This window comes from Lactuca serriola, chromosome 9 (genome assembly GCF_051521515.1).
Source record: "Lactuca serriola cultivar US96UC23 chromosome 9, Lser_US96UC23_V15, whole genome shotgun sequence".
Lineage (NCBI taxonomy): Eukaryota > Viridiplantae > Streptophyta > Magnoliopsida > Asterales > Asteraceae > Lactuca > Lactuca serriola.
The window spans coordinates 40,550,822-40,622,910 of record NC_136416.1 but is presented as its reverse complement, the minus strand read 5'-3'; the positions used below and the strand labels follow the sequence as shown (position 1 = coordinate 40,622,910).

Here is a 72,089-nt window from a genome sequence, read left to right as displayed (position 1 = left end):
CAATTAGAGGGGCCACAAGAGGGCCCAATTTCTGAGTTTGATTGCAGCAGGACCGGTGTCAGCACCCGCTCCTGTGACATTGAGGATTACTAACGATCGTCAGGGTCGGGCAGATGCGCCAGCGGCAAAGAGCAGGGCATTCCAGCTGACGGAAGAGAAGGCGTGCAGCTCCCGACGTTGTGACGGGTATGTATATTCTCCTTATATCTTTATTTATATTGAACCGGTTCTTATGTTTATGTGTTTTATTTTAGGAATGTTCTTTGTGAACGGTATCTCTACCTTGGTATTATTCGATTCGATGGCTACCCGATCTTTTGTATCTCTTGCGCTTAGAAAGAGATTTGTTGGAGCTCCAGGGGAGCTAGATCGTCCTCTTGATGTGGAGATTGTTGATGATAGGATGGTCAGGGTCACGAGGGTTCATCGGGATTATACACTTCAGTTGTTCAGCAACTAGTATCCATTGGATTTGGTTCCTATTCCTTTGCGCGGGAACAAGGTTATCATGGGCATGGATTGGTTGAGCCCTAATGGGGAAGTGATCGACTGTGAGAAACAGTTGGTTCCGGTTAGGACCCTAAGTGGGGGAGAGTTGGTAATTCGCAGCGTGGGCCGGTCATGTGTTCTGCAGTGAGGGCCAGGTGCTACCTTCATCAGGGTTGTGCAGGTTTTGTTGCATATGTCATGGATACCCGGGATAAGGGTAAGGCGACCGTGGATGACGTGTCCATTGTGTGGGAGTATCCGGATGCATTCCCGGAGGATTTTCCTGGGGTACCACCGGAGTGGCAGGTGGAGTTCAGGATCGATTTGGTTCTAGGTGCGACTCCGATAGCCAAAGCGTCGTATCGGTTGGCTCCTCCCGAGATGTAGGAGTTGTCTACACGGCTGCAAGAGCTGTTAGACAAGGGATTCATTAGACCGAGAAGTTCGCCTTGGGGAGCCCTGATTTTATTTGTGAAGAAGAAGGACGGATCCCATCGGATGTGTATTGACTACCGGGAGTTGAATAAGGTGACGGTGAAGAACCGTTATCCACTACCGAGGATTGATGATCTTTTTGACCAGCTTCAGGTTGGTTCTCCAAGATTGATCTACGATCGGGTTATCATCAGATGCGAGTCAGGGATGAGGATGTATAGAAGACATCTTTTCAGACTCGCTATGGCCATTATGAGTTCGTGGTGATGCCATTTGGGCTCACCAATGCACCTGCTACGTTCATGGATCTCATGAACCGCGTATGTAGATCGATGTTGGATCGGTCTGTGATAGTCTATTGATGATATCTTGGTTTATTCCAAGACGCAGGAGCAGCATGATGAGCACTTGAGGGAGGTGTTGGAAACTTTGAGGAGGGAGAGACTTTTTGTAAAGTTCTCCAAGTACGAGTTCTGTTTGTGCGAGGTGTAGTTCTTAGGGCACCTTGTCAATCTGAAGGGTATTCCGGTAAATCCGGCCAAGGTCGAGGTCGTGATGCAGTGGGAGGTTCCGAAGTCTCCATCTGAGATTCGTAGTTTTCTTGGTTTGGCGGGTTATTATCGATGATTTATTTAGGATTTCTCCAATATTGTTGTTCCATTGACCCGATTGACCAAGAAGTCGGTGAAATTTTGTTGGAGGCCTGAGTAGCAGGCAGCTTTTGATACTTTTAGACAACGATTGTGTGATGCGCTAATTCTGACCCTGCCAGAGGGTGTTGATGATTTTGTGGTTTATTATGACGCATCAATCACGAGTATGGGTGCAGTTTTGATGCAGTGGGGTCGCGTGATTGCTTACGCTTTGAGGCAGCTAAAGCCTCATGAGGAAAATTATCTAACGCATAATTTAGAGCTGGGGGTTGTGGTTTTTGCCATCAAGATATGGTGGCATTACCTCTATGGGGTTCGTTGTACTATTTACATGGACCACAAGAGCCTTTGGTATTTGATGGATCAGCCGAACCTGAATATGAGGCAGCGTCGATGGTTGGATGTGGTGAAACATTATGATTGTGAGATCCTATACCACTCGGGGAAGGCTAATGTGGTGGCCGATGCTCTCAACATCAAGGCGTTCGTGGCTCCGATCAAGGATATATGTTTGAGGATGACAGCGATTACTCTATTGTTGGAATGGATTCGGGAAGCTTAAGTCGAGGCTATGAAGGAGGAGCGCCGAAAGTGTGAGCGGATTGTGGATCAGGTGGCTTCTTTCGAATATGATAGCTGCGAATTGTTAACCCTGCATTGGATGGTCCGGTTTCCTTATTGGGGAGGTGTGCACCAATTTTTGATAGAGGATGCTCACAAGTCGAGATTCTCCATTCATCTCGGGGCGAAGAAGATGTATAGGTATCTTCTTCCTGATCATTGGTGGCTCTGCATGAAGCAAGATATAGCATGGTTTGTGGAGTGGTGCTTTACTTACAGGAAAGTCAAGGCTGAGCATCAGCGACCTCATGGAAAGATGCAGCCGTTGGATATTCTCGTATGGAAATGGGAAGACATCACGGTGGATTTTATCACGAAGCTTCCTAGGACAGCGTGCGGAGTGGATTCTATGTGGGTCATCGTGGATCGATTGACCAAGAGCACACATTTTATTATGATCGAGGAGAGTATTTCTACAGAGAAGCTAGCTGACATTTATGTTCGAGAGGTGATGGCACGTCATGGGGTGCCAGTATCTATAGTTTCCAATCGAGATGTTCGCTTTACTTCCAGATTTTGGAAGTGGTTTCATGAAAAGATGGGTACTCGACTCCATTTCAGTACAACTTTGCACCCGCAGACCGATGGGCAGAGTGAGCGGACGATTCAGACTCTTGAGGATATGATGTGTGCGTGTGTATTATATTTTGGTGGGAGTTAGGATACGTATCTTCCGTTAGCGGAATTTTCATATAACAACAGATATCACGCTAACATTGATCGACCTCCTTTTGAGATGCTCTACGAAAGGAAATGGAGGACCCCGATTTGTTAGGAAGAGGTCGTTCAGCGAGTCATGGGGAGTACCGAGGTGGTACTCAAGACTACTGAGATGATTCAGTAGGTTCGAAGCGGACTTCAGATAGCTCAGAGTCGGTAGAAGAGCTATGCTGACAAACGCCTATCAGATTTGGAGTTCCAGGTGGGGGATATGGTTCTCCAGAAGGTGTCACCTTGGAAAGATGTCATCCAGTTCAGGAAGCGGTGCAAGCTGGGCCCTAGATACATTGGCCCCTTCAGGGTTTTGGCTCGGGTGGGCCGGGTTGCGTATCATTTAGATCTTCCACCCGAGCTTAGCCAAATTCATAGCACATTCCATGCCTCTCAGCTGCGGAAGTGTTTGGTAGATGATTCCGTAGTTGTACCCTTGGAGGATATTCAGGCAAATGACCGCCTGAATTATGTTGAGAAACCAGTGGCAATATTAGATCGTAAGACAAAAACCTTAAGGAACAAGGTGGTGTAACTTGTGAAGATGCAGTGGCTGCACCACAAGGGGTCGAAGTGGGCTTGGGAGCCCGATGAGGAAATGAGGGAGCACTATCCAGGATTGTTCGAGGCAGCGAACTTCGAGGTCGAAGTCTAATTCAAGTGTCGGAGAATTGTAACGCCTTAATTCTAGTAAGATTTTAATTCAAGTATTTCATTTTTCCTGAAGAACTCGTCGAGTTGAAAGCCCCAACTCGACGTGTTGAAATTGTTTTGGCTACAGGATTTTATGAGGCAACTCGACGAGTTAAGGAGTCTCAACTGTTCGAGTTGACCGCTCTGTAGGAAACCCTAATTTTAGGGATGTGCACCCTATTTAAAAACCTTAAGTCCTAGGTGTCGGCCTCATTTCCAGCCTCCAAAGTCCCTAACCCTAATCTTGAAACCCTAAATCCTTTTTGAGTGTTGTGAGCCCTTTGAGAGTGTATTTTGGTGTGTTTGAATCCTTGGAAGAAAGAGAAGCTTGGTGTAAGGTGGTGATTCAAGTTGGAGCCTTCAAGATCTTGATTCATTGCATCATATCCAACATATTTCCGGTATAAAGTTCTAACGTTGCTCAATATTTGATTAGATCTCTTTTTGGGTTAGTCAAGATGCTTTTACCTATGTTTGGGTGATTGGTGGGGTTAAAGGTCGTCCTAAGGGCTATCTTTCCATATTTATGGTCCTATTGAGCTCTTTTGGCATAAAGGTGCCAACTTTATGGTCTTAAGAGCTCCATACATGCATTAAGTCCATCTTATGGCTTCTTGTGGACATTTGAGCCTCTTCTAAGCATACTTGAGAGTAAAGTTGGAAGCTTTATGTGTGTTAGCAGCCTTTATCTGTATTATGGAGCTTTGTCGTGGTGAATAAGTGCTTATTGTTTAAACCTTAACCTTTTAAGCTTAGGGTTTGGTTCTTTACCCATTAGGATGGTTCTTAAGGGTAAAGTTGGAAACTTTACCCTTCTAGTCGATATTTTAGCTCAGATCTGAGTGGTGGACCTTTTAGTTTCAAGAATGGTGACTTAATGGATTAAGATGTGTGTTTCCTTAAGAACTTGTTGAGTTTATGGGTGAACTCGGTGAGTTGGACCGGCTTTTCGCGATTATGTTGATTAATGAGGAAACTCGGCGAGTTGAGTCAACTCGGAACGTTGACTTTGACTTTAACTCTGACCAAGTTTAACCTTTATGGGGTTTTGAAATATTGATTAGTATCTAAGGGATTGTTTCTGTTTAGGGGTTGAGTAGAGCTGGTTTCTGGGGCCGAGATTTATCCAGTTATCCTTCTGCATTCGAGGTGAGTTTCCTTACCAGGTTCTGCGGGTCTAAGGCACCAAGGCTTACCCTTGTTTAATTATGTGGTTATACTTGTTCTCTGTGTGACACATGTACGTGCTTGTATGTGTATGTCTATTGGGCGGGGCCCGCTATATGAGTGCGGGCGGGGATCGTATCTTATTTTGATCTAAGTGTAGGCGGGACCCGTATCTCACTAGGCGAGGCCCGTATCTCACTATTATTGGAGTGTGGGAGGGGCACATATCTCATTATTGCTTGATATGTATGGTATGCGGTATTTTGGAGGAACTCACTAAGCTTTGTGCTTACGGTTTTCAGTTCATGTTTTAGGTACTTTTGGTTCCAAGGGGAAGAGCTCGGGATGACTGCATCGCACACACCATTGGTATTTTGTTATGATGTTTTACTCTGATTTATGATAAATTGATACATTGGTTTTTATTTGAGATGACTGAATGTTATTGGAACCACTATCTTATCTATTATTAAATTGAAAATTTTTGGGACCATATTTTTGGGTATTTCATATTTTGCTAGAAAAAATAAATATGTGAATTATTATGCATTTTGCTAAGAAGAATCAGATGTGTCAAGCCAACTTAAACTGCTCGTCTTCACCAATGGTCTTTACATGCTACAATACCCTAATGTTAATCCCTAAACCTTAAATACTAAGTGCATCTTGTAAATAATGTTTTATATGCATTTTGCCAACAAGGATCATATATGAGAATTATTATGCATTTTGTTAATAAGAATTAGACATGTGAAGCCAACTTGGATCGCTTATCTTCGGTGTTGTTGTTTATCTACTACAATCCCCTAACCCTAACCCATAAATGTTAAGTCCATATCCTATAAGCTACAACCATAAGTCATAAGCTCTAAGCCTTACACCACTAGCAATAGAACATAGGCATAAAGCCATAAGCCTTAGACCCTCTGGTCCCTAAGCAATAAGTCATAAGCCAAAACACATAAGTTATAAACCATAAGTCATAAACCATAAGTCATAGGTAATAAGCCTTAATCCCTAATCCATAATCCATAAGTCATAAGTCATGAGTCGTAATCCTTAAGCTCTAAGTCACAACCATGATTGGTCTAAGATATGAAACCAACTTAAGATAACAAATCAACTTAGTTACTTAGATCGTCGTCTAATATAAGCTAGCTTAGAGCCTCAAACCGCTATTCTTCACTTGTTATAATCTCTGAGCATCCTTTAAATATATTTTTATATGTATTTTGCCAAACGAAAAAAAATGGGCATGAAATCCATGCTCTTTGCCTTGAAAGAAAAAAATGTCTAATTCAGATTTTAATGTTGGAAATTATCAAGAACCCTATAAATAATATTAAAACCATAAGAATTATGAACCAAAAGAAAAAAGTTTTGCCAAATGTTATGTTTTTTTCGGAAATTTTTTTTTTAGAGAAAAACAAATTTTTTAATTTTTATGTAAAACCAAAAGATTTCCAATAAACTTGTTAAAATGACCAACTGAAAAATAAAAACCAAAAAACTTTTAAAAAAAATAAAGTTAAAATTTAATAAATAAATAAATAAAACTAAATATATCCTGAATTTAATATTTAAAGGTAAAAGTAGAAGAGCAATGCAAGAGTTTAAATAAGAAAATTTTCATATAGATGAAATAAACTGGCTGAGTTGATCAACTAACACTTTTGTGTTCTATTTTTCAGCAAAAGAAATCTCAAATGTTTTCAAAATATAGATATATTTCGGACGACATTCGTTCGTTGCGACAATTTGATGCGGTTTTTAATAGACCTATTCTTGAATAAATGTGTTAGATATATCAAAATTATATCATTAAAATATGTTTTAATAAAAAAATTGGCAAGAGACATGTGAATAGAATGGAGTAAATAAGGCACCGGTGATAGTAACCGTGGTGGTGAAGTCGGCGACGTCTTCCTCATGACTTTGCGGCTATCTCCCCCTCGTTAGCACACCTTTTAACTTATCCGGGATTAGAGGAAAAACAATAGGATGTGAAATTTATATATTTATCAGTATTTTTTTTGGGCACAAATTATTTTTAATTTATGATATATTTAAAATTTTTTGAATATTTCTATCAAGGAATATTTTGTTGTATAATGTCTCTTATCATTCTTTTTGTTTCTTTAAAGGAGCTTCACCAATGATTGTTTGCGGGTCATTTTTCGCATAATTATCAGGACATGAATCAAGAAGTTATTCATTATATTTTTCATATAGTCTACTGAGTCACTATAACCCAAATGATTTTTTTTAATAGTTAACTAGTCTATCCCTAAATTATCACATATGTCAAAGCCATATAAAGTTTATTTTATAATAATAGTTTTCCATATTCCGGCCATGTACCAAAAATTATACACTTCTGATTTCTAAAGTTCTAATTGTTCCCATTAGTCAAAGAACCTGTTTCTATTGGTCAAAACACTTGTTATATTATTCACTTTCTTCATCAAATCTACTTTATAATTTTCACATCTTTTAAATCTATGTTTGAGGATTATTTTAAAGGTTCATTTTAGATGTTTATGTTTCATATTTTCATTGATTACAGTGATCATATTAACAATTTAATTTTTATAGACTTAAATAATTTGTTCAAATATATAAATATAAATAAAATTTTATATCATGATATGTAGCTTTATATGTAATTTTGTTATTGCTTTGATCAAAGTGTAAAAATAAAATTGAAAGAAAGCGAAAGGAGGAAAAGAAAGACAAAAACTACAGAGAGAGAAAAGTAGATGGGCGTGATTGTAACTTACTTTTTCTTCATACGAATCTTTGAAAATCCCTCTTTCACAACGGTGGGAATAATAAATGTATTATAAGTACATTTAATATATATATATATATATATATATATATATATATATATATATATATATATATATATATATATATACTAGCCGTTTACCCGCGCCAAACAACGGGTGTGACAATGGTGGTTGAATGCTAAAAGATGAATTAAACCCTAGAAATGGAAACGTCAGCGACAGGGGCGGACCTAGGGGTGGTCCACGGTGGCACCGGCAACCCCTAACTTTTCCAGACGCAGTGAAAATCTTTTTGAAAATTTTCGAAATTTTTATTTTTTCTACTACCATGCAACCCTTAACTCTCCCGTGCAACCCCTACTGTAAAATCTTGCATCCGCCCCTGGTCAGCGATATATATCCAAGATTTGTGAACAGAAATTGCGAGATTTACGGAGATAAGGAATGAACCGGGTCAAAATAGCCTAAGAATAGGGGATAAGATATTTGACCTTTTCAACTGTTGACCATATGTACTCTATTCTTTTTGTAATGCATAAATTGATTGTACAAATACATTGTATGTTTGTACGATTTAAAATTCAACATTTGAACAAAAATGCTTTATAAGGTAATTAAGATATATATATATATATATATATATATATATATAAATAGAGAGAGAGAGAGAGACAGAGGTAGGTTCAAATGTTTTTCATATCTATTGTGTGCTAAAATGCATCAATAAGAATTTAGTATCAATTATACGCATGGTTGCAGAAATCGGGATTAATCGGCGATTAATCATGGATTAATCGCTTGGCGTTCTCCAACTGCCGAGGATTAGGGCAATTAATTGAAAATTTAGGATTAATCGGGTTTGGCGGGATTAATCAGCCTTGGTGGGATTAATCGGTCAACAAAAGTCAAAAAAGTCGAAAAAAGTCAAAAAAAGAAAAAAAAAAGTCGAGAAAAATGTCAAAAAAAAAAGTCGAGAAAAAGTCAAAAAAAAATCAAAAAAAGGTCAAAAAAATTTTAAAAATTCAAAAAACCAACTTTATTTTTTTAATCCAAAATTTTCAAATTTTCAAATATTATACCAAAATGTTCATATTTTCGTATTTTCAAATTTCCAAATTGCAATTTTTCTTATTTTCTAATTTTGAAGTACTTGTTTTTCTTAAGATATATTAATATTTAATTAATTTTAATATTTTATTAATAATCTATGGTCCCCGATTAATCCTCGATTAATCCCCGCCAAGACCGATTAATCCCTTAACACCAGTCGACTGTCGAGATACCATCAAACGATTTTTACAACCTTGATTATACGTATATTAAATGCTATCAATACTTATAACTCATTTTAATGGAAACTAATTAAATTCGTCATTAATGTCAATAATAATATTCTTTCAGAATGAATTCATATCTAGAAGAATAAGAGTGTATTTCAGCAGAATGAGAATACACTCTCGTTCTTTATATTCCATGCAACTTTATTGTATTTTAAGTAAGTGAGTCTTGAAAAAAATACGAAATCATATATAAAAACCTAGATGCGAATTTATTCTCAAAGAATGTTATTGCTGTCATTAATGACGAATTTAATTAGTTTCCATAAAAAGAGAATTATAATTATAGATATCATTTAATATACATATAATTATGGAAATTATTTAATATCTATATTTATTTAATTAAATAATTATTTAATTTACTAAATTCCTATCGGTGCATTCTAGCACGCAATAGATGTAAGAAACAAAATAACTTAAGCCATATATATATATATATATATATATATATATATATATAGAGAGAGAGAGAGAGAGAGAGAGAGAGAGAGATGTTCAAATATTTTTCACATTTATTGTATGCTAGAATACGCCAATAAGAATTTAATAAAAATTAAATTATTATTTAATAAATAAAGATATATATTAAATGATTTTCATAATTATGTTTATATTAAATGATATCTATAATTATTATTCTTTTTTTTTTTATGGAAATTAATTAAATTCGTCATTAATGTCAACAATAATATTTTTTTCAGAATTCGTATCAAGAAAAATGAGACTGTATTATAGCAGAATGAGAATGTATTTTAGTAGAATACACTCTCGTTCTTCATATTCCATGCAACTTTATTATATTTTAAGTGAGTGTATCCTGAAACAAAACACGAATCCATATATAAAAACCTAAATACGAATTCATTCTGAAAAACTGTTATTGCTGATATTAATGAAGAATTTAATTAGTTTTCATAAAAAGAGAATTATAATTATGGATATCATTTAATATAAATATAATTATGGAAATCATTTGATATCTATTTTTATTTAATTATATAATTATTTAATTTTACTAAATTCCTATTGGTGCATTCTAGCACACAATAAGTATAAGAAACACATTCACCTAACCATATATATATATATATATATATATATATATATATATATATATATAGAGAGAGAGAGAGAGAGAGAGAGAAAGAGAGAAAGAAGTTCATTTGAGATCATGTTAATTTTGTGAGAATATGGACACGATCCTAGCCACTCCTCTCAGAGATAAAAAATATATATATAAAAATTTTATAAATTGAAAAATAAAAGGAAAAATCCAAAAAAATAAATAAATATTGTTTTCGTTATTTAATTTATCCAAAAAAAAAATTAAAATAATAATAATAATAATAATAATATATCAAAAAATCATTGTTTTTTTCGAAATATGAATGAAATATTCTAATAGAATCTTGAGTTGCTCGAATCTGGAGTTTTGGATCGGAGTTGAACTTGTTGGCCAGGACGTGACCATGGGCTGGTCACGACGTAAGAATTAGTTTTTGGTAATGTGGTTGTTGACTTTTACTTTGATCATTGACTTTTGGCATGGTTTGACTTTCGGTTAAATTTCTAATTTTAGAAGGTAGACTTAGGATTTACTTGGTTTGATTTATTAGGAGGTGTTTAGCACCCATTCATTGGTTGTAAGAGTTGTTAGTTGTGGACTACGTCGACAAGGTGAGTCTTCTCACTGTACTATGTAGAAGCTAGTTGTCTTTGTGATACTTGCATGGAAGACCCCGAGGGTAGCCTGCTGCATTTGTATGAAAGACTATGGGGGTATCACATGACACTTGTGTGTAAGACTATGGAGGTAGCCCATGGTAGTGCAAGGAAAGACCATAGGGGTAGCCTATGGCAGTTCAAGTAAAGATTATAGGGGTAGTCAATGGCCCTTGTATGTAAGACTATGGGGGTAACCCATGACAGTGCAAGGAAATACCATGGGGTTGCCCATGACACTTGTATGTAATACCATAGGGGTATCCCATGACAAAGTATGTATGGTATAAGGTATTTTGGGAAGCTCATTAAGCTTTATGCTTACGATTTTGTGGTTTAAACATTTTCAGTTACTTTCAGTTCCAAAAGAAATGGCCTGACTTGACTACACATCAACCTTTGATGCCTTTTCCGAACTGATTATTATTGTTTTACCCTGATGTTAGGGAAATACAATTTACTCTGATTGGTTTTGGAACAAATTGTTATATGTGTTTGATGGTTTAGAAGTGAAAATTTTATTGGTATTTTTTGGACTTTACAAATCAATTATTTGGTTTATATGTTTCTAGTTTGATGAACATTAGGTTAGTTACTTACTAATCATAAAAACTAGTAATTGATCATAATTGTTACTATAATTGGTAAATTCTTAATTGTTCATTGCAATATCACAATTTCACCACAGGAAATAGGGATTCGAAATTTAAGTGGAAGTGTTTTTTCCAATCATTATCTCATTTATACATTGTTCGCTAGTTCGAATTTATTAGTTTAATCAAATTCCCTCTCAATTTAATTTTTCATTCAATCAATTCAAAGTAATACCTAATACCCGAGAGTTCGACCGCTTATTTACTGCAACTATACTATATCTGCTCATGTTGACTACATGTGTGAGTGTTAGTTAAGAAGTGTTAGGTAAAGGTTTTATAAAATTAAAACTTAAAGAGTTTTTAGTATTAAAATCTCACAACAATTATACCCACCCAATTAGTAATCTAAAGTTTATTATGTTTTTTCTATTTAATTCTTTGCATGAAAATTTTGTTATGTAAATTATTACTTATTTCTTAAGATGAAATTTATTGATACTATTTTCGTCTTTATGTTATGGTCATGATTAGTTTTCAGGAAACACAGATTTCACAAATTTTGTATGTTATATTTATATTTATCTTACATTTGTTAGAAATTAAATAAAATATCCTTATTTTTCTTTAAGTGATTAGATAGTTAAAAACAATTTGATTCACTTTTAAAACATCATTTGCAAAAAATATGTTCCCGTAGTATATAATCCAATAGTTTAACAATTCCAAATTACTAATAGTACGATGGTGGATCAATTAGAATATCAATACACAAGTTCAAAATAAACCATTACATCAATCGTAGCTTTCTAAAGTCTAAATCATCATTTATCGTAGGGTAAATGGCACAAAAAACACTTTTTTTACACATAAATTCGATTTTGACACCGTGTTTTTTTTTGTGTCAATTTTGACACTGTGTTTTCCAATTTGTTACAATTCTGACCACTTGACCGGTTAACCAGGTTACATGCTGACGTGACTTGATGACGTGTCAGTTTTGATGACGTGGCATGCTGACATGATATGCTGACGTGTCAAAATTGATTTTTTTTCCACAAAAAACACTAAGTTTTCACTTTTTTCGATTTTGACACTAAGTTTAATTTTTTATTTTAATTTTGACACTATGTTTTTTTTTTTTTCCAATCGAACATCATTTATCAAATTTTGTTCAATTTTGTTTATTTTCAATTTGAAACCGTATAAATATATTTTTTTTATTACATTTTAAACCGTATAAACATATTTTTTTCGTTTAAAAACCACATTTTTATCTAAATACAAGGTGTTTTTTTTCTTACATTCAAAGCATTAGTTATATCATGAGAATCAAACAAACCATAAACTTTTAATAAGATGTAAAAATTTGGTGGATTGCAAACTTGATATCCGAGTTTTGATCGACTACACGCCTCCAAACCTCCAAACACATTTTAAAGTTGCATATTTAATATAAAATACAATTTTTATATAACTAATACATATTTATACATAAAAATATGGTTTGAGTGTTAAAAAAAATGTATTTATACAAAACTATGGTTTTTAAATGGAAAAAAAACATATTTATACGGTTTAAATGTATTAAAAAAATATTTATACGGTTTCAAATAGAAAATTGTCAACATTGAACAAAATTGGAAAAAATGATGTTCGATTTGGAACAAAAAAACATAGTGTCAAAATTGAAAGAAAAAATTAAACTTAGTGTCAAAATCGAAAAAAAAAAATGAAAACTTAGTGTTTTTTGTGAGAAAAAAAATTCAATTTTGACACGTCAGCATATCATGTCAGCATGCCACGTCATCAAAACTGACACGTCTTCATGCCACGTCAGCATGCAACCTAGTTAACCGGTCAAGTGGTCAGAATTGTAACAAATTGGAAAACACAGTGTTAAAATTGACACAAAAAAAACACGGTGTCAAAATCGAATTTCTGTGTAAAAAGAGTGTTTCTTGTGCCATTTACCGTTTATCGTATTTTATCATTATTCTCATTTAAATACATATCAAAATATATAGTGTCTAGTGAGTAATATTGAGATTCATCATCTTAAATGTTACAATAATTGACACATTCCTTGAACTAATGAGAATCTCCAAAATTAGTTTAAAATCATTTGAAAGTGTTGGGTTTTATTCAAATATTGGATTTCAAAAACCATAAAATACCAACGGAAGCAAAAATATTTGAACAACATAAAACTAGTTTATACCAACCAGAAGATCATTTTGCATGCACATGTTAAGATAAGAAAAAACATTCAAAAGGGTTTTCAGGAGATAAAAGTCTTTGTAGTCCTTTAAAAGAAAAGTAGAAAACCTTTCTAGAAGACGAATGTGATGATGGTGATGATAAGAACTCAAACGAGAGATCCTCTATATAAGTCCACCACAAGATCCAACACCTTTTAATGCTAGTTCTACTCTCGCTTGTTACAACATCTTAAGCATTTAAGACTAAAATTTGAATTTTTCTTAAAGAGGGAAAATAGAAGCTATTTTTCACTAACTTAGAGAGAGAAAGAGAATAATTTATGTGTGTGTATAAAATCAGCCAAAGGAAGGATGGAAAGAAGAAAACTAGCTTCTCTCTTTATGCATATCCACCCAATACCAAATGATGAGTATTGTTCTAAGCAATCAACATACATTGGAGGAATGTAAGAGACAAACAAGTATCATTGTCCCCCTTGGGGGTGGGTTCAACCAAAAATTTGAGTGTGTGTGTGTGTGTGTGTGTGTATATACACACACACACAAAGAGAAAGAGAGAGGAGAGTGTTCCTCTCATTCCAAATGGGTCCCACACCCTCTATCTTATATTTTATAAACTCCACATTATAAACTTTATAAAATATAAACTCCTAATTTGTATAATAATAAGCTTTAACTTATATATATATATATATATATATATATATATATATATATATATATATATACTAGTTGTGAGACCCGTATATTATACGGGTTGATTAAAATAAAATGTGAAATAGAAACGATTACATCGAAAGTTTATTTAAATTTGAAATCTAAAATAAGTGAAAATTATGAGAAAAAAAAACATGCGAAAAATAAATAACTTCAAATTATGTGCTTAGTTGTCAGACTCATATACTAAACGGGTTAATTATAACAATATGTTAAATATAAAGGTTTAAACTGTAAATTATTTGAAATTGAAATTGAAATTTCAAATTTCAAATTAATAGTAATTATGGTAGGTTTAATCTATAGAAACTAAATTAATAATATATTGAAAATGAAAAATAAAGTAAATGACAAGTGGAAAATAAATATATATCTCAAAATTATAACAAAATGACATGTGGCCAATTGAATAAGAGAATGACATTTGGCAAAATCATTCTTATTTATTAGGGTATATATATATATATATATATATATATATATATATATATATGGTTAGGATTAAATGTGAATCATAAGTATTGTGTGAATGTGTGACCAAATCTAGACCACTAGATTAAAAGAATAAATTGTTGTGATTTTAAGGTACATATTGTTAACATAGACTAGCATGTATTGGATAATTATACCTAATTAATTGTAACGGCAAAAATGAAATATTGTAAAGAGAGAGAATTTAAGATTTGTTTACATTTTAGGAAACTATATAGAATTAATTAATAAAAGTTAAACCAAATATAACATCTTATTCGATAAATTTAAAATAAATCTGACTTTTTGAGAATACGGCTTCATTCAACAAATATGAACTTGTATTTTGATTCTTTCATTCTTAAAGAATTTTCATTCTTTCATTTGTAAAGAAGACGATTGCATTTAGTAGTTTTTTTATTCATTCATTCTTAAAAAATACTATTTGTTGAGAAGTAATATTCTTAAAAAATACACCCCATACATAAGTTAGTTCTCACTCCACACTCCATTCTTTCGGCATTAAAAACAAATTATAAATCAATATTATAGATGTGCAAAAGAAAAAGAAACTAAACATATTCTACAAGAATGTGATTAGATTCTTAAATAATATACAAAAAAATACCACACTGAGAAACAAAATCCCTAAAATTATTATTTTAATTCTTGAATTCCTTTTGTTTTTTTCTTACTTACGTAAAGGCAAAATTGTTTAGGCTCATGTAACTTTTATCAATTGACGTTAGTGAAATATAAAAATCTTTTTTTATATAAACAATTAATAAAGGAAAAGAATATATATGAGACATACTTGATAATTATCGTATGAGTTTTAACCATGAGTATCCTTTTTCCGATTGAATATTGATTTTCATATAAATAAAGAAGGAGGACTTTATTTCGCTTGTTAATATGTAACCGACATCCCTCATTTAAGGGGAAATTAAATGCTTTAATTATTTTCTATAGTTAACTATATCCATATTAATTAATATTTTATTTTTTCCTTAAATTGTGATTGGTCCTTACATTCACACAATATTTGTTGGATATATATGAATCTAACTCTATATATATATATATATATATATATATATATATATATATATATATATATAAGGTTAGGATCAAATGTGAACCACAAATATTGTGTGAATGTGTAACCAAATTTTGGGCATTAGATTAAAAAAATGAAGGGATGTGATATTAGGGTACATGTTATGAACATGGATTAACATATACTATATAACTACAATTAATTAATTAGTTATAAAAGCAATTATGACATTTTATTATGAGAGAGAAAAAAAACTAAATTTTAGAAACCTAAATAAAATAATTAATAAAAATCAAATCAAATTCATATTTTATCCATTACATTTAAATCAAATCATATTCACAACTTCATTCAAGAAGTATGAACATTACTTCCATTATTTCATTCTTTATTCTTATAGAGTACGATTTCATTCAATGGTTTTTTTTATTCTTTCATTTTTAAGGAATACGACTTGTTGAGAAGGAACATTTTTTATAGAATACACTTCATAAATTAGGCAATAACATATCAATCTTTAAAAATATACTTCAATATAATCAATAATTCATACTATGATAATAAGAACCATTCTTGTAACATAAAATTACCATTTTTAAAACATAAAATAAGAATATATACAATATTTAAAAAAATATACACAACTTTCTTTACCACAATCTTTAAGAATATGACATCATTCTTGAAGAACATACAAAAGTTTTATAATATATACTACATACTTTAAGAATTTGGCAACATTATTCAAGAAGATTTCTTTGCTGTTTTATGGTTTTCCCATGCATCTATCTTTACCTCTTCATGTTTGAACCTAAACACAAAAATCATTCAATTAAAACACACAAAAAAGGCATGAGAAATCATATGATACAAAATAGATCAAGAACATTCATTAGATAGAACCAAAATCAATAAGCAATTTGATAGGCCAAAGCTTCAATTTTATGTTCTAGAGTATAGGAAACCAACATGTTAACTAACCATGCTACCAAAAACCTAAACGTAATGATAATGTTAACAAACCGAAGTTAAAAAGAAAAGTTGGGATCCATGTTGACTTTGGGTAAAAACTAAGTTATGAGTGAGACTGAAATTCTGTTATAGAATTTCATTATGTTAGAATGACATTTTGGTAGAATGACATTCTGCAAGAATAACAACCATAAAATTGAATTATAAGGCTTTTGATCTACATTCTTGAAAGAATGGAATGATAAAAAGAATACATAAAAAAACCTCTATTAAATGGACAAATTAATCATACATTAATACATATTAAGAAATATTGTCCATTAAAACTCATGTTTTCCAGAATGTTGGTAACATAATTTGTTATAAGCAACACACATGACAAAAGATATCATCCACCATTAATTAAGTTGAATCTACAAAATTTAGCACTAGCATAAAAGAGATTATATGTATGAACATGAAAAATATTTGTGAATATTCACTAAATATGAACATTAAAAATATAAAAAGAATATGTGAATCATGTTTATATACCAGTTACTAATTATAAGTATTTTCTAGGTTTTGACAAGTGGCCTCTCAAAAGTCAGCCAACTATTATCAAGTGAGTATCAGAGCTCTCTTCTCCTCTGAGACTAATGGTTGCAAAAAAAGGTGACAAACTAAAGAAAAACTGGGGGTTGAAATTTGTATGTGACCATATAAAGTGATTCAGGTTCATATACTAGTTACTGATTATGATAGTCAAATTAAAACCCAACACCTGCATCATCATCCCAATCACTATAATACTGACTATAAATATGATTGAGAAAAACCCTACTTTGTATCCAAGTTAAGTTAATAAAAATATGGATTGATGACTTAACAATGTGCATCCTAAATCAGAACACATAGAACAAGAATTGTTATTATAATCAATTAGTCAACGAACTTTAATGATTCAATTTCAGTTCATATCTAAAGCAGTTTTATGAAAATCAAGATTTTGAGAAGCGAATATAGGTAACCTGAAAGGGTATTCTTGAACCAACAGTGAAGAGAAAGGTGTCGATTGTCTCCGGAAACATAAGGCCAAAAGTGCTAAAGGTTTACCTCCAGAGGATCTCCATCAACAATCTACTTTGACTATACACGAGAGGTTTCTGATGTATTAATGAAGAGGATGATACTATTTCAATGTGGTGATTCCATATAATGTTGTTGGCAATGATGTTCAATTGCGATTTGTGGCCTGAGGGTGGTGAGGGACGCATTAGATATGTAGATCCCCTCTCCATCTCTTCGATTAGTAGGTGGGTAAGAAAAGAAAGAAAAATAGGGAAATAGATGATAGTATAAGTTTTGGTGCGTTCTGAAGGTGGTGTATGGTGGAAGCAGGTAATGGTTGGTGATAGTGTTGGGCGGCGATGGCTTAATTCCATCCGGTGACAATTGACAGATGGTGTTTATGGAGGATGGACAAAAGATTGTGAAAAAGAATCAGGGGTGCATAAGAGCCAAAGGAGAGAAGATATAAATACGAGATGATAAGGAAATATTAAAGGAATTAGCTATTTAGCAATAATTAAATATAGAGAAAGTTACCATTTATATTTTTGGATGATTGAATTTGATCAATGGTTGATATTAGGTCATACAATCACACAATATTTACCATTTATACATGAACCTAATTCTCTCTCTCTCTTTATATATATATATATATATATATATATAATTTAACCTTTATATCAAATAAGTTATACAAAATTATTTAAAGTATTTTACTTTTAAATGATATAAATACCACAGTTGAATTAATTCATACCATAAGAATTAAAGTTAAGATATACTATTATTTTCATAAAATAATAAATACAAGAGTTATGATATTTTAACATGAATCAAATTCAATATTTGAAATGATCAAATTGGTATTTGTTGTTATTGGTGTGACCCTATTGGATCATATATTATTGACAATGTCATTTTATAATGATCATTGATAATATAGAACCAACAGAAAGCATCACTAAAATCATTATAAAACTATTAAGTGATTAGTTCATAATCATCATCAGTAGTATTTTGTGGCATATCATACACCCTTAGTATTTAGTCATTAGTAATTAGTCACCATCATTAGTAATTTGAGTCACCATCACAAGTCTTTAGTCTTTCATTATCATGTCATTCAAATATTTAGAAGTAAAGATCATTTAACTCATAGTATATATAGATGCAATGCAATATTTTTCTATCATGTCCCAAATCATCTCATGTTTAATCCTTACACGTCCCTAAGTGAGACGTATCTCACATAATCCTTATAGGAATTATCCAAATAACTAATTCATAGTTGCCAAACATTACCTGTAATAAAGGCACAATTTCTTGACATCATACAAGTGAATTGTCACAGCTAATATAATGTGTCGCTACATAAGATCTATACAAAAGTAGCTAGCCATTGTATGCAAATAAGCCTTGTTTAGGATTTAATCACTAGTCATTAGTTGTTATTCATTTGTCATATGCATTATTGTTTTCCATGTATTTGATTGGACAACTAAAGTATTTCCCCAAATTAAGTGAATGTACAAATTAATGAGAAAAATCATCTATCAAGAATCATATTCATTTAGTCATAATCAAATACTTTGAAAATATCATTTTGTGAATGCACATAGTTCTACATATTGTATTTAAGTAAGATATGTGATCATTATATTCTTAATTTAATTCATCAAAAACTTCATTAGTCATAGTAGAAACATGTATTTTGGTAGTTACTCACTTTAGTGATTGAGAAAACGTGACTTCACTTCAAGTAGTTGAATATACACTTAATAATCAGATATAATAAAAAAAAATTATATTGTTTATTATCACTTAGAATCATACCAAAAATCTCTAATATCCATATATATCTTAATCCTATCATTTCCTACCATTCAAGAAGTACTACAGGAGAAATGCAGAAAAATCATGAACGTCCTATATAGCGTCATAGGATTCTAATCAGCATCCCACATAGATTCAAGGGGCATGAGCTAAGAATATTGTGGATTTTATCTTTCTCTCAACCTATGACTCTATCTTTAATATAGGTCGCCCTTATAGATTAGGTAGTTTTGGAAGCTCAATATCCTGGGACTCTTTATCAACATCTTAGGACTCTTGTACTTGCAATTTCTATTTTTATGCCACTCAACCTCACTTTATTCAATCCCAAAATTTACTAGTAGTCACTTATACATATAATAAGTTCTAATCACTTTTATCCATACTCAAATGACTCTTAATTCATTCATGACTTATGTCATGCATTGAATGGTATACATTAAGACATTAGTCCCATACTTATGTCTTAAGTCATCAATGACTTCAAAGTGTTACTAGAATTCTATATTATGATATAATGGTCAATATTGATATACCAAACCTTAATTCAAACATCATAACAATTATAATTAATCACTAAGTCATGCTTTCATTCTTTCATTTGTGATTCCAAGTGAACCTATGGAATTAAAAGGTTTTAAATCCATATATAGAAGTTGTGAGTTGATTAAAACTCATGGAATGCTCTTTAATCTTTCGAATCATTTGTAGATTCATATTATCTTATTCATTTGTAAGTTTAATAAATATTTTGAAGTTTATTTTAGATTCCAAACCTTTGCAATCTATTCCGATGGTGACTTACATGTGGAATCACCCACTCTACTTATAAACTTCAATATAAACCATGTAATCACAACTAGAATCAACCCATGAACTAATGAATCCACTAATTACCCTAGATTCCATATATTTGAATCCATTAACACGTTTAGAGACTAGAATAAACACATTTAAGGCATTGTACAACTTTTCAAAAAAAGTAGGTTTTCCAATCCCTACATTCCATCGTTAAAGACATAATCAACCATTATATGGGTATAATAGTGATACCTTGACTTTAACGACTTAGATTTTCATACATTTAATCTAAGGGAAATATTAGAGTTTTCTTATAGTTGCGGAAATCTACTAAAATTAAAAACACTTACTTCTCAGGAAAAATCAAGGGTTTACAATAAACTCTTACATAAAAATTGGAACAACAAATAAATACATTAATATCGTCCTACTATCTAAGTCTTGACCTTGTGCTCCTGTCCTCTCTTCTGTCACCACGGTTGCTGTTAGCTGAACCTGCAAAACATAAAATCTCTATTGCATCAGACAAGCATATCTATGGAGTTATTACTTCTAAGCTTTTTAATGTACCCATTCTTTCTATTCTTGTATTTCTCTTGCTTTGCAATCTAATATCTTTCTCTAATAACATTCACAATTATTCTTTCTTCCTTCATATAACTTTTCTATATTTCCTCTATGAACTTTTTCATTTTATCAACCTCTTCCTTTGTTATCTACTATGTTTCTCAAAATCTTCTCTTAACTTTCTCCTACTCTTTATTAGCCTCTTCTCAGGCTCATCCCATACTATGTATATACTTTATCTCTGTTTCTAACTTCGTCTCTTCTATACTATGTTTCTTCTCTTCTCTGATCTATCTCTTCTCTGTTTTGTTCTCTTCTCTTCTCCATATATTTCTGTTACATCTTTTCTCTAATTCCTCATAACTCTTTTCCCATCTATACCCAACGGTCACATCTCATACTATAATATCACCTATCTTCTAAGGGAAACAACGTCCCACTAACATTGTCGAGTACACTTATCTGATCTTACTCCTATCTCTCTTGTGATCCCTCGTGGATCCTTAATCTTTCTTCTTCTCTTGAATCTCTCATGGATTCCTTAATCTTAATCCCTCTTGGATTATATCTAAGTTCATACAAAGAACACTCTTATCTTTTACCTCTCAAGGTACCTTTCTTTGTGTTCTCTAACCATACACAATCTGGATTCCCACAGGAACCATCTATCTACATCCATAAGAGGATCATCATATATCTATATCCTAAAAAAGGGATCATCATTTCTTTCCCTGCAGGGACATAATCTTATTCCCGAAGGAATCATACTATTTGTCCCCAAAGGAATCTCTATCACTTGTCGCCGAAGGAACCTCTATATCTTGTCCCCGAAGGAACCATATTTATTTACATCTCTATTTATGCTATGTGACTCATCACATAACAATTTTCCCATGGAAAATCTACCTCTTTATCTCGTCAAGAGATCTTCTAATACTCATCTAGTACTTAACTTGTTAAATACTTAATCTATATCTATGTCTAGTAACATATATGTATTCTACACAACGTCATCAATGTCTAGACATACATACATACTCTTATGATTATACTAAATATAATAATTTTTGTCACTTTCCACTATCTCTTGGGTATTAACAAGTACCCATTCTCATCTACTTAACATACTCTAGGTATACTTACATGCTCTGGTACATGCTTTTAAACGTATATCCACCATCTATCTTTATCTCATTACTCGGGGATATTCACTTAGTGCCCCAACATCCAACATGTATATATATATATATATATAGAGAGAGAGAGAGAGATATATATATATATATATAGAGAGAGAGATAGAGAGAGAGAGAGAGCTAGGTTCAAATGTGGATTGACATCTATTGTGTGGACGTGTGGATAATGCTATTTTGTGATAATTACAAAGAAAATATGGTGTTTGATAATATGAAGACGTTCAATCTTATATAATTATTTTAATTATTAAGCATTTTCGCTAATTAAATCGTCTATAAGGTTATTATACATTTTTTTTAATTATTATCATTCTGTCAGAATATTATCAGGATATTTATTGAGTCGTATTCTGTAAGAATTAAAATAAATTAAAAACGATGAATGAGAACAAAAATGAATTAGAATTGGTTAGAATCCATTAAAATAACAATACTTCTGTGAGATTGAACGTATTCACATTACTAAATAACATATCTCTTAGTAATTTTCATAAAATAACATTATCCACACGTCCAGACAATAGTTGTCCATCCACATTATAACCTAGCCATATATATATATATATATATATATATATATATATATATATATATATAGGGTTAGGTTCAAATGTACCTAACATCTATTGTGTACTTGTAAGCACAAATATGGACCAATGGATAGAATATAATCAATGGTAATGATTTGGGGTTCTATGATATCACAATAGGGTAACATGTACCATATAATCACATAAATTTTAGCATAAGGGCATTTTGGTCAATTAACCTTTAATAAAAAAGGAAATTTTTGGATTTTAAGGGATAATTAATTTCCTTATTTTTAAATTTTTGAATATTTTAAATTAATTCAAATTTAAAAATTCGATTTTATTCTGTTAGAATGTCAGAATTCTAACCATAAACTATATTAACCTGATTTAAGAATTCTGCACATTATTCATATACATCCAAGTTGGAATGACGGTCTATGATTTTATTCTTAATATACATCCGAAAATAAATACAAATCTATACATATTCTTACATACTAATAGCCTTGTACATTTTAATATAGTTATACATATTCTAACAAAATATCATAAAAAATAATAAAACTCTTAAAAAATAGCATTCTTGAATATACAATTATTGAACAAATACATTTGATCTTTTTCAGTGGTCCAGATAATCCACTTGATTCCAACTATTCTTACGAAAATGTGATGTATTATCGTAAACATGTAATTCTTTGCAAATATACTTGTTGTTGAACTCGATTCCAAATCTTTCTCTTATATGATCAATATTTAATTCCTTCTCCATGCCATTCTAAAAGAATAAGATGCATTACTCATTAGTATTACCAGTTAATCAAATATAATTGTTGTTAACAAACATTCTCAAAGACATTCTAATAGAATGCATTTATACAAATAAATTATGGCATAATACATTACAGAATGCACTTAAATCATAGTCTTTTCTTCTATATGTATAATCATTCTAAAGCATGCATAAATGTATTTTGTTAGAATTACTACCAACACATGTTTTATGTAATATTATATTCTCATATAATGAACAGACGTTTGCATATCTATTTTTTTGAGAATATAAATATTTTTAATTCACTACTTAAAGTCTAAAGTAGAATTTCTACCATAACTATTTTTGCATATCTGACAAAATGAACAGGTGTTTGCATGAAATATTTTTAATTTACTACTTAAGTTGACTTGGAATTCGAGAGTCTATTCTGAAAAAAATTGAATTCGAGATTCCATTTTGACAGAATGTTGTAAGGTGCATATATATAAAAAAAATGGTTGAAAAAAGCATCCAAATTTGACAAAAAAAAATCAAACTTCCTACATACATGGTTCTTCAAATAAAGTCTATAATATGTTGTGATTACTTGTGATTAATATAGCCGTAAATACGACTTTATGTAATTAGATGAAATGAATAAAATGATGTCGATAGAGTCGAAATTACCTTTTTAAATTCTGACAGAATGCATACCACATTGTACAGTCAAGTAGCACCATTAACCAAGTTAAATCTCTCTTTGGGATTCTTCAAGAATTTGAACATTAAATTCTTTTTCAGACATTTTCGCAAACACCCGTCATGCAACATATATAAATAACAAATAATCAAAGCTCAATTATAAAGAAACAAAGATAATTTAATTTGAACAAATATACATCACCTAATTTATAGTCTGTAACATGTATAATGCAAAGAAATAAAAAAAAATTTAAGGGAAAACAATTAAAACTTCTAACATGTATGATGCAAAACAATAAAAACTTTGATTGAAAGTTAACGCAAAAAACAATAAAACATTGTCAAAAACAAATAAATAGATCACATGAAAATGATCAATTTCAAAATTTAATATTGAGAACATTACATACTTGCCGTAAAATCAATTGATAAATTTCAATCATTTTAAAACTGAAAAATTCAGATTGAATGTAACCATCATAAATTCCAATTGAAATTCCAATGGTAATGAGCTTCGCATGTATCTAGAACATTATTATCAAACATGTTAACCCACAAAAAATCTTATATACTCTAATAATCAATTGATTTGAAAAAGAAAAAATTTTCAAAAATAAAAAAACTCTTTCCTAGTAAAATTTTAGAAACGTGAATCTAAGATTATTCAACTCAATCAAAAAATACAGTGGATCAATATGAGTGCCGATTGAAAGAGATAGATGTCAGGTTGAATAATTAATCGTTGTCAAGTGAATGGAAAATCTGGCAACAAGCCAACGACCGGTGTGTGGAAGAAGAGGGCCGCATGGATTTGGGTGTCGTTTGATAGGGTGGGCAACAACCGACGGTGGAAGAGTGAAGTCGTCGGTGCTTGTGGTTGTTGTTGGGTGGAGATCTTCGTATGTAAATAAGAGGACAATGGTGGAAATCAGAAAAAAAAATGTGAAAAGGAGGAGAATCGTGATCGGTAATGGTGCAGTAGGGGTTTTAAGATGTAGAATGATGGGTTTTAAGGAGAACTTGTCCAATATCTTAGGATTTTCCATATAAAAAGGTGCATAGATTACTATTATACATTTAAATGAATTGTTTAATTATTTATTATTTTTTGAATTCTCATTGGTCCTCATAAGCACATAAAAGTTGTCAAAAACATATGGATCTCTCTCTCTCTCTCTATATATATATATATATAGGTTTAGGTTATTCTATTCTAACTAATTATTGTACGGATATCGTATGCTATGACAATTACTAAGAGAATAAGTTGTTTAATAATGCAAATACGTTCAATCTTACATAACTATTTTCATTAACACACATTCTCACTAATGAAATCGTCTATAAGGTTATTATACAATTATTATTATTATTCTCATTTCTGTCAGAATGTTTATTGGGTCGTATTCTGTCAGAATGAAAATGAGTGAAAAACGATGTGTGAGAACAAAAATAAATAATAATTAGCGAGAATGCATGAAAATGACGATATTTTTGTAAGGTTGAACGTATTCGCATTGCTAAACAACTTATTCGCTTAGTAATTCTCATAGCATATGATATCCGCACAATAATTAGTTAGAATACTTGAATCAAGTTCTATATATATATATATATATATATATATATATATATATATATATATATATATATAATACATAATCTAAAGAGAAAAGTGAGAGTAATAACTTACCTTATCAGTTAGTGAAGATTAATTGCCCATTTTCCCCTACTCTTCCATTGATGCATTTTGGGTCCATATTTTTTTGTCTCTTAGGCCTATTCATACACACATACAAACATCTTAATACTTGTTTTAGTCTGTTAAGAGCTTATTGACTCTTAATGTCAAAATAACCACTTAGTGGATCAAAACTCTATCTTTTCATTATCTACATCTTAATCTCAACCAATTAATATATTAAGCACCCCATAATACCTAATTCATTATAATATAACATCTAATATATCAATTACACATAATCACAAGTTATGGTTTCAAACCCTAACTCTTATTGTATTGATTCCACCATGGGAATCATTTTCTAAGCTTGATTAAAGCTTCTAAACACTCCTATTTGCATCATAATCAAGCTATAGGTTGATCATTTCAACCAATCTAAACAATTTCATGAAAACACCATTAAAGCACTACTAGCTTAAAAATGGTGAAGATGATTACCTCTTGAGCATTCCACCTTCAATCCAACCCATAAACACCCTTGATAGCCTCTTGATCGACTTCTGTCCTCAAAATCATTAGAGCTCCACTCCTATGGGCTTGGGATTTAAAATGAAAAGAATGAAGAGCTTAACAACCTTTACTCTGATGTGTAACCATGCCTCAGTCATCTGTTTACCGCACCGCGGTGGTCAATTGACATCGGTGAATGGTTGTCATTTGCTTGTCACGTCGTGGTGATCTGCTTACCACGCCGTGGTGCTTTTCCTCCACTAGCATCCTATTTTGATTATTGTGCCATGGTACCCATACATCGCCATCGCGGGTAAAATTATATTGCCATTCTTTCATACAAAAAAGTCCCGCCATGCTGTGGTGATCTATCCACCGCGTCGAAATAGATTCTTGACAGCAACCTCTTGGCTGATTCCATTCCAGCTAAGAAATTTTTATCCCAAATTCGAATGCACATATCTTCTTCGTTTCTTACCCATTTTTATGATCTTTATATCGACGCAACAATGGGAACTAATCTACAATTCGGTTAAGTCATTTCTCACTGACTTAATATGGATCTTAATCTATTAAGTCGCAAAGTTGGCTCAAAAAGCATAAATATATCATTTTACCATTTTGACCAAAAATGCATTTTCTAATGCATTATTTCTCTTGATCTTAGTCATCTAATCTCCTCTGAGTGACTTAAACTCTTATTGGCCATTTTCATGAAGTCACAACTTCATAATCTCATCTCTTTCTCATAGTTGACCATTTTACCCTTTTGGTTAATATTTGACTAAAAGTCAACTTTCTCTAGATTTCAGGTTTTTACAATCAACCCCCTTAAATAGATTTCGTCCTCAAAATCTTTTCTTAGTATATTTGTCATTCTCTCACTTAATGACCCATTTCTAAGGTTATTCTCTTATTTAACCTCATAACCAAAATAACATTCCACTTTCTAATTCTTTGCATTTTTAATGCAATGGCCAATTCCTCTTCATCTCTTTACTCTAAATGGTTTTTAAGGGACATATATCACTCTATCTATTCTTATGAAATCACATTGCATACTTAACTCCATATTTCATCTTTGTGTCCCATTTTTCACAACTATGTGCATAAACCTACCATCTTTCATTCTTTTTCTCATAAGTGTACTAACACACCTCTTAACCATCTACTTTTAGGTAAGTTGTCATTCTCCATGTTCCTCCATTGTGCCATTTTAACTCTATTATAGGTGGCTACCCACCACTTTTCTAACTCTTTTTCTAAACTCTTAGTTAAGTATTGCATCTACTCACTTCACTTTTATTCTAAACTCGTTGTATCAAAGTAAAACTCTTCTCTCATTAATATATTAGTTCCCGTGCACTCACTTTCACATATTTACCTCTACTTTCATGTTAAACTTTTCCTTTCCCACCACTCGATCCTTAAGTATCTTAATGGTTCAATTGAACCACAATAAATACAATTTGTATACATAAACCATACTTTTGCATGCACACTATTCTTACATAGATTCAATCTATCTGTTACATTCCCGATTCACAAGTACTCTATCTCATTTCTTATTCTTCACTTGATCCCCAAGCAGCTCAATGATTCCATTGAATCACAATAAGCACCATGTTCCTGCAGCGCCCATACGTTGCATGTATATTATACTTATCTAGATTCAATTTCACCATTTCACTTCATGGTTCATAATTCTAATTTCTTATATGGTAAACACTTTCTCATTTTACCATGCCATCATTATTCTCTTCTAACCCACTTAATCCTCAACCAACTCAATGGATCCATTGAACCACAATAAGTACTATGTGTTTGTAGCACCCCCACACTGTATACACATCATACTTATCCCGTTTTAATGTTACCATTTCATCACCTGATTCTCAACTACTCTATCTCTTTGCTCTTAACCCAAATTTTCAGTCATGAAAATTTTCTTGGGTGTCCATCTTCCTTAGTCCTCAGCTGTTAGCAAGCCAGCTGTTGTGACTTTCTATCTCCTTCTTACTTACTCTATACTTGATACATCTAAGATATGTATTTTCACATACTTACTCTTTTCTTACATTGGGAAGTCACATACTCCCATGGTTTCCAATTTCTCATCTCCAGATAACACCTGGTCTTTTTATTCTCTACTAGGATTTTACACCCAACCTTAGACTCTTCTTGCGAGTCCGCTATATTCCCACTTATCTATGCTACTTCTTACTCTCTTTTTAAATGCCCCTTATTACACATAAGGTTCAATGTTTATTCTTCCTTTAACAGTTACTCACAAGTAAGCTGTTACATAACACATACATCTACATATTCTTACAGGTCCATCTCTTTTCACCTTAGGAGCTACACATCCTCTTCTTTCGCCCATTACATGTTACCAATACCAGATAATTTTTGTCTGCTAGGTCCCACTCTACAACTGTTGGAGTTAAACAAGATTTACGCAATAGAGTTGAAACTAACCTTAGAGATTTATCTAATCCCCAGAACATGTAATTTAAAGTATTCGCTTAATAATTAGCCAGCACTAGTGGAGTCCATATAAGCACAAAGCAAGCAACATTCGAGCATTGAGTTCTAAACCAGAACACTGACTAACCAAGCCACTCTATCTAATCATCTGAAATCCATACTAGCATGCAGTTCTAAGGGTTCATACAACCGACATATAAAGGCATCTCGCCTAGCATCCTACTATGCAATTATGAGTAGATCCTTAGCCCTAGTCTAGCATGCTATACCCATATTCATATATTGAATAACATGTATGGGAATACTTACTTGAGTTCGGCTAATTGCATGAATCTCACCCCTTTTCTTTATAAAATCTTATTTAGAAACTCTTTTTCTTCCAAAAGGATTATTAATTCCTCAGTTTGAGTTCAGACACACCCAAAAGTGTGCCCAAATCCCACAAACCAAGGCTCTGATACCAACTTGTAACATCCCAAAAATCATAGGTAAAAAAATCATTTTTAACTTAACCCAAACCAACAATATTCATGTCAAAACATCCAAAAGTATGTCATAGTAAAATAGTCATCAGAGTACAATTCCCAAAATCATAAAAGTGAGGAAAACATGGGTGGATACGGTGCGATCATGCCGAGCCCTTTCCTTTCGAACTGAAAGTATGTGAAACCATAAACATAAAACTGTAAGCAAAAAGATTAGTGAGTTTCATCAAAATACCCCATACCATACATAAATAACACTCAAAACTTAATTGGGTCTATTTCACCCCCATTTGGTCTCTTTTAACCGATACTGGGGTCTATTTCACCCCCTTCGATCTCTTTCAACTGGTATTGGGTCTATTTCACCCCATTCAGTCTCTTTCAACCGCTACTAGGTCTATTTCACCCCTTCAGTCTATTTTAACCGGTATCGAGTCTATTTCACCCCGTACAACTAAGAATACAATTATATCAGTAAGAGTTACAAAGACATCAAGCACGTACAAACATAGCAGTAAGTGTCACAAAGACAACTATCATCCTACACACATAATCCAGTAGGTCGGTATTGGTGTCTTCGACCCACAAGTACAATGAAGAGACTCACCTTGATCCTTTTATAAACAAATAACACTCGTGTTGCTAAATCGGAACGTCCTCACACTAAACTGTTGGGTTTTAAGTACTATAACACTCCTATGGTGCACATACAACACTAGATTCTTTGGATCTAAGTTTTCTCTAATTATACATGTAATTTCATTTTTCCAAAGCATACACCCTAACTAGCATGCAACTGGAGATGTACAACATAAAAACTAGTTAGAAGAATACCTCTTATTTGCAGCTTGTAGTTCTTGGCCTTTCAAAAGCTTAGCACCTCAAATGTGATGCCTCTAATGTGTCACAAAAACCAAAAGCAAGAGGAGGCTTATGAGAGAGAGGTTAGAGAGCACAAAATCGGCTAGAGTTTCACTATCTCATAGAGTGGCCGGTTTTGGCAAGCTAGGGGTTCAATTTATAGTGTGGAATCCTTAGGGTTTCATCCATAAACCCTAATGTAACCTAAGCCTTTAGGTATTCCAATTATCCATATGATAGGCCCTTTGGACTAACTTTCCATGGACTCTCACGTAGAATTAGCCCATCCCTAATCAACATGAATCATTAGCCCAAACTATAAATATCACTGATTTACCTAATCAGTCCCTGTAAATTTAATCAGTCTCTTTTGATCACTAAATTAATTCCAAATTAATTATTGATCAATACTAATTAACTAATATGATTTCTCAATTAATATATTATTCATATAATATATTAATAAATCACGAATAACGTCTTTCTCAAATATCCACCCTGTCAAATTGCTCCGGTGAAGGCAACCCAAAAGGACCATGCTACTATCGGGTTAAGTACATACCAATTATAGTTATGGGCTCAGACACCTAATCCAACATAAACCACAAATAATAAAACCCTTTTTAACAATTAAGCCATAATCTAAAACTAAAAGTCTAAATCCTTAATCCCGACTCCTAAGGTAAAAGACCGTTTTACCCTTCCCTTATTCGGCCTAACTAATCACGACCCAAACCCAAAATGGCCCAAGGCCCAGATGAGACCCAAATCCATAAGGACTAAAGGCCTAACATTGACCTAAACCCAAAAAGACTTTTGGCCCAACAATGACCCAAACTAGTTCAAGGCTTAAAAGCCTAACTGGTGAGTATGTTGTGCGTACCACCAGATTTTGCCCAACGTACAAGTCCAACAACGATGGGGAAACAGGGCTCAAACCCAATACGCGCAACGTACTCAAAAGTACACCAAACGTACTGGTCAGTGACCTTTCCTCATGAATAAGGCTTAATCCCTTATGGCCTTCACATCCAAAACTCAGATCTACTTCTTAATAAGGTCTTAATCCATAAAGTCGGAAACTTTAAGCCTTTGCATGGATCCAAGAGGTCCAAATCCTAGATCTAGCATTCTTTCTTCATAAAATGACCTTAAACTTTTGCGTAGTTAGTCCTCAACCATCAAGATGCACACTTTATTATCAAGGAACCTTAGAAACATCAAAAGAACAACTCAAAACCTCTGGAGTAGCATTTACTCACAATAATCATCTTATGGGACCAAAGAACACAAGATTTTACCCACATATAAGATCTACACTAAGGATTCATAAAGTTTTGAGCTTTATACCTTCTGAGGCTTGCAAAGATGTTGAATATTCTGGATCTTCAAGCTCCAACTCAACCAAAGCTTCACCACCAAGCTTCTTCTTCTTCAAGGTATCCAAAAACACCACAAGATCACAATAAAGGCTCAAGAACACTAAAATAAAGGCTAGGGTTTTGTGGGGATCTTTTTAGGGTAAGGAGGTTGATGAGGGGGCAACCTCAAGGTCCATAATGTTACTTAAATAGGGGCCAAACACTAAAAATTAGGGTTTGTGGTCTGAGCGAGTATGCCAAACGTACGCTAAGGTATGCCCAACATACTCAAAGATCCATGTGTTCAACTTAAGGAGAGTGCGCCATGCGTACTCCAAGTTACACCTAGCGTAACAAGGACCAAAGTGCAAACTTTTAAAATTTTTGGACCAAACTAAAAGATACCTGATAATCTAGTGTTACAAATTTTGCATGTTGGGTCCAAAAAAATGTCAAAATGAAAGAACACACCCTAACCTCAAAAACATGATTGTGTTTTTTTGACACACGGTCAAAGTGTGTTGCCCAAATGTGAGATAAAAGGTCAAACATGGTCCATGCCAATTTAAAATGGGTCGCATTTCAAGTGTAGTCATTTTGCATGATGAAACACAACGACTTTAGACTATGTCTTTAAGCTTTCCTCCGCAACTTATCTGGTCTATCTTCTCTTCTTTGTGTTCAAAAGTTACATTACTCCATGATTTGTGCTCACCTCCACAGCTCTTTTTCTACGTGTACCCTTAATGATTACAAAATAATTCAACAATAGTGAAGTATCAGACATTCTGAACAAGACATGCAAGGTCCCCAATTATCAAGTAATGCAAGAATTAAGAACTAAAATTCAATGAAAAGAAGAAATTAGATGTTCAAAATTGGTATATAAAATACACCTAACATTACATTAAAACTTGTTGATGTTGTTAGAAATCATTTAAAATTTTCAAATTATTTTTGGACACGATTGCAATATGGTTTAGGTAATGAAAATTCCAATGGATAAGTTTAAGCTATTGAGACCATGATTGGGGTACCCGATTCCCACATGTATAGCTGCAAACCCGATGAGTATTTCTAATAGGGTACCTAACGTGACGAGACCGCATTTTGGATAAATTTTTATAACTGGATATTAGACTAGGATTATCAACAACCCTCATTGCCTTCCCTAATGCGAGATGAGGAAGAGCAAATAGAATGATTGACCTATCTTATAACTCAAAAGTATTGTCACCTTATTATACCACTAATTTTAATCTGTAATTAAAATACATCTCTAATAGTTAACCTCTTCCAATAGTTTTTTTTGTATAAATCTAACTAATTTATTTACATATATCTAAAATATTATACAAAACCTCCTCATTTAATACTCATTTTTAGACACTCGTCATATTTTAACAAATAGTATCACTATTCAGTAATATTTAAACGATTAAAAATACAAAATATATTGTTTCAAAAAGAAAAATTACATTTATCATTCGTAAATCAATATGTTACAATACATCATTTGAAAGGTTTGTAAAAAAAATGTATAAGATAATGTGATTGTATGTAAATGACTATTAAATATAGAGGACGTTGTTTTTTTTCAAGCACAAAGAATACCCTTTTATAGACAGAAAATGCAACAAACATACAAAATTATAAATACGACTCTGATGTATTTTTTTTCTTTACATACATAAAATACATAAAGTTATTATGTTCTAATTAAAAAATAAAAAAAATAGAAGAAAATTATATAATCCTTATTAAATTTAAAATTCACAAATAAAATAGTTTTAAATACTTAATAATTAATTAATAAAAATAACAATTATTTAAAAGTAGTTAATAAAGGAAAATGAAACATGATAAAGAAAAAATTTTAAATATTAAAAATATAAAATTAAATTATTCATTCAATATATAATAAATAGTAAATAAAATACTAAAACACAACATTTTCCAATACCATTATTAAAAAAATTAATTATAAAAAAGAGTCACTAAAAATGCTATAACACATAAGAGTAAATTATACGAATTGTCTATCATGTAGGTGCAAAAAAAATATGTTTAGTCCCTATTTTTCAAAAATTAACTTTGATCGTCTTTTATATCGTAAAAAGGGGGCACGTTTTGTCCTCTGTATTTCAAGAACTTCCTAAAAACGACCTTCCAATGCCACCAGAAACCATCATCCACTGCCACTGGAAACCACCATTCATCGTCTACTACTGAGAAACCACCACTTCTTTCCATCTCCCCCTCTCTCTCTCTCTCTCTATATATATATATATATATATATATATATATATATATATATATATCTTTTCCCTATCTAGTTTCTAAAATCTGATACCTCCACTATCACCGCCAACACCTTCTAAATCACTATCGGTCATCACCTAAATAAAACCAAAAAGTTTATACCGGAACCTAGCTAAACCAAACCAAACCTGTAATCAACATTAAATAGATGATGGAGCTCGATCTGAAACCCTAGGCGGTGGTTTGAAACTCCAGGCGGCGTTTGAAATACTAGGCGTCAACTATTGTTCAAAAGCCAGGCAACGACGATTTGAAAAAATGGAGGTGTTTCAGAGACGATGAAGGTTCGAAACAACTCACGTCTGAGATAAAACGGTGCACGTCGATCGCTTCCAGATTCGTGAGCTCTGAAGAACTACCACCTTTATCTCCAGATTTGCTAATCCAACGAACCACCACTTCGAGATTTGCAAGTTGCAGTGAACCAACACCTCCGACGAACCATTAACCACTCTGCATCTTCCATCTAAGACAAAATGGTGCATGAAACCTTAAAGAAACCTAAGAACGAAGAAAAAGGAGGAATAAGAAAAAGAAGATGAAGGTTGTGGTCCATCCGATGGTATTTCTCAAAGTCGACCTAAAACTCAAAGAGAAGAATGAGGATTGTAGACGGTGTTTCTAAGAGAAAAAAAGTGATGGTCGACGGTGGTGGTATGATGATGGTGTTCCGATGGTTGTGGGAAGGCAGTGGTGGTGTCACTGATGCTTTTGTGAGTTTATTAGAAAAAAAGAATGAGAATAGTATTAGTTAAGATCAAGGGCGGTTCTATATAGTGTCCCACAGTTAGGGGTGTTCAAAATCGGATATCCGAAAATTCGGATATCCGAAAATTCGGATAGTTGATTATTGATATCCGAATCTGTATCCGAAATTTCGGATACGGATTCGGATATTAAACCGGATATCCGAATTTCATTAGTTTTAAATAAAGAAAATAAACCCTCCAAGAACAAGAACGTTTATGTGCATTTGTTAGGTATAATAAGACTTCATTTGGTCCGGTTAAATGCAAGTTACCTCATGATACCTGAAGATCTTGAGACATCAAACTCAAATTACTAAAATCAACATAAAAAAGGTAACATTTATACTATCCTCACTTTGCGTACCAAGTAAAAATGTTAATAATTTGTCTTTTTGAATTTCAAATGAAAAAACCCAATGCATTAAAACTATTTTTAATAAATTTTTATATTATATATTTCGGATTCCGAATATCCGAAATTTCCAAAATTTTCACATTTTAATATCCGTATCCGAATCCGAAAAACCGGATATCCGAATTTCGGGTATCCAAATTTTTGGATATCCGATTTTTCGGGTATTTTCGGATCGGATTTTCGGATTTTTCGGATCGGATGTTCGGATGCGGATATTTTTTACCACCCCTACCCACAGTGACATCCACAACATTTGACTTTCATGTACGCATATAAAAAAACTTGAACTCTTATGCCGTTACTATTTTTTTCTCATGTCATGCCTCCTATAAAATAATGCTTCCGTCCCTAATTAGTATTTTAGGTTTGAGTGGGGTTGAAATTACTTTTTTATTTTATTTTTAAATATAAATTAAATTATAATAAAATAATAGAGGGAATATAGTTATTTTATTTCTGGTAAAAGATATGACATGTAAATTTAAAGTAAATAATAATATAACATAGTAACATAAATGATTTAAACAAACGAGTAACGATTTAAATCAATTTTTTAAAATAAGCAATAATCATTTCTTTTGACACTTGGAGGAAAACAATTCATGTAATTACTCAACACATAATTATAGGTAACTAGGCGAATGTCCGCGCGTTGCGCAAAAATACCTATATAGTTGAAGTCTTTACAATATATGATTTTTTTAAATATAACAATAATGTTGTTAAATTTGATATAATAATTCATATACTAAATTGATACAATATATTGATTATTTTGAATTATATGATAATATATACATCTATTATAACTGCATAATCTCAAACGTTTAAATGACTTCTTTCCGCAAGTTACACATGAATAAAATTAAATATAATATGCGGTTTAATGTTATTTATAGGTGTTGTTATTGTTAATTAGTTTTCTAAAATTTATTTTCTTAATATTTTAATTTCTATCATTATAATTATTTAAAACATCAAACATGGTTTTTTGATTTTAAAGGTAACAATATAATCATTTATATAGAGTTATTTTTAACTGTTGTTATTGTAAGCTATTTTAAGCTATTTATTGGAAAACTTTTAACGGTTATAAAAAATATCTTTAGGAAATATTTTAGTTCAATTGAGATTACAATATAGTTTTTGCATTTATCACTTTTAACTATTTACAAAATATTCTTGGTTTTTTAAATGGAATTGAAATTTATATTTATGTTGACATTGTAATGTTATATTTAAATTAACAATTTATGTATTTTGTCCAAACTGTTCAAAATCTAATAAGTATAATATGTTAAAATTTAAAGACATAACTTTATAAGTAGAAATAAAGATATTATTTTAAAATTGAAATTTAGTATATTTAATATTACATTTTAGGTTTGATATTTATTTAACCTTATTAACCAACTTATAATCATTATTAGAAAGACACTACAATTAATCATTTTTAACTATTTACAAAATATTCTTTGGGTTGTTTAAGTTAAGCTAAAATTTTTATTTAAGTTGTCCATGTAATGTTATATTCAAATTAATAATTTAAATATTTTATATAAAATTTTCCAAAATTGTATCTTTAAAATGATAATGACTTACATCCAACAATATATTAAAACTAATAAATTAAGTATAATATGTTAAAAGTCAACAAACATAACTTTATAAGTAGAAATAAAGATATTATTTTAATATTCAAATTTAGTTTATATATGATTACACTTTAGATTTGATATTTATTTAACCTTATTAACCGATTTATAATTATTATTAGAAAAAAATTGAAAAGTCATGGGAGTTTCAAATGAATGTGGCGAAGAAAAGATGTATAAGAGTTACAAATGAATGTGATAAAAAAAAATGTTTCCTTTTATAATATAGCATGATTAATTAAAGATAAATCGAAAGTTGTATTGTCCCACTCCCGTATTATAAAAATCTTTATACTAATAAAAGAGTAGCTCTTTTGCCATGTGTCATCATATTAGACATTTTAATTAATGTGTTGCCATTTGTCAATCTATTAGTTTTTCATTTTAAATTTATTAGACCTCCTCATTAATGTAATTCTATTTTAAATCTTAAATTTTAAATTTTAAATTATTGTTTTCATTAATTCACAAATAAAAAATATGTAATATATATTAAAAATTATTTTTATATATTTATTTGAACCAATGATTATAATTTCACATAACTAATAAAAAATATCTCTTAAATTAATAATTTATTTAAAATAAATTATTAATAATTTTAAGTTTTTACTATAAAAATTTGATTAATTTTATAACCGTGGTTCCCACGGGTTATAAACTAGTGTAGTATAAATTATCACATGCAAGTAATATTTTTAGATTTTATTATTGGTTAATGAAATGCATAAACCAAATAGATAGTTAATTAAGTAATTACTTAATTAAAAACAAGAGGGTCGTGATGAAGCAAAGTATCCAATGGAAAAAGCGAGTGTTATTTATTCGATAAAAAAATGAAAATAAAATAACAAATAAAAGATAAATTAATTCAATTGTCTCTCTCAATCCCTTCACAGTTCACTGTCCGTTGGGAAAAATTCTCGAAAACGTAAACGCTTTCATTCTCACATTAAACACTACAACTCTTTCACCGTTGCTAACATGAGCAGAGTGTGCACTGCAGCACGCCATCACCACCACCACCGCCACCGCCTGTCATGAATCCTACAACCGACCAACCACCACAGGCACTACCGCTGCAGCCACCACGCTCATCCTTCAGCTGCGACCGTCACCCTGACGAAAACTTTACTGGTTTCTGTCCATCATGTCTCTGCGAGCGTCTCACTACTCTAGACCAATCGGCAAACGCCGCCGCAGCTTCTTCCTCTTCCCGCCGTAACTCCACCTCCTCATCCACCGCTGCTGCAGCAATTAAGTCCATTTTTAGAGGCCCGTCTTCCTCGGAAGCAAACAAAAACAAGACGACGGCAGCAGGAGCGCAGATATCGAGAAATTCGTTTTTCCCGGAGCTCCGACGCACGAAGTCTTTCTCCGCCTCGAAAAACGACGGACTAGGAATTTTGGCTTGTGTTTATGAGCCTCAACGGAAATCCTGCGACGTAAGGGGACGGAATACTCTGTCGTCACTCTTCTCCATCCATGACGACAACAAGCCCAGACTCTCGTATTCACAACAAAATCTTGGCAACAATGGAATCGTTCTCGAAACCAACAGAGAAGACGAAGAAGAAGAGCATGAAGAAGATCAAGTCCACAATGAAGATGAGGATGAGGTCAATGGCGACGAAATTAGGGTTACCGAAGAACTAGAGGTGAGAAGCATGAATGATTTGGTAAATAACATTGTCGAAGAACCGGATGCAATCGAAGAAAAAGAGGAGGTTACGGTAGATGTGTTGAAGCCAATGAAGGATCACATAGATCTCGATTCACAATCAAAAAAGCATTCATTGTCAAATTTGTGGTCAGCGGCGTCGGTTTTGAGCAAAAAATGGCATAAATGGAGGAGGAAGCAGAAGAAGAGTGCCGCCGGAGTTAATGGCGTCAATCTATCGTCTGCATTACCAGCGAAGAAGCCGATTTCGCGTCAATACCGTGAAACTCAATCAGAAATCGCCGATTACGGATTCGGCCGGAGATCGTGCGACACAGACCCGAGGTTTTCGCTGGATGCGGGTCGAATCTCGTTTGACGACCCGAGGTACTCTTTCGACGAACCTAGGGCTTCATGGGACGGATACTTAATCGGTAGAACCTTCCCACGACTACCTCCCATGGTGGAAGACGTTCCCGTTGTCCACGTGCCACGTTGTGATACACAAATCCCCGTCGAACACCCTCCAATGGCGGACGATAACATCCCCGGCGGGTCAATCCAAACCCGAGAATATTACTTAGATTCTTCCTCCAAAAGAAGAAAGAGCCTCGACCGGTCAAACTCCATTCGCAAAATGGCCGCCGCCGTCGTTGCAGAGCTGGACGAACCAAAATTAACTCCGGTGGTTTCAAACGCCAAAGTCTCACCTACCACCATCGATTACAACCCTGCAACTATCCCAAAGTTCGAGCCTCCAAGAGTTTCAAACTCAAATTCATTGCGCGACGACTTTTCTGAAACATTTGAACTACGGATTCCAATTGGTGAAGAGAAGAAAGAGACAAAGAAACCACGGAGGTGGCGGTGGAAGTTATGGGGGTTCATCCACCGGCGGAATAAAGACGACGATGAAGATAGGTGCAGTACTGTTAGTGGGGTAGGAAGATCTTACTCAGAATCATGGCAAGATCCAAGGAGAGAAGTCAATAGTAATAATAATATTAATGAAGTCAATAATGGCGGAATTAACAGGACAGATTTCAGAAGCCATAGCAGTGTAAGCTGGAGAAGCTCTTCAATGAGGAAATCAAACTTTAACATGATTGGAAATGAACAAGGGTTTGGAATTGGAATCGGGAATGGAAACGGGAATGGTGGTCTGGAACGGAATCGGAGTGCGAGGTATTCACCGAATCACATTGAGAACGGGCTTTTACGATTCTATTTGGCACCGTTGAGCGGAAGTCGGAGGGGCGGAATCGGAATCGCGACAGGGAAGAGTAGACCGAGTAGTGGATCGCATTCGATTGCGAGGAGTATGCTTGGGCTCTACTGAAACCCAAAAAAAATTAAAAAAAAAACTTGTCTTTTGTTGTATTTCATTGTGTAATAATAAACACATGGTTTATGTTAATGTATCTTAAAATTGGATGGTTAATTGGTTCTCTATATATCATGCTTTCAATGAATAACATTCACTAAATAAGACATACAACCAATGATTACCTGTATAAACGTCTAATTGTTTTTTCTCCTTGAGGTAGCCTATCGCTCAAAGATTACAAAATTTGTATTAAATATTTTTTGTTATAATAATAAATAGCTTAATTGTGTGTTTTATTTGAGTATATGTATGTAAGACACATGTCAAATTTAAGTTTATATTCAATGTATGTATTGGATGGATTTCAAATATAAAATATGAGTTCAATAAATAAGGAATGTAGGACACCAATGCAAAATGGAGATTGTAAAGTATTCCACATATAAATGAACAAACAATCATTTAAATATTATTTAAAGTAGTACTTTTTTTATTATATTTTGAAACCTACATCCGAAAACAAAATTTGAAAGCAAATTCTAAATCCGTTTTATATGTGAACAAAGACAAAACTCATGCTCCATCTCACTTGACTGTAATTATTTACTATTTTAGTATACCACCGTTAATGTGGCCTAATAAAGATTATTTGACATTTAAAGTTTAAACAGTTTATTTATAATGAAATTAATTTTAGATTTGAATACATGAAACGTTAGAGTTAAACTCTGTAAGTTCAGTCTACTGAAAATTGGATAGTAAAATTTCGATAAAGAAGAAGCATTTTGTATTTGTTTTTTGAAATGTAGGTGTGTGTAAAAACTAAAAAGCTCAATGATCAAAAAATACTAGTGATCCTGATCAGATTAAAGTCAAAAAGTGGGAATGAAACCCAACAAAAGAAAAAGAAAAAGAAAAAGGTAAAGTTAAAGAAAGAGAGGCTCAAAACCCTATGCCCTGTCAAGCTTTGTCTTTGTAATTGGTACTCCATTTTTGTCTTATGATTGAAGAATGCAATTGTTTTTTTTTTTTTCATGAACACTATTTTTAACCCTTTTGTTTTTCAAAAATGGAATATTTAAATTCAAAATTATAGGTGTGGTTTTATAAACGGATAAGAGATAAAAGCCAATAAGACTTTAATTAATATAATGGTTAAATGTATGAATTAAGAGCAAATTTTTATTTATCTATTATTGTTATATTAGTAGTAAAAACAAAATAATATTAAATTATAACACCATAAAATTCAATTAGAAAAGCAATAGTATTACATAAACCATGTTTGGGGATTTCTCAAATCTATGTAGAGCTGACAATGAATCGATCTGAGTTGGGTTCGGGTTCAACCAATTTATTAATTGGGTTGAATAATTCAACCTAAACCAACATTTTTATTTAAATGAGTGGATATTTCCAATTCCAACCCAACCCAATATTTCAGATGAATTGATTGTTATCGGGTTGATCTGTTTATGTAATTTCCAACCCAACCTATTAATTAAATGGGTTAAACCTAGATTAACTTATTTAAAATAAAGAAATAAATAAAATAACTAAAGATTACACAACTTAAATTAGTTCCAATTTTAAATAACCTTTCAAAATATAATAAAAACACAATCCTAATTCACAAAATTCAAAGAAATTGTTCAAATAACATTAAAAATATTTAATTTCGAAGTGATTTGGAAGAGTGACTAGTGTTGTCCGCGCAAAGAAAAAAAATATAAGAATTGGGATTGCATTTTTTTTGAAAAAAATAACAACACAACATTGTATTTTATAAACCAATACTTATATTAATACATGGTAATATTTAAATAATTATTAAATTAAATATATATTAAAGTTAAATGGGTTGGTGGGTTGAAAATGTGTTGACCACTTTTATCCAACCCAACCTATTTAATTAAATGGGTTGACCCATTTAACCTAAATTGGTTGAAAATCTTAATCTAACCTGTTAATTTTGGATTGGGTTCAAATTGAGTTGGTGAGTTGGGTCGTTTTTGCTACCTTTAAATCTATGGTCTCCCCAATGAACCTTGTTCCAACTTCCAACGACTCCCATATCTCTTTGTAGAACTTCTACACTTCCTAGACTACCACAAACATCAGGATTATGCAACCTTCAACCAATTCTCATTATCCCTAACAACCATGAAGTCCAAGAACCTAATTTCTATTTAGGGATCTACCATGATTATATCGACGCCAAAGAATTGTATCTTTATAATGGAAAATGTGGATAAGGTCCCAAAGCTTCCATCCCTTTTAATGTTTTAAGATTTAAATGTACAAATAGTATAAAAGGACATATCGACATAATCAAGAGACAAATATGTTGAGTGTTGATAGTCAAAGGTATCTCACATGGAAAATAGTGAAGCTCAATAATATAAAGACCCAACCAGGGTGATAATGTTTTAGTGTCGTCCATTGTTTAAATATAGTTTTATGTATCTCTATTTATATCTAAAATTCACCCTCAAGATCAATAATAAATATCTCTAGTTTGCCCAATGAGGTAGCAAGATTACTTTATTAGTGTGATTTTGTATTGTTTAATTTTAATATGATTATTGTTTGAATGTCTAACAATTGATACCATATTTATTGCGGAAGACGAGAATGTTAAGATCAAAAAGTTTGATGGCCATGATTTTGGGTTTTAGAAGATACTACATGAACCCATATCTAAAAATAAACAGGAATTGATAAAGTTTGAGAATTGAATCTTTTTGGATCAACATGATCTCGGTGTGATCAAGTTGTTATTTGCGAAGAATGTCGTGTACCATCTCGTCAATGAGCAACATTTAAACTAATCAATACATTGTTCAATATGTACAAAAAAAAACCCATCATAAGCTTTTAAAGTGTAAACAATACTTGATATACGCATTGACAAACCAGAAATGGTTTAGTGCTATATCGTCTTGAAGTTTTGGTAAAAATCATTAGGGAGAATATTTGATGTGTATATTTTTCATAGGTGGCAATCGTGTCGTGTCGTGTCGAAACACTAAACGGGTTGAAAATGCTTAACCCTAACCCGACCCGTTTAATAAACTTGTCGTCATGTCGTGTCAACCCGTTTATTTTCGTGTCGAGTTCGTGTCGGGTTATACCGTGAAATATGTTGTGCCATGTGAGGTTAAAATATTGAGCATGTTGAAAGAGTAGAAGTTGGGTAGACGGAAAAGAAAAACTAATAGTTTTGAGGCGGAATAAATGAAGTCACAACAAGTACATATGACAAAAATGAAAGAGTAGGAGCTGAGAGGCGGAAGACAAGGTCATGAGGATGAGATAGTGGTCAAATGAACTGTGCAGTTTGGGAGAGAACGAAAAAACTGAAAATAAAGTCTTGATTTAGACGGCTAATTTTCTTTCAACGTTACAAAACGACTCAATTCAAATGTTTTATTCTACTTATTATTTTGGTTTTGTATCTATCTAGTTTATTTAAATAATTCAAAAAACTTGCATATAAATAAACGAATCATTTTCGTATTGAAATTCTCAACCCTAACCTTACCCGTTTAATTTTCGTGTCGTTTCAACCCGTTTATTTAAAAGAGTTGAAATGTCTTACCCAAACCGTCGAGTTCGTGTCAGGTTTCGTGTCGCGTCAATTTTTGTCACCTCTAATATTTTTGAAGAGAAATCATATTCTAGAAAAGTAAAATGCTGTTTTTAACTTGATACTTTATAGTAATAGTAGAAATTGTATATGTTAGTAGTTAGTACCACTCCTTAAGTGCTTAAGCTCTGAGAGTCGCAGCCAACAAGTGGCTTAGGAACTCGTATGTTGGAGGGTTGGATCTGGGACCTTGAGACAAAACCTAACATGGCCCAATGGGCTTCAGTTCGATATCCGACATAACCAGTTTAGTTTCGGATTATCTTTATATATATATATATATATATATATATATATATATATATATATATATATATATATATATATATATATATATATATATATATATATATATATATATATATATTCCTATAAAAACAGGTTTCGGTTTAACCTATTAAAACCCATTTTTTTTCAAATATAAAATTTAACTCCAACCAAATTAATATTATTTGATTTTAAAATACACAATAAAAGGAACAAGCTTAGAAGTATATTATCATAAGTCTAGAAACTAAACACGTCTTCTTGAAAGCGAAGTTTTTCTAATATGAATCCAGTAACCCTTTAAAGTCACCTCATATAATTCGGTTGTTGGAGGTGTTATCTCTTGTTTAACTTATTATATATGTATATACTTCTTGATGGAGGGTGACAGTGACCTTTCAAACGAAACATAATTTTGTGTACTTTCAACATTGTCAATGTAATTCTTCAAACAAAAGCATATTTGCATTGATTTGCGGCGAGTCGACACATTTGTTCTGATAACTGGCAGTCTGGCACAATGAGAAAAAACGGATCCCAGAAGCAAACGTATAATCTTGGACAATTAGTAAACAACAGACCATGGTGGCTACAATCAGAAATTACAATCCTTTTTCTCTCCACCTAGCAAAAATATCATAATTGTTAAATTCCTTAACGGTAAAGAAGACTAAAAAATTTGATGAATATATTTTCCTAATTCGCTACTTGAGGCTGAAGTTCATTAATATTTAGTAACGTTCCTATAGTTTTATAAAGTTGGTAATTCACATCTCTGTCTCATCTAGATGATCTTGTCATCCCCTTCTACAAATGATCAACAATTAGATAACTAGGCTGACCATATTTGGTGTTAGAAATTGGGTAGAGTTTATATTGGAGATTTGGATAACCCTTGGAATGTGTAAACATTTTTCGAACTGATATTTCTATCATATGTCAAGGTTACAAGAAACTCGTCTTAGGATAATCCCAATCGGAAACTTACGAATCTATGCACAGAAAACATAAGCCAAATTGCTAGAATATTCTTTGTTCGTATGAAAAAAAACGAGAGCTAAAAGGTGATCTTTCTCTTCAAGAGGAGAGTCGTTTATATAGAAAACGAGATGTAGGGTTTTCTTTTAGAGTTGACCGTCATGGGGTCCTTTGAAAACAAGTCAAGGGAAGCCGAAATTAATGAGGAAATCAAGGGTTTTCAAAACTGACGATCTGATTCAGCGGGACCCTAGCCACGGGCTCTGCCCCTTGGACCCCGCTAGGGGAGCTGCCCCTAGACCCTGTCAAAGGGGTGCTGCCCTTTGGAAACCCCGGACCCAGGGGTGCTATCCCCGGACTCCCGACTTGTAGTCGATCCGGCTTCTAATTCGATTTTATACATGTGTGTACTCCGCACAACTCCAAGTATATATTAGAGTACAAATTACGAAGCTCTTTAGCTCACATGTAAGTTTCAGTTACACAAAATGACCTGGTGACACTAAAATCACCAACATTTGGTTGTATAATTTTGTAATAGTTTCTGAAAAATATCAGTTTTATAAAAAAATTACCGTTCAGCAAATTGTGGTTGAAGTTGGGATATATAAAATATCGATGTTATAAAAAAGTTGCCGTTCAACAAATTGTGGTTCAAGTTGGGATATATTTAGCATTACGGCAATTTTGACATCAATGTTCCTATGCCGCTATATTTATAGTAGGACTGGAGGCAGCGTTACGCATAAAAACCAAAGATAACTTTCGAAAATAGTTTAGAAATTTTATTTCATAACCGAAACCATATTAAAAAACATTGTATTACTTCACATTTCATATTGGAATAATTTTTTGATCACTACAAAAGTTTGATTGAGAACCAAAACATTTTTCTGGTAATAAACACCCAAAACTAAAATTGTTGTTTAAAATGTTGTATAAAGTTTAATTAATCACTAGAGTAAATTCCAATCCGATCCCGGGATCGTAAATTCCAAATTAGATTCGAGGATTGTAACTAATCAACATTTAATTTAAGTATTTTTTTTCTGAACGACAAGCTGGCATTAAAACACAAAATAAACTAGCCAGGGCTAGGAGGTACAAAACAAGAAAAAAAAACATTCTAAATAAAAGAAACAAACAAAGCTAACAAAAGAACAACCAAGTTATAGCCTACAGTAACATTCTAAAATCGGATCACAACTCCATTCACTCCATCTTAGCACCTGCCCTTTTCTATTTCTTGCATTGATCCAAAGAAGCGATAACGATTGTACCTCATAAACCAGCGCCATGTGTGATTTTGGATTTTGGTTTGAAGAATGGGCTATAGAGTTCCTGTATCTCCAAATCACCCAAAGAAAAACCAACATTATACCCTCATGGATATTTTCCAGCATATGGTGACCCCCGAGCCTTGCTTTACATTCTAACAAATCGCGTAACGAGTTTAGAGGATAGTCCAACAGCCGCCACCATGTACATACTTGTTTCCATACGTCATTTGATATTGGGCAATCCACGAACACATGTTCCACTGTTTCTGGAGCTCCATTGCAAATTATGCACAAGTTTGATGAACTAATACCAAATTTAAATAGGTTGGCCATGGATGGAAGTTTTTCCGTGACAGATTCGCCAAGCAAGAATATTCAATTTTCCTGGTATTAGAGAGTTCCAAGACCAGCTACTCTCGCTTAGAGGAAGGATTACATTGTCAATATGATTCCTGAGAGATGAAACTGAATATGCCCCAAAAGCCTCAAGAGACCAAACCCATTTGATTGGACCATTGGTATTGGTTGACAGCTTAAAATGTTCTATAAAAGACACTTTTTCCTTTGCTAACAATTTAGGGATATTAGCAATTTTTTCCCAACATCCATTCCTTCTCTTTGCTATTGAGGGTCTATCAAATCCGCCAGACCAGCTATTTCTTTTCCCTGTACAAATTTCCTGGCCATATGGCGAGAGAAAATTCCGAAGGCTGGCATCAAGTTCAAAGAAGAAAAAGATATGGAAAGGAATATGAAATCAACGGGAAAGCTGTCACTTTCTACTTCTAGGATTTCCCAATGGATTGGGACGAAGCAGCGTTATGGCGAACCTTTAGCAGATATGGGGCGGTTGTTGATGTGTACATTGCCAAGAAGCTGAATAGGCTAAAGAAGAGGTTTGGCTTTGCTCGGTTCTTGCGAGTCCAAGATGTGGCAGCATTTGAAAAACATTTAAATGGGATCTGCATTGGAGCACAAAAGATCAGTGTTAACATAGCAAGGTTTGATAGACAAGAAGCAAGAAATAAGCCGCTAACCCCCCCCCCCCCCCACTAGACCAGTAAATTCACATGTAGCTGCACAGAAAAGGTATAAATCCTTCGCTGATGCTGTAAGAGGTGCAGAACCTGGACATACAGAGGTAGTCGAAGGAAAGGAGATAAATGAAAGAGCAGAAGAGGGAAAGAAATCGAAAGAAAGAGTGATCAAACTACTATCAACAACGGAGTCAAGAGATTACATGCAGAACACTCTGGTGGGGGAAGTAGAAAGTTTCCAAGCACTCATGAACGTGAAAGCCTTTCAAGAGGTCGAAGGCTGCCCAAAGATCTTCATGCGATACCTTGGGGGATTAAAAATGTTACTTGAATTTACCGATGTAAAAGAGAAAGAGGATTTCCTTATTAACGGAGAAGAGATCTGGAAGCCATGGTTCAAAAAATTAGATCCTTGGTCAATAGGATGCAATTTTAATGATCGGATTGCATCACTAATTATACATAGGGTTCCTCAACATGCTTGGTGTGAAGAAGCTTTTAGTATCATCGCTAGCACTTGGGGAAAGGTAGTTATTCCAGAAGAATGCATCACTGATTCTCCTAATCTTGCTTTTGGGAGGGTTGGAATAATCACATCTCATCCTGGCCTCATCAATACTGCAATTACAATAATGGTGGATGGTAGGCCATTCGTGATCAATATCATGGAGGATTTGTTTGAATCACTTAAACTCAGCCCTGTCCTAGCAACAAACGACTATTACCCTAATACGACATGGTGGAACGAAGCTGATTCATGCGATAATATAAGTAGTAATGGTGAAAGTGCAATGCAATCGGATGATGATGAAGCTACGCCGGTAACATCTCCGGTGAGTACTGACCGGAGACATGATCTGAAAAATTGTCGGGAAGACGAAGAGACCCACGTTAGTAATTCATTCACTGTTCCTGAGAAAGTGGCACACATTCTCAATGCTGATGACCGTTCGAGAGAACATGAAGCGACAAAGTCGTTATTCCTATGGAGTACGTATCCAGGGACTTCTTCACCTTTGGGCCAAAATAGTTGTTGGGCTAGAAACTCATCAATAAAACAGATTTCTCGATCCAGGCCCACAAAATCGCTGGATCTTAATCATGTTCCTTCTCAATCTACTTCACCCCTCCAGTCTAAAATTTCTGGCGATGACTCTAGATCGCTCTCAGCCGCCCAGAGAAAAAATCCTCTCCTTTCTCCTTCTTCACGGAACTCTTTTTCTAACCCCTGTGAGGATGGTCCAAACGAGGTGAGGCAAGCTCAAACTCAATCAGGGGATTCGAACTCCACTACCTTGGAGATAGTCAAGACAATTGAGGTGGGGGAAAAACTGGGTTTCCAGGTTAGAAATAGTGCTGAGCAACTTAGGAAAATGATCAAGGCACGTGGAGTAACAATTGTGGATCAATGAATATCTTCTCAAACAATATACGTGGAATCGGGTGTGAAGTAAAAAGGGGTTGGCTAAAAGGTGCTAGACAAAAAAAACCATTCCTTCTTTGTAGGGCTGCAAGAAACAAAATCAATGGAAGTTAAAGGGTGTCTAGATAAACAAATTTGGGGATCATCTAATTTCCAATGTGAAGTAGTTGACCCAGTGGGATTGTCAGGAGGAATTGCTTCTCTTTGGGACCCCACTTTATTCAGAGCTGCAGATGCTATAAAAGGTGCTGGTTTCCTTGCTATTAAGGGGTTGTGGTTAACGTTAAAGAAGAAATGTGGTTTTATTAATATTTATGCCTCACAGGAGCCTAATGAAAAGAAGATCCTATGGAATAGACTTCATGATCTTATTACATCTAATCCTCAATGTATGTGGTTTGTGTTTGGCGACTTTAATGCAGTCCGTTTTCCTGAGGAGAGGCTTGGGTCAATATTTTGCCCAAATGGAGCATATTTCTTCAATAAATTCATATATTCTGCTGGCCTATTGGAAATTAAGATGGGCGGTCGTCGTTTCACGTATATGAGTTCAAAGGGCGATAAACATAGCAAGTTAGACAGATTTTTGGTTTCCAAAAATGTTACTGATACATGGTCACACCTGAATGTTACCACATTGCCTCGAATTCATTCAGATCATTGTGCTATCGTTCTATCTTCAAATGAAGTAGATTTTGGACCGCATCCTTTCAGGTTCTTTAACTCATGGCTGAAAGAGCCTGGTTTTGAAGAGGTACTTAAGGTTGGATGGTCTATTCGTGAAAAATCAGGAAGCTGTTTACAGTTATCTCCACTTTCTCTTGTCGCTGGAAAACTAAAAAACTTGAAGGAACACATTAAAAAATCGAGGAAAGTACTCATAGAGAAAAACAAAAAAGAAATTGAGGAGCTCACCAACAAAATAAACTCCATTGATTTACAGGTGGAGGAGGGTAATGTAAATGATGAGTTAATAAAGTGCCGCCAGGATGCATATAAAAAAATTATGGAATTTGAAGCAAGACGCATTGAGGATTTAAAACAAAAATCAAGAACGAGGTGGGCACTAGAAGGAGACGAGAACAACAAATTTTTTCATGGGCTGATCAATAAACACCAAAGATCACAGAGGATAAATGGTCTAAAAGATAATGGGTTTTGGATTAGTGATCCTGATCAAATTAAACAAGTGGCGGTCAAGCACTTCTCTGAAAGATTCAGTGAGCCAATTCGATCAAGACCTAAGTTTAATAGCCCTAAATTCAGGAAATTACCTCCTAACACGGCTATGCTTCTGGAGGAACCATTCACTTTAGAAGAGATCAAGTCGGCTATATGGTCTTGTGGTTCGGATCGGGCACCTAGTCCAGATGGATTCTCTTTTGCAATGTTAAAGAGGCACTGGGATACGATTGGAAGCGATTTCTATTTTGCTTTAAAGCATTTTGAAGCTACCAGATGTATTGAGAAAGGATGCAATTCATCTTTTATCTCACTTGTCCCCAAGATACAAGACTCAATTACTATAAGTGATTTTCGCCCTATTAGTTTAATCGGCTACTTATACAAAACAATCTCCAAGGTGCTGGCTGAAAGGTTAAAGAAGGTGGTGCATCTGGTTGTTAGTCCTGTACAAACAGCTTTTATCAAAAAGCGTTTTATTCTTGATGGCCCTTTGATATTAAATGAAGTGATAGCGTGGTTGAGGAAAAGTAAGAAGAAAGCTTTTGTTTTTAAAGTCGACTTTGAGAAGGCATTCGACAGTTTAAGCTGGAAATATCTAGACTCAATCTTACAGCAGATGGATTTCGGGGCTAAATGGAGGGCATGGATTCATGGGTGCCTATCGTCAACAAGGGTATCTATTCTCATCAATGGGGCTGCGATGTCTGAATTTGGAATGGAGCGTGGGATCAGACAAGGTGACCTGCTATCTCCATTCCTATATATCATAGGTGTTGTAGGATTACATATTGCTATGGAGATGGCAAAAGAACAAGGAATTTTTGAAGGTATCCAGCTTCCTCAGCAAGGTCCGACCATTTCACATCTCCAGTATGTTGATGATACCATTCTCATGGGATTGTGGTCATTTGAAAATGCGAAGAATCTGATTAGAATTCTAAGATGTTTTGAACTATCATTGGGCCTCAAGGTGAATATGTCTAAGAGTAAACTCTTCGGATTTGGTGCCCAAAATTGCGAACTGGAGTTGGTGGCACGGAACCTCAATTGCTCGATCGGTTCCCTGTCGTTCATATATCTAGGATTGCCAGTTGGGGCTTCTATGGCAAGAGCAGTACACTGGAATCCTATCATAGAAAAATTCCAAACAAGATTATCAAAATGGAAGGCATCTACTTTGTCGTTCGGGGGGCGTTTAACGCTATGCAAAGCAGTATTGAGCAGCCTGAGTTCCTTTTATTTCTCACTATATAAAGCTCCCGTCAAGGTTATAAAAACCCTTGAAAAGATTAGAATGCGGTTCTTTTGGGGGGGGGGGTGATTTGGAATCAAGAAAGATGTCATGGATTGCTTGGGAAAAGGTTCTTGCAGCCAAAGAAAGAGGTGGGCTTGGAATAGGCTCTCTAAAGGCACAAAATATAGCTTTATTAGGCAAATGGTGGTGGAGATTCAAAAACTATCCTGATAACATTTAATTTAAGTACTATTAACAAAGAAATACATTAATCAACCTTTTTGATGTCATTATATTTAATAAGGCAGTATAAACAAAAATTTATTTTAAACATTTGCATAGTTTATAAATTAAATGTGCCACAATAAAAAAAATATTGTTTGACAAAATTTGTCACCAAAACTATCTATTTTTGACAAAATTTTCTCTGTATGTCGTTATAACATATCGTAGCACACATTATAGTGGTCACAATAAAAAAATTATTTGACAAAAAATATCGGTTAACTGACACTGTAGCACAACAAACAATTGTCTCTGGCCCGACTTCGTCACTAAAGTATTTTTTTGCACAATAGGTCGCTGAACTCTTAATCTATGTATTAATTTCATAATTTTCATTAAGAAATCAGTTAGTCTCGTTAAGTTCATTGACATGGCGGGCCATGTAGGATGCCATTATATAACATCTTGTTTTGAAAAGTTCTTATTTCGGGATTATGAACAATAAATGGATCAAGTGAAGGTTGTGAGCTTCAAGAATTAGGGTTTAGATCCCATTGGATGTGGACAATATTGGTTGTGTAATCCAAGCTTTTGGTTTGTGTTTTGGAGTCGGAGGGGTAAAATAGGGAAAGAGATGGTTCAGACTTCTTTCATGAATTAATAATTTTAGTTTGGTAGGTTTTAAGTCAAATATAATTAGATCAGATTGTGGGGCTCGTCAACGCCTTTCCATGCATATATAGAACGCCAAAATCGGAGTTGAAACGAGGAAGTTGTGGCAGTTTGAAATTGAGTTGGATTTTGAAGTGTGGTAGTACGTTGGGCGTATTGGCTTCTAGGACGCGTTTTTAATGAGTTACTATGGGTGTACCTTATGTTACGTAGGGCGTAACTGAGCTGGTCAAAAACCGTAATTTCATGGTGTTGAGCCCTATTTAAGGACTCTAACCCCTTGGGGGTCCTCCTTATCATCAACCTCCATCCTCTTAAGCCTACAACTCGAAACCCTAGCCCCATTTGTGAGAGTTTAAGGTCCTAGTGTAGTTTTATGTGTTCTTGTGAAGAAGGAATCCATTGGAGAAGCCTTGGTGAACTTGAAGATTGATGATCCAGAACTTTCATCACCTTTGCAAGCTCCAGGAGGTATAGAGCTTGAAACTTTATGATTCCCTTACTTAGACCTTGTTTAGCTTAAGGAGTTGTACATTTTGGTCCCATGGTTTGGTTCTTTTGAGTAAAAGCTACTTCAGAGCTTAGGGTTGGCATTTCTTGTTGTTTCTGAGGTTCTATGTGACCCATAATTTAGGTTTAAAACTATAGACAGTCAGTTCACCGTGAACCTCTTTGTAATTTAACCTATTGAGCTTAAATGCATATTTTGAAAAATATATTTTGTCATTACAACTATTATAAGATACCGGATGGTATCTTACTTCCATTTGTGGAAAATATCAAATAAATCACAAAGCACAAACTGCAACCCTAGTTAATACGTCTGAAAAACTGAAAATTCGTATTAAGCAGTTGTGAGCGAAACAAACATTCTAATCTCTTAGTACATGTTCCTCCGTTTCCAAAAATATAAAGAACGTCCAAAACGGAGTTCGTAAGCAAAAGATATGACCGTTATAAGAAAACAATCCAATAAAACACCGAGTTTCCTTAAACTACTAAAACAATATCTTTTTGTTGAGGCACATGCATACCTCAGATGGAAATTTCGAGAGCAGTTTTGGACTCATTCTATGGTCTAATATTTAATTCCACGCTAGTAAAATTTTTAGCAAACATATTTGCAAAAGTTGAAAAATCGGACATTTCGGGTCAATTAGACACGAAACTTTAAATGCGGTATCCCGGAGTTTTACAACTCGAAAAATTAATCCGTTCGGGTTTTTAGAATCCTTGAACTCTACTCTAACATACAACACTTTCGAAAAAAAATATTAGACTTTGGGATCTTGGCACGCATGTTGAGTATTTGAGATATTGAAACTTAGTTGGCATGTTTGGTTATTTAGGGAAGCCTTTTTTAGGGTTAATCATTTTATGATTCCCTACGGTGCGTTTACAGTAGAGGTTCTTTATCGAGCTCTTCTAAGACATTGGTTTTATATTTATGGTATATATTTTATGTTCCCTATAAATAATCATTATGTTAGATTTTGATAAAAAGCTTTTTCCAGATTAGGGTTTTCTTTGTACGTTCATATCAAAATCAATATACACAAAACCTTTATCAGATTACTTTCATATTATGGTGATTGATTCTTGATTGTTCTTGATATTCTGCATTTGTCATCTCGGATTAATTCTAACAAGTGGTATTGTAACATCCCAAAAATCATGACCACAAATTTCATTTTTAATATAGTATTTATAAAACCATTTGTCTGAAAACAAGATAATGTCAAACCATATCTAAAACCAATGTATCAATAGTCAATCATGTTATCATAAAACAATATCAGAGTGTAATCCCATGGATCTCATGTGCGGAAAACATAGTGTGATGCGCTGCGATCGAGCCGACTCCTTTCCTTTGAAAACGAAGTACCTGAAACCAAAACTGAAAACCGTAAGCACGAAGTGTAACACCCGGATTCCCAGGTATTATTTTTATTCTTTTATTTTTGGGTGATGTGAGGAGACTCGGCGAGTTGGAGTCTAAACTCGCCGAGTAGGATCGCGGTTTTGCATGTGGGTTTGCGTCTGGACTCGGCGAGTCCAAAAGTGGACTCGGCGAGTCCACGCTGTTTAATGAAACCCTAATTTCTAGGGTTTGAGACCTATTTAAAGGGGCTTATGGCCGTCATTTGCGGCCACCAACCCCAGAGAGAAACCCTAAAGAGATCTTGAGCATTTTGGGAGAGAGAGGAGGCCATTGTTAACCTTTGAAGCATTGTTTGGCAAGGCAAAGGAGGTTCTAGCTAAGAGGAGGCAAGGGAGGTGGACATCCTTCGAATTTGGAGCTTAGAGCATCACTTTGGAGGTAATATTTTGGCTCCCTTTATGTTGTTATGATGAACATGGGGGTTTAGGGTTTTGTTGACCCCTTTGTTGGTTAGATTTGATGTCCATTTCGTCCCTATTTGTGATGAGGCTTGAAATGGGATCCATAGAGGTCCAGAGAAGCTTTATTCCTTAAGCTTTATGAGGATTCATGGGAGTTTTGACCAAGGGTTATGAGATATGGGGCTAAAACATCATATAGGAGCAAATAGATGTTGTTTGAGCATCAAGGTTTGGACTTTACGTGATTATCATGCTTGGGGAGGCCAGATCTATGATTGTATGGAACAGATCTGACCTCAGAAGTGGGTTTGAGTTTATGCATGGAATGAACTCGCCGAGTCTGAAGAACAGACTCGGCGAGTAGTATGAAGTTTGCCCGTAACCACTCAGTGAGTGGTCTTGTCGAGTTGAGGGAATGACTTAGTGAGTCAGGGTGAGTCGGGGGAACTGACTCAAGCCGGAACTCGCCGAGTTGTTCTTGAGAGTCGACGAGTTGAGTCGTGGTGGCCCCGCGATTCATGCCAGGTGGAACTTGTCGAGTTAGAGAGGTACTCGGCGTGTCAAGAGAGGATCCAAGAGAGTTAGAGAGGTACTCGGCGTGTCGTCGAGTCGCCCTAGTGCACTCGCCGAGTCCGGTCAAAGTTGACCGTTGACCTTGTTGACTTTTAGGGATGAGTGCAGTTGTATTTATGAGTGTATTACTTTGTGTGATTAGGCGGAGGCTAGATCACATTTATTCCGGGACATATATTTACCGAGACATCGAGGTGAGTCTTCTCACTATACTTACCTAGAGTGGTATATTGTGTAGACCAGAGGGTCTTATGTGTTATGTATGAGATTATGTGCTATGTGTTATGTGTATGTTGTTATAGATCGGACCGAAGGGTCCAACGATACAGACCGGGCCAGAGGGCCCAACGAGCTATGACCGGACTAGAGGGTCCAACGAGCTACGGGACTGGAGGGTCCCGCTGAGACATATCGACCGGAGGGTCATATTATAGCCTTGAGTGGCGTATGTGTTGTATGCGGTATATTTGGGGAACTCACTAAGCATTTATGCTTACAGTTGTTGTGTGATGTGTTTCAGGTACCAGTGATGAGCGCAGGAAGGCGCCGGCATGATCCGTACACACTTGAGGAGTTTATGTTTTGGATTATGGGGAGATGTCTTTGTGATAAATACTTTTGAAACAATATGTTGATGTTATTTTGTGAAAAATTATTATTTTGAAAATGAAAAATTTGTTTTGAAAATTTATGTTGTTACAAGTTGGTATCAGAGCCTTGGTTTGAGGGATTCGGATGCATCTTCGGGCGTATCTGAACTCAAACTGAGGAATTGAGGAGAATTTTTATAATAAAATAATTTTTTTGAAAAGAGTAACAAAGTTTTGAGACAAACAGAGCAGAGCCGTGTATACGATCAGCCAGCGCCCAAACGACGAATTCCCCAAAAGTACCCTTACTCTATGTGTTATGAGATATGTTATATTATGCATGCTAGAGTAGGTTAAGTATACATATTAGGACTAAAGTGGCCTGATTTGTGATGCCTTAGCCTAGGAGTTTTCTGCTGCTGAGATGCTTTGAGGGCGAGTGATAGCAGTTAGGAGCTCATGAGAATAGAGTACTTGTAATCCAAGATCCAAGGAGGAGGACTTGAAGTGAATGCTGGTGCGGTGTGGTCAGTAGTATTGGGCCCGTACTACTGAAGACACCGGATCAGTGGGCATTTCAAGTAAGAATCTTTTGGACGACGGAGGACAAGTAGGGTTGCATCATCGAGTATGAGCATGCTCGATCGAATCTCTGGTAATTTTTTTTTGTATTTCAGAGACATCATGGTTGGGACTCGACACACACCTGAGACCAGTGGTGTCAGCGACGAGGAGATCCGTCGGATGATTCATGAGGAGGTGGCTGCTGCCATCCGGGCTGAGATTCCTGAGATGTTTGGAGACATCAAGACCACATTGATCTAAACTTTTGATGAGCGGTACGCAGCGTTGACTGAGGCTGCTGCAGCTGCAGCTACTGCTGCTGCCAGACCTCAGGGAGGTGACTCGTTGTTGTTCCGGGAGTTCAGCAACACGAAGCCACCAGAGTTCGACTGGACGCAGGACCCGATTGCCGCTATGAGGTGGATCTTTGACATCGAGGGATGTTTCTATACGTGCTCTTGTCCAGAGCACTTGAGGGTTCGGTTCGCCTTGAACTAGCTCCGCCTGGGAGCGAAGGATTGGTGGAAGTTCGTGACGGCGAACTTTACTTTGGCTGAGATTTCTGAGGTGACCTGGGAGAGGTTCACCGCTATGTTCCAAGAGGAGTATGTTCCCCCAGTAGAGAGGGAACAGTTGATCCAGGAGTTCTTGACCCTCAAGCAGGGTACTGATTCAGTGACAGTCATCACCAGGAAGTTCCATGAGAGGGCGATGTTTTGCCCTGAGCAGGTGTCGACTGAGCAGGCTCGTATGAGCCGTTATCTGGGTGTTCTGAGGAGAGATATTCGGGAGTTCGTGGCGAACTCGACTTACCGGACATTTGCTGAGCTCCAGGAAAATGCCCGGAAGAGGGAGATCGAGCTGGAGACTCAGGCCAGGGAGGAAGCCGAGTCTCAGAGGATGGATCGGCGGCCAACCCAGTCTCAGCCGGCAGCCAAGCGGGCTAGACCCACTGATTTGAGATCTGGGGGCGCGAAGGGCCGCACTATTGGGAATTGCCGTAAGAGCCATGAGGGGTCGTACAGGGCTGGGGCATGTTACAAGTGTGGGAAGGAGGGGCATATCGCGAGGGAATGCCCCAAGGGATTCTCGGTTTGCTTTCATTGCAACCAGATCGGCCATCGGAAGGCCGAGTGCCCGCAGCTTCTTCAGGGATCTACGCCTGCTGCTAGGGTTATCGAGGCTCGGCCGGTGAAGGCCGAGGCCCCGAGGGCTCGTGGGAGAGCGTTTCAGTTGACCGCGGAGGAGGTCCGCGCAGCGCGCGATGTTGTGGCTGGTATGTGTTTTCTTTTCATCTTTTATTTGATTTGAGATTTTATGCTTATATGATCATATGCGTAGGTACTTTTCTTGTGAATTCTGTGCCTGCATTGGTGTTATTTGACTCGGGTGCGAGTCGGTCGTTTGTTTCCATAGCATTTAGTCAGCATATTAGTACCCGTCGAGAGGCATTGGATCGGCCTCTGCGAGTTTCCATAGCCGATGAGCGAGCTGTGTATGCTTCGGATGTGATTCGAGGATGTGTCCTTGAGATCTTCGGTGTGGAGTTTCTGATAGATCTGGTCCCGATCGCGATGGGGGACGTGTGTGTGATAGTGGGTATGGATTGGCCGAGCCGTTATAGAGCTGTGATAGACTGCAAGCGTCAATTGGTGTCGATTCGAGACCCTAGTGGGGGAGTTCTTACGGTGTACGGCGAGGGTACGCGTTCGGCGCCAGCATTTTGTTCGGCCGCCAGAGCGAGACAGAGTCTACAGCAGGGCTGTAGGGGTTTTGTGGCATATGTGATGGATGTGAGGGCTGATATTCAGAGACCGAAGTCAGTTGATGAGGTCCCGATAGTGCGTGAGTTTCCGGATGTGTTTCCAGAGGACTTGCCGGGTGTGCCTCCGGAGAGGCAGGTAGAGTTCGGTATTGAGTTGGTTCCAGGAGTTGCGCCTATCGCTAAGGCGCCGTATTGCCTTGCGCCTCCGGAGATGCAGGAGTTGTCCTCGCAGCTTCAAGAACTGCTGGAGAAGGGGTTTATCAGGCTAAGCAGTTCGCCTTGGGGAGCGCCTATCCTTTTTGTCAAGAAGAAGGATGGCTCGCTCCGGATGTGCATCGATTATCATGAGCTGAATAAGCTAACAGTCAAGAACCGTTACCCGTTGCCAAGGATCGATGATTTGTTTGATCAGCTGCAGGGAGCATCTTGGTTCTCCAAGATCGATTTGAGGTCTGGGTATCATCAGGTGAGGGTGCGGCAGGAGGACGTACAGAAGACAGCCTTCCAGACTCGTTATGGGCATTACGAATTCGTGGTGATGCCTTTCGGATTCACCAACGCACCAACGGTGTTCATGGATCTCATGAACAGGGTGTGCAGACCAATGTTGGATCGCTCGGTGATCATGTTCATCAACGACATTCTGGTGTATTCGAGATCCAGAGAGCAGCGTGAGGAGCATTTAAGGGAGATCCTCGGAGTTCTGAGATCGGAGAGGCTTTATGCCAAGTTCTCCAAATGTGAGTTCTGGTTACGAGAGGTCCAATTTTTGGGGCATCTCGTTAACCAGAAGGGGATTTTAGTCGATCCGGCCAAGATTGAGGCGGTTATAAGGTGGGAGGTGCCGAGATCACCCACCGAGATCAAGAGTTTTCTGGGATTGGCCGACTATTATCGAAGATTTATTAAGGATTTCTCCAAGATCGTTGTGCCCCTCACCAAGTTGACCCCAATGGGTGTTGCATTTTCTTGGGGTCCGGAGCAGCAGACCTCATTCGAGACACTTCGCAGGAAGTTATGCGAAGCCCCAGTGTTAGACCTTCCGGAAGGGATGGAGGATTTTGTGGTTTATTGTGACGCATCGATATCCGGATTGGGAGCGGTGCTTATGCAGAGGGGGCATGTGATAGCATATGCATCGAGGCAGCTTAAGCCTCATGATTTGAGATATCCCACTTATGATTTGGAGCTGGGAGCGGTAGTGTTCGCTCTCAAGATCTGGCGACACTACCTATACGGGGTTCGATGTACGATATACACGGACCACAAGAGCTTGAAGTATTTGATGGATCAGCCCAACCTAAATATGCGACAGAGGAGGTGGTTGGACGTGGTCAAGGATTATGATTGTGAGATCCTGTACCACCCGGGCAAGCCCAATGTTGTAGCCGATGCACTAAGCCGTAGGGCGGAGAGCGCCCCATTGCGAGATGTATGTTTGAGATTGACGGTGATGACCCCGGTTTTGGATGCTATTCGAGGGGCCCAGGCTGAGGCTGTGCAACCTGAGAGCCAGAAGAGGGAACGAGTTGTTGGGCTGGTATCGGAGTTCGTTACCGATAGTCGGGGGCTTATAACATTTCAGGGTCGGATTTGGGTACCGTCCGTGGGCGGGATGCGTACCATTTTGATGGAGGAGGCTCATCGATCGAAATTCTCGATCCATCCCGGGGCCACTAAGATGTTTTTGGACCTGAAAAAGGATTATTGGTGGCCCTGTATGAAGAGGGATGTCGCATGGTTTGTAGAGAGATGCTTGACCTGTCGCAGGGTTAAGGCCGATCATCAGCGTCCACATGGTAAGTTGCAGCCATTAGAGATTCCCGAGTGGAAATGGGAATAGATTACCATGGACTTCATCACCAAATTGCCAAGAACCACGAGGGGTGTCGATGCAACTTGGGTGATTGTGGATAGGTTGACAAAGAGTGCTCACTTCATGGCCATCAGTGAGAGCTCTTCCGCGGAGAAGTTGGCAGAGATGTACGTGAGAGAGGTGGTATCGCGACATGGAGTGCCGATTTCGATTGTCTCAGATCGAGATGTACGTTTCACTTCCAGATTTTGGAAGAAGTTTCGTGAGGAATTGGGTACGAAACTGCATTTTAGTACTGCGTACCACCCCCAGACCGACGGGCAGAGTGAGCGGACGATTCAGACGCTCGAGGACATGTTCCGAGCATGTGTGATGGATTTCGGTGGAAGTTGGGACACGTATTTGACCTTGGCAGAGTTCTCTTACAACAACAACCATCATTCGAGCATTGGCATGCCGCCCTTTGAGCTGTTGTATGGGAGGAGGTGTCGGACCCCTATCTGCGGGGGGAGAAGTAGGGTAGCGCGTGATGGGTAGTACCGAGATCGTGCTTCGGACGAAAGAGCAGATCCAGCAGGTCAGACAGAGGTTGTTGACCGCTCAGAGTCTTCAGAAGAGTTATGCGGACAGACGCCGGTCCGAGCTTGAGTTTCAGGTCGACGACTTTGTGCTCCTGAAGGTCTCTCCTTGAAAAGGAGTGATTTGATTCAGGAAGAGGGCCAAGTTGGGGCCCCGATATATTGGTCCTTTTAGGGTGGTCACGAGGGTAGGCAGGGTAGCCTATCGTTTGGAGTTGCCAACAGAGTTGGGTTAGATTCACGACACTTTCCACGTGTCGCAGTTGCGAAAGTGCGTAGCTGACGAGTCGGCAGTAGTGCCACTGGAAGATATTCAGGTGGATGCGAGCCTGAATTATGCTGAGAGACCAGTGGCGATCAGAGATCGGAAGATCAAGGTCCTGAGGAATAAAGAGGTGCCATTGGTGCAGGTCCAGTGGCAGCATCGGAAAGGGTCAGAGTTAACTTGGGAGCCAGAGTGTGAGATGCGTGAGCAACATCCGAAGTTATTTGCAGAGTGAGACTTCGAGGGCGAAGTCTGATTCTATTGGGGGAGAATTGTAACACCCGGATTCCCAGGTATTATTTTTATTCTTTTATTTTTGGGTGATGTGAGGAGACTCGGCGAGTTGGATTCTAAACTTGTCGAGTAGGATCGCGGTTTTGCACGCGGGTTCACGTCTGGACTCGGCGAGTCCACGCTGTTTAATGAAACCCTAATTTCTAGGGTTTGAGACCTATTTAATGGGGCTTATGGCCGTCATTTGCGGCCACTAACCCCAGAGAGAAACCCTAAAGAGATCTTGAGCGTTTTGGGAGAGAGAGGAGGCCATTGTTAACCTTTGAAGCATTATTTGGCAAGGCAAAGGAGGTTCTAGCTAGAGGAGGCAAGGGAGGTGAACATCCTTTGAATTTGGAGCTCAGAGCATCACTTTGGAGGTAATATTTTGGCTCCCTTTATGTTGTTATGATGAACATGGGGGTTTAGGGTTTCTTGACCCCTTTGTTGGTTAGATTTGATGTCCATTTCATCCCTATTTGTGATGAGGCTTGAAATGGGATCCATAGAGGTCCAGAGAAGCTTTATTCCTTAAGCTTTATGAGGATTCATGGGAGTTTTGACCAAGGGTTATGAGATATGGGGCTAAAACATCATATAGGAGCAAATAGATGTTGTTTGAGCATCAAGGTTTGGACTTTACGTGATTATCATGCTTGGGGAGGCCAGATCTATGATTGTATGGAACAGATCTGACCTCAGAAGTGGGTTTGAGTTTTATGCATGGCATGAACTCACCGAGTCTGAAGAACAGACTCGGCGAGTAGTATGAAGTTTGCCCGTAACCACTCAGTGAGTGGTCTTGTCGAGTTGAGGGAACGACTCAGTGAGTCAGGGTGAGTCGGGGGAACTGAGTCAAGCTGGAACTCGCCGAGTTGTTCTTGAGACTCGGCGAGTTGAGTCGTGGTGGCCCCGCGATTCATGCCAGGTGGAACTCGTCGAGTCAGAGAGGTACTCGACGTGTCAAGAGAGGATCCAAGAGAGTCAGTGGACACGTATAGACTCGCCGAGTCGCCCTAGTGCACTCGCTGAGTCCGGTCAAAGTTGACCGTTGACCTTGTTGACTTTTAGGGATGAGTGCAGTTGTATTTATGAGTGTATTACTTTGTGTGATTAAGCGGAGCTAGATCACATTTATTCCGAGACAGATATTTACCGAGACATCGAGGTAAGTCTTCTCACTATACTTACCTAGAGTGGTATATTGTGTAGACCAGAGGGTCTTATGTGTTATGTATGAGATTATGTGCTATGTGTTATGTGTATGTTGTTATAGACTGGACCGAAGGGTCCAACGATACAGACCGGGCCGGAGGGCCCAACGAGCTATGACCGGACCAGAGGGTCCAACGAGCTACGGGACTGGAGGGTCCCACTAAGACATATCGACCGGAGCGTCGTATTATAGCCTTGAGTGGCGTATGTGTTGTATGTGGTATATTTGGGGAACTCACTAAGCATTTATGCTTACAGTTGTTGTGTGAGGTGTTTCAGGTACCAATGATGAGCGCGGGAAGGCGCCGGCATGATCCGTACACACTTGAGGAGTTTATATTTTGGATTCTGGGGAGATGTCTTTGTGATAAATAGATTTGAAACAATATGTTGATGTTATTTTGTGAAAAATGATTGTTTTGAAAATGAAAAATTTGTTTTGAAAATTTACGTTGTTACAATTCCTTTTACCCTTGGAGGGATAAAAGCGATATCTGTGGGCCCCTCAATGATTTAGTGATGGCACCCCTAAGTGCTTGGCCAAGCCTGGACTGATTTGATTTGTTCAATTAGTCGGTCGTCATAAATCGGAAATCAGGAAACAACAGATGGACAGAGAGAATGATTATAATCCATGTCTCAGTCCATATGATATCTAGAATGGAGAAATATATGATCCCTTATCTAATGGACACGTAATTTGACTAGGTCAGAGTTCGACAGCGGCTTTAAAAGCTATGATTGCTAGTCGGGATCTTGGAGTCATATGCAATAATAGTTTTAGACTTATCCAAGTGGGAGACTGTTGAATTAGATGTTTAAGCCCATAACTATTTTTGGTATATATTCGACCCGAGAGTAGCATGGTCCATTTGGGTTGCATGGCATCGGAACAATTGGATAGACAAATGAGAAAAAGGTTATTTATGATTTATATTAATATATTATAAGTTCTAATATATTAATATGAAATCATATTATTTAATTAGTATTGATCAAGAATTAATTTGGAATTAATTTTGTGATCAAAAGAGACTAATTAAATATATGGGGATTGATTATGTAAATCATTCATTCTTATATGTGTGGGCTTGTGATCCATAGTCATTCATGTTGGGCTTAACCCATGTGGTAACCCATGGATACTACATGAAGGTTAAAACCCATGGATTATGAAGGGAATGGAAAGTCATGGGTTTACATGGTGTAACCCTAATGAGCCACACTATATAAAGGACCCCATGGTTGATGAAACTTGCACTAGAGTGCGGTCACTAAGAGGGCAAGGCCAAATTTCATAGAGAGAAACAAAGTAATCTTCTTCTCAAGTTATTCCAATTGTTGGTGGTGTTGTGTGAACCATTTGAGGTGCAACACTTGGGGCATTAAGCTCTTAAAGGTTCAAGACTTCGAGCTCCATCAAAAGGTATGTCATCTAACTTGAATTTTGTAGTATAGTTACTCCATAATATGCTAGTTAGGATGATGCTTTGGAATTTTGTATATTTGCATGTATAATAGTGAAAACATAGATCCAAAGCACATAGGGTTGCATGCACACCATAGGAGTGTTAGAATGCTCAAAACCCAACACTATGTCCCAATTTTCACAATGGGGCCCAAGCCTGTCCAATGGACCTTATCCTAAAGCCCAATCTGATTGTTCTAGTCCATATATTTGTTCTTGGATGGCCCATAAAGAGCCCAATCACTAAAACCCAACAGAAAGGCCTAACTCAAGGTCCAACCAAAATAAGGGTTTTCACATGAAATGACAATTAGGGTTAAGTGTTCTTACTTAACACATTAAGGACTTAATCCGTTAAGTCCATCACTGTAACGCCCGTGTTTCTGGGCTTGCCATTTTTAGCAATGTAATAGTCTAGGTTAACCTTTGTAACCCCAATTTGAAATAATAAAAATATATTATTTGTGAATTATGTGAATTATGTAATTTATGTGTGTGTTCTTAATTATTATAATTTAATGAATTAAGAATAAAATAAGCGTCAAAATTAAAGTATTAGATATGCTCGATATCTTTGCATAAAGTTGTAGTGGTTGAAACAAGGATTCCGGAGATATAAGGAATGCCAAAATCCGATTTATAACGAAGAAGTTATGACCTGTCGAAGTTTCGCGACAGAACCGGCACGACGCCGAGTGACGTAAAATATGAATTTAAGATAGAGCGATATTTAGCCTTAGCGATCTAAACGAAAGTCGTAGATTTCGTTAAACCGAGAGCGTGCATAAAAGGAACGCCCAAATCTGACTTCGTATGAAGAAGTTATGATTTTCTGAAGTTTCGACGTGGCAGTATGCAGCCCGAATACTCGATTTGAGATCGAGCGGTTTTTAGCCGAAACAATCTAAATGAGAATCGAAGATCTCGTTGTTAGTAGCGAAACGATGAAAAGATAGGCGAGAACGGACGTCGGGCGAAGAAGTTATGATTTTATAACGAAGTTTTCCTGTCCGGGCCTCCTAAAAATAATTAATAAAAATAAAATTCAAAATTAGCCGACGGAGTCTAAACGAAAGTTGTAGAGCGTAGTCTCACCTTCGCGTGGATATAAAGAACGTCGAAAACGGAGTTCGTATGAAGGAGATATGAATTTTTGAAGTTTAATAAATATTTAATATTTATTTTTAATTAACCTCCGATATTATCCGAAGAGGAGTCAGCCGGTCTATCCGAAGTACGCCCCGCGTACAACGAAGGATGACGAAGTCAGCACTCGAGTACCTCCGATGACGCAAGCGCTTACGAACCGAGGCGTACGCCCCGCGTACGTGCGAGGGTTCAGCACCTATAAAAGGGGATCCGAAGGCAGCCGGGTTTCATTCACAATTTCTTCCTTCTCTCTAGTCCTTTGCCTCGTTTTGCGTGCCGTTTGTACCCCGAAGCCCCGGTATTATTCCCGAGCCCCGAAGCCCCGAGAATCCCGAAGAGCGTTATTCCCGAGCCGAAGCCCTGCCCGCGAGGAGCCCGGTTTTTGTGAAGATCTTCCAGATCTACGGAGAGACGCTGCTTCTATAAGCCGTAGTGCTGTCGGATCATCTTCTGATCAAGTGAGTGTATAGTCCTTTTTCAATACGCAATATTATGCAAGTAATTTTTAAACATATTTAAGAATACGGGATGTGAGTGTGTAGTTATTTTCTTTCCAACGCAATATTATAAAGTATTTAATATAAAATACGTGCTACGTGTATATATTTTGTGGTTATATGTGTGAATGTATATTCTCTATGAAATACGTGTTATGTGTGTATGCCTCATCTGTTATGTGGAATATGTATTGATTAAAGCATGCTATACAGGTTTTTAAACAATGTATAAAAATGTATATTTTTATCTACTAATATGTTGGGTAGAACATGGGTAGATAATTGGTGTGAAATAAACAGATGAGAGGCCTCGGTGTTATTGGTGTTATTCTAGTCATTCAGCAGAGTATGGATGATGACCACAGACTATACTAGACTGTCTTGTGGAACACTAGCAGGCTCATTACCTGTAGGTGTTGTGAACGACGTGTTCACCGGTGTACTCTATCCCCCACATGGTTGCCTTTAGGACACTTATTGTTGAGGAAGCCCCTCTGCAGTAATGTCCGTCCCGATGAAAATCCTGAAATAAGTTCCTTATAATAGATGTTATTTTTAGGAACGTAAGGTGAGGATAACGGGAATGGGTAATCGGGTTTATTGATTGTTGTAATTAAATATAATTATTGTGGGTTTGAAAACCCTATATGCTCACCAGGCTCCCAAGCCTGACCCACTCAGTTGATTTGTATTACAGGAAGTGGCGCAAGAGCTTAAGATGGGCGAATCATCAAGTTGTTTTTGTTTACAAGTCTGTATATGTATATATTTGTTGAATGACTTGTAATGTTATCGTTTATGCTTTATGATCTGTATCGGAACATGACATCCCGACTTTTGATTATAAAATGAAATCATATTTCTTTACGAAATGTTTTGATAAATATCTATTTTATCATGTTTTGTTTTTGGGAACAAATTCCGCAACTCTTTTAAAATCAAACGGATTTACTCTGAAAATGTTTTAAAAAACATAAATGAAATCGGTCTTTTCTGGCCGAGATTTTGGGGATGTCAAAGTTGGTATCAGAGCATTAGTTTAAGCGAACTAGGAATTTGTAGGATTTCTAGACTTAAACTTAGTATGCTAAGTGGAGATTGTGAGATGTGTGTCTGATAAATTTTAGACACAAGCACTAGTTTATTTTAGGAGAGTTGCCTAAAATGCTTTTATGTGCTAAATGTTATATGTTGCCATACATGATATTATTTGTTCGGATCTACGGTTTGTTGCCAACCGGATATGAAGGTTTATGTGTTTAGGATTCTAAGCGTATTGTATACGATATTAGAACTAGCATGTAATCGTTTGGAGTAATAAGGTGAAATTATTCGGTGTGTAGATCAAAAATGGTGAGAACAAGAAGAGGAGTTGGAAATGCTGATGAAAACAGGAATCAACCGCCTGTAATTCAACAAGTACCTGTCGTAGCTGATGCACCTGAGCCGATAACAATGGCTGGTGTACAAATGATGATTCAAACGATGTTGGATCGTCAGATGGGAGAAACAAGACGCCTGCTTAGGCAGAATTGTGAAGAACCGTCAATTCAAGCGGAAGAGCCCGAGGAGAATGGAGGGCAGTCTGAAGGAGAAAACTTTAGTGGGATTATTGGTCAAGACGAACAACCAGTGGTTAGACGCAATAACCAGTATGGAGGAAATGATGGTCGTGGGTGCAAGTATAAGGATTTCATGGCATCCAAACCACCATGTCTATCCGGAAGCCCGACGCTGGTGCAAGTTATGGATTGGGTCTCTGAAATGGAGACTATGTTTGAAAGTTGCGAATGCAGCAACAGGCAGAAGACCGCTCTTGCGATCCCTCTGCTAAAATCTGGCGTGTTGAGTTGGTGGAAGCTGTTAGCTGACTCTATGCCCAAGGGAGAAGTGAGCAAAATGTCTTGGGAAGACTTTGTGGAACAACTAAAAATGCAATACTGCTCCGAGCAGGACCTTCTGGAAATCAGTAATGAGTTTCAGAATTTGAAGAAAGGGAAATTGAGCGTTACTGAATACGCCGCAAGTTTCACAGAAAAGATGAAGTTCATTCCATATTTGGTGCCTACAGAACTCTCTAAGGTCAACAAATTTGCCCTTGGACTACCAGCGGACTATGGTTCAATGGTTAAGCAAGCAACCACATTGAAAGCTGCCATCTGGGCTGCTAGAAATGTTGAGACCCAGATCAGGGAAAAAAGTCTGGAAAGGTCAGAGGTTGGTGAAAAGAGGAAAATCGATGGATTTTCAGGGTCCAGCAAGAAAAGTAAATTCTCGAAGTCTAGTTCGAGAGGAAGTGGAGGAAAGGTAGAGGCGAAATGGTGCGACAAGTGCAAGAAGAAGCATCATGGGAAGTGTGGCGGGGAAACCACATGCTTCAAATGTGGAAAGCTAGGGCATTATGCCAATGACTGCACCTTTACCAAGAATGTTTGTTATGGTTGTGGTGAGGAGGGGCACATCTCAAGGGATTGTCCGAAAAAGAAGGAAGCAGCAAGACCCAACATTCCGCCAAAGCCAAAGGCGAGAGCATTCCAGATGACACTGGAAGCTGCTAAAGATGAAGCTGATGTCGCTTCAGGTACCTTTCTCGTTAACAAATTGCCTGCCCAAATTTTATTTGATTCTGGAGCCAACTACTCCTTTATATCGCATGAATTTGGTAGAAAACTAGCTTTGCCTGTTGATAGACTAGATAATGCCTTATTAGTCGAAGTTTCTAGTGGCAAGTTTGTACCTGTTAGCTATCGCATGAAAAACATCTTAATTGACTTGAATGGGAATAAGTTCCACGAGGAATTGTTGCCTATCGAACTTAACGGTTTTGACATCGTTTTGGGAATGGATTGGCTTAGCGCCAATGATGCCGAAATTTTATGCAAGAAGAACATAGTGAAAGTGAACCCGCCTGGGAAGGAATCGTTTATGGTGTACGGAGATAAACGCAGAGTAAATTCTGGAATCATTTCTCTAATGAAAGCCAGAAAATGTTTGACGAAGGGGTGTACATCATACTTAGCATTCGTGATCGATGCTAAGAAGGAAAAGAAGGTGATGCAAAATATTCCTGTTGTGTGTGATTATCCGTAAGTATTTCCCGAAGATCTTCCTGGATTACCGCCCGATCGACAAGTAGAATTTCGTATCGACTTGTTGCCCGGAACAACGCCAATTGCAAAATCACCTTAACGATTAGCACCAACAGAGATGAAGGAGCTAATGATGCAACTTCAGGAGTTATTGGACAAAGGTTTCATAAGACCTAGTTCATCACCCTGGGGAGCTCTGGTGTTATTCGTAAAGAAGAAAGATGGAAGCATGAGGATGTGCATTGATTACCGAGAGCTGAATAAGGCAACAATAAAGAATAGATATCCGTTGTCAAGGATTGATGACCTATTCGATCAACTACAAGGTTCAAGTTATTTTTCAAAGATCGACCTGGGGTCAGGATATCATCAGCTAAAGGTAAGAGAGTAGGATATAAAGAAGACTACATCCAGAACGCGATATGGACACTATGAGTTCTTGGTTATGTCGTTTGGACTGACCAATGCTCCAGCAACATTCATGGATTTAATGAACAGGGTTTGTAATCCGTTCCTTGATAAATCTGTGATAGTGTTCATTGATGACATTCTGATTTATTCGAAAAGCCAAGAGGAGCATGGCAGACACTTGCGAGAAGTGTTGGAAGTCTTGAAGAAGGAGAAGCTGTATGCGAAGTTCTCCAAATGTGATTTCTGGATTCCTGAAGTCCAATTTTTGGGTCACGTGGTCAACCAAGAAGGGATAATGGTTGATCCAGCGAAGATCGAAGCTGTGATGAAGTAGGAACAACCGAAAAGTCCCACGGAGATCCGAAGCTTTTTAGGATTATCCGGATATTACCGAAGATTTATCCAAGGCTTTTCTTCAATCGCTAGTCCATTAACAGCTTTGACCCACAAAGGAGCTACTTATGCTTGGAGTGATAAGCATAAAGAAGCATTCGAGAGACTAAAGAAGAAACTATGCGAGGCACCGATACTTTCTCTACCCGATGGGGTTGAAGACTTCGCTGTTTATAGCGATGCGTCTGGGGTTGGGTTGGGTTGCGTTTTAACCCAAAGGGATAAGGTGATCGCATATGCGTCTCGACAATTGAAAGAGCATGAAAAGAACTACCCGACTCATGATTTAGAGTTGGCAGCGGTAGTTTTCGCACTGAAAATATGGAGGCATTACCTCTATGGCACGAAGTGCAAACTTTTCACTGATCATAAGAGTCTACAATATCTTTTTGGTCAGAAAGAGTTGAATATGAGACAACGACGCTGGCTGGAATTACTTAAAGACTACGACTGTGAGATACTTTACCACCCCGGTAAGGCCAATGTTGTTGCTGATGCTCTCAGTCGGAAAGTCAATCTTGAAAGGAGAAGGCCAAGAGCGTTGAGAATTGAAGTTGTCTCGACTATTTTGGAAAGTATCAAGAAAGCTCAAAGCGAAGCTTCTGAGAAGCATGACCGAAAGGAGGAACGTTTGGGCAAAACGTTGGTGTTCGGTGTAAACAGTCACGGACTAAAGGTGTTCCAAGATCGGATTTGGATACCTAAGACAGTAGGAATCAGAGATCTTCTGATGGAAGAAGCTCACAAAACCATGTACTCGATTCATCCCGGTAGCACAAAAATGTATAGGGACCTGAAACCCTATTATTGGTGGCCGACGATGAAGCTCGACATCGCGAAGTATGTGGCCGAATGTGTGACTTGTGCAAGAGTCAAGGCACAACATCAGAAACCATACGGGAGTTTAAAACCATTACCTGTGCCTATGGGTAAGTGGGAAGACATTGCTATGGATTTTGTCACTAAACTACCCAGAACAAAAAGTGGTCACGACATGATTTGGGTGGTCGTTGATCGATTCACTAAGAGTGCGCATTTCATAGCAGCCAACGAAAAATGGTCTATGGAAAAGCTTGCGAATTCTTACGTGAAGGAAATTATGAGGCTTCACGGTGTTCCGTTAACAATTGTGTCGGATCGTGATAGTCGTTTCACCTCGTGATTTTGGAAAAGTCTACAAGAGGAATTGGGTACCAAGTTGTGTTTAAGTACAGCTTACCATCCGCAGACTGATGGTCAGAGCGAAAGAACGATACAAACACTTGAAGATATGTTGAGAGCGTGTACCTTGGAATTCCTAGGTAATTGGGATGAACATTTACCTTTGGTAGAATTTTCTTATAATAATAGTTTTCACTCGAGCATAAAGATGGCACCTTATCAAGCATTGTATGGACAGAAGTGTCGTACGCCGTCTTGTTGGCTTGAGGCTGGGGAAAAACAGTTTATGGGACCGGAGATAGTCCATCAAACGGCTGAAAAGTTGAGAATAATTAGGGAAAGAATGTTAGCAGCTCAGGACCGTCAAAAGAGCTATGCTGACAAAAAGCGAAGACCGATGACTTTTGAAGTTGGAGGTTCGGTTTTGCTTAAAGTCTCACCGTGGAAGGGACTTATAAGATTTGGTAAAAGGGGAAAGTTAAGTCCAAGGTTTATTGGACCGTTTAAAGTTCTTCAAAGAATTGGGAACCAAGCTTACAAGCTCGAACTACCAGAAGAACTGAATGGAATTCATAACACTTTCCATGTGTGTTACTTGAGGAAGTTCACGGGAGAAGTTCCCGACATAATTCCACTTTCGGAGTTGAGGATCGATGAGAACAAAAGGTTGATTGAGGAACCAGAGGCAATCGTTGACCGAAAGACTAAGAAATTGCGACGTAAGATGGTTGAGTTAGTGCTTGTCTGATGGAAACACACGAATGGGCCGAATCTCACCTGGGAGACGGAGAGTGACATGATGAGTCGCTATCCGCATTTGTTTGCTGGTGTGTGATTCCGGGGACGGAATCATTCTAAGGTGGAGAGAATTGTAACGCCCGTGTTTTTGGGCTTGCCATTTTTAGCAATGTAATAATCTAGGTTAACCTTTGTAACCCCAATTTGAAATAATAAAAATGTATTATTTGTGAATTATGTGAATTATGTGATTTATGTGTGTGTTCTTAATTATTATAATTTAATGAATTAAGAATAAAATAAGCGTCAAAATTAAAGTATTAGATATGCCCGATATCTTTGCATAAAGTTGTAGTGGTTGAAACAAGGATTCCGGAGATATAAGGAATGCCAAAATCCGATTTATAACGAAGAAATTATGACCTGTCGAAGTTTCGCGACAGAACCGGCACGACGCCGAGTGACGTAAAATATGAATTTAAGATAGAGCGATATTTAGCCTTAGCGATCTAAATGAAAGTCGTAGATTTCGTTAAACCGAGAGCGTGCATAAAAGGAACGCCCAAATCTGACTTCGTATGAAGAAGTTATGATTTTCTGAAGTTTCGACGTGGCAGTATGCAGCCCGAATACTCGATTTGAGATCGAGCGGTTTTTAGCCGAAACAATCTAAATGAGAATCGAAGATCTCGTTGTTAGTAGCGAAACGATGAAAAGATAGGCGAGAACGGACGTCGGACGAAGAAGTTATGATTTTATAACGAAGTTTTCTAGTCCGGGCCTCCTAAAAATAATTAATAAAATTAAAAGTCAAAATTAGCCGACAGAGTCTAAACGAAAGTTGTAGAGCGTAGTCTCACCTTCGCGTGGATATAAAGAACGTCGAAAACGGAGTTCGTATGAAGGAGATATGAATTTTTGAAGTTTAATAAATATTTAATATTTATTTTTAATTAACCTCTGATATTATCCGAAGAGGAGTCAGCCGGTCTATCCGAAGTACGCCCCGCATACAGCGAAGGATGACGAAGTCAGCACTCGAGTACCTCCGATGACGCAAGCGCTTACGAACCGAGGCGTACGCCCCGCGTACGTGCGAGGGTTCAGCACCTATAAAAGGGGATCCGAAGGCAACCGGGTTTCATTCACAATTTCTTCCTTCTCTCTAGTCCTTTGCCTCGTTTTGCGTGCCGTTTGTACCCCGAAGCCCCGGTATTATTCCCGAGCCCCGAAGCGAGATCCGAAGCCCCAAGAATCCCGAAGAGCGTTATTCCCGAGCCGAAGCCCTGCCCGCGAGGAGCCCGGTTTTTGTGAAGATATTCCAGAGCTACGGAGAGACGCTGCTTCTATAAGCCGTAGTGCTGTCGGATCATCTTCTGATCAAGTGATTGTATAGTCCCTTTTCAATACGCGATATTATGCAAGTAATTTTTAAACGTATTTAAGAATACGGGATGTGAGTGTGTAGTTATTTTCTTTCCAACGCAATATTATGAAGTATTTAATATAAAATACGTGCTATGTGTATATATTTTGTGGTTATATGTGTGAATGTATATTCTCTATGAAATACGTGTTATGTGTGTATGCCTCATCTGTTATGTGGAATATGTATTGATTAAAGCATGCTATACA

The 72,089-nt window shown here is 36.1% G+C and overlaps 1 protein-coding gene across 1 annotated transcript; it reads left to right on the top strand.

Moving 5' to 3' along the window:
- The first annotated feature begins 37,492 nt into the window (after positions 1-37,492).
- LOC145072861 (protein OCTOPUS-like) lies at positions 37,493-39,730 on the top strand. The gene has a single exon (XM_079019340.1). The coding sequence runs from the start codon at positions 37,670-37,672 to the stop codon at positions 39,626-39,628; it is 1,959 nt and encodes a 652-aa protein (XP_078875466.1). The 5' UTR covers positions 37,493-37,669; the 3' UTR covers positions 39,629-39,730.
- The last annotated feature ends 32,359 nt before the right edge of the window (positions 39,731-72,089 follow it).

Coding starts and splice junctions, on each gene's coding strand:
- LOC145072861 (XM_079019340.1), top strand. CDS start 37,670: ATGAATCCTACAACCGACCAACCACCACAGGCACTACCGCTGCAGCCA.